The sequence below is a fragment of the Phragmites australis genome, chromosome 15 (assembly GCF_958298935.1).
Source record: "Phragmites australis chromosome 15, lpPhrAust1.1, whole genome shotgun sequence".
Classification (NCBI taxonomy): Eukaryota; Viridiplantae; Streptophyta; class Magnoliopsida; order Poales; family Poaceae; genus Phragmites; species Phragmites australis.
In genome coordinates this window covers 17,873,620-17,945,708 of record NC_084935.1, presented here as the reverse complement: position 1 = coordinate 17,945,708, position 72,089 = coordinate 17,873,620, and the positions used below count along the sequence as shown (strand labels likewise).

Sequence of the window (72,089 nt, the reverse complement as noted above, 5' to 3'; positions counted from 1 at the left end):
CTGCACCCTCAGGGGTGAGCCGGTCGCTAACTGCGGCCCTACGCCATACTGTCATGGGTGTCAGGATAGCCTCCAATACACCGAGGTGTTAGAGCGGCATCCACCAGCCTAGGCATTTAATGTCGGTCACTTCCTTGCAGGCAAAATATGCCCGATGCTCCCCTTCGGGTAGATCTTTCCTAAGGGCTGATGACTCACCCTATAGCCTCTGGGAAGTCAGCCCGAGTAGCTGGAGATGAGGGCCTCCGGAGGCATGGCTCTGGGTGGTGAAGGCTTCGGGAGGTAGGACTCTAGAAGGCCGGGACTTCGGGAGGCCGAGGCTTCGGGGGACCGAGGCTTCGGGAGACCAAGGTTTCGGGGGGCCAGGCTTTGGGAGGCTGAGCTTTGGGAGGCTGAGCCTTCGGGAGGCCGAGGCTTCGGGAGGCCAACCTGGTTAAGCCAAGGGGCTGTCGGGGGTCCTTAACAACGACCCCCAACATTATAAGCATGGCCTGGATATGTAATTAGTTTTCTCCCAATGTAGTGTAGGCAAAATGTTGGTATAGGGATGCAATGGTATACTTCCCGAAACTACTGGGCACAAGAGGGGGCCTCTAGTGTGGAGGGTGTACTCCCACATAGGTGAAAACTTAGCGGGCATGCATATGTTGGGAGAAGCTTTGTAAAGGCCTTGTAGTGTATTCCAAGCCCCACATTCGGACTTGTGTAGGTGTTGGCAGACATGGGAAAAATGGGAACCCAAGTCATATGAGTAAAGTGTACAATCTATACAGAGTGTAAAACTGATTAACCAGCAGTGCTCGCAGTTATGAGTGTGAAAAAGAACCTCACATGATTAGAAAGTTATTGGTAGCGGTTTTAGGGTAGCCATGGTGGTGGGAACCATGGTTGCATGGTTGGAACCATGGTTGGGTGGTTGGAACCGTAGTTAGAGAAATGCACTACTACAAAAGCTATTTTTCAAGACACCTAAGGTTCATTTCTACAGGCAGTTCATATGACAAATCATTTGAGTAGTAGGCTAGGGCCCTGTGCGGTTTTGGTCTGCCTATGGAAATTAATTTCCACAAGCGGTTCCTTATGTGAACCACCTATAGAAATGGAGTTATTTCCATAGGTGCTTCACATAAGTTAGTTCCTGATGTGAACCGCGTGTGATAATGGAGTCCATTTTCATAGTCGGTTCACATAAGGATCCGCTGTAAAAATCCGTCATTTTTAGAGGCAGTTTCTTATGTTAATCGCCTGTAGAAATATGTCATTTCCACAGGTGATTTCCATAAGGAACTGCCTGTGGAAAGTAATTTTCAGAGGTAGTTCCTTATGTGAACATTCTGTGATAATCTGTCCATAAACAGTACCTCCCTGCGGGGAGCTCTATTTAGATAGAGCTCACCGTGTCCGAACAGAACAGTTCAGAGGTGGCCGCGAGTTTTGAAAACAGAGGGGGATGAGTCATCTAAGTTAATGGTATCTCATCCCTAGCTAGCATCTTTTTCAATTTTAGATTTAGATTTAAGGCTTAATTTGGGTTTAGATGTGATATAGAGACGTTCTTGGTTCTAGCCATTTAGATCCTCGAATTAGCTAAAATTTGCGGCCAATGTTGATTTAATTGTGCAGATTCACATGATTCTAGTATTATTTTAAAAATGTAGCTATAATTTGATGTTTTTAGTCTCTAGGAGGTTTTATTATGATTGAGGATTTTTTGATATGTCTAGAACTAGATCGAGATCTAGATGTAGAAGGAGAGAGAGTAATGAATCCATATTGTTTTGAGCTATAAATTTACGCCAATGTAGATTACATTGCGTAGACATATTATAATCACAACAAGCCCAATTTTTTCCATTTTTTAAAAAAATCATTTTTATTATGATTTCTTATTAATTAATTTATGCATCAAATTTTGCGGTTGAAGTTAAGGATGGACAGAGCATGGATGTACTGCGCCAAAACATGGACAAATATACATCAAAGGACTCTCTACTTTTATTGAAGCCACCGAGAAGGACTCCTTAACTAAAAAGACAAAGGAAACACACTGTCCATGCTCTGACTGCAAGAACTAGAAATTGTGGCAATAATCAAGCATAAGCAAATCACACTTGATCTTGAGTGGTTTTGTGGAGGATTACACATGTTGGTCCAAACACGGCAAAAAACGTACATGCAAATCAAACAATGACATTGCTGCTGATCAAGTGGACGGTGATGATGAGGGAGTCGAAGGCAACACTGATGTTATGATGGATGATGATGATGATTTCGATCTAGAGGAAATGTTGTGCCACGCATAACCACATGTTTTAAGGGACATGAGAGGTTTAGATAATTTCGAGGCATTACAGAAGGCATCGAAGGAACTTTTGTATGAGAAATTGAAGGGCTATGAAAATGAATTTACGATGTTGCATTCAGTGCTTGAACTTCTAAGGTTGAAAGCCAGCAATGGATGATCTCACAAGAGTTTCTTGGATTTATTGGGTCTCTTGGCAAACATGGTTCTGAACCCTAACTCCTTGCCCACCACTACTTAGCAGGCAAAGAAGTTTATCTACTCGTTGTTATTAGATGTGCAAAAAATATATGCATGTCTGAACCACTGCATCCTCTATCATAAAGAGTACAAAGCCTTGAATAAATACCCAGTGTGCAATGCGAGTTAGTACAAGAGGAATGATGATTGTTAGGATGAAGATGCTCCCCCAACATGAAGAAGAAGAAGAGTACTGCTGGTCGTGATGAAGAAGACAATTCTTTCAACACGAAGAAGAAGAGAAGAAGTCAAGCCAGGGAGACGTGGTACCTACCAATGATCTCACGCTTGCAGCATTGTACTCGAACCCTAGGGACTCTGAACTGATTTGTTGGTATTTCGATAAACATAAGAAGGATGGAATTATGCGTTGACACCCAACTGATGCTAGCCAATGGAGAAAGTGTGATGTCATGTGTCCAGATTTCACTAAAGAACCAAGGAATGTAAGGTTCACGTTGAATACTGATGGAATGAATCATTTCGGTGACATGAGCACCTCACATAGCACTTGGCCAGTGGTCCTAGCCATCTACAACCTTCCTCCATGGAGATGCATGAAGCGGAAGTACCTTATACTGTCCATTCTTATCCAAGGACTGAAATAATCTAGCAAATGATATAGATGTGTTTCTGGAACCATTGATGGAAGATATGTCCAAACTATGGAATGATGGGGTCCGGGTGTGAGATGAGTTCCGACGACAGTACTTCACGCCAAAAGCCATAATTTTTGTTACCATAAGTGATTATCCCATCCTTTTTGCCTATCATGATAGGTTAAAGGGAAGCAAGGATGTGTAGTATGCTTGGATAAAACTGTTTGTGTACCTTCCGTACTCATAGAATGTAGTGTAGATGCGACACCGACGGTTCTTACTCAAAACTCACAAATACCGCAAGATGAAGAAACATTAAATACTAGCCCAAAACCTAGCAGTGGGGCACTAGTGTTTGTTTTTTGGGAAGCCAAAGAAGGGTAAAATGAGGAAGAAAAGTGGAACACCGACTGGCATGCTGTGGAAGAAGATGCCAATTTTCTTTAAGTATTAGCCCTAATAGAAGGACTTGGACGTTCACCACAGCATTGATGTCATGCACGTTGAGATGAACGTGTGTGATAACATCCTTGGCCTCTTACTGAACATACCGAGCAAGACAAAGGATGATATCAAGTCACGTAAGGACTTGGTGTATTTTAAAATTAGGCCAGAGCTACACCCTGAAGATAGACCAAATGGGAAACATTACCTTGCCTCAGCTAGCTACTCTTTGACACCTGAGGAGATAAAGGCACTGTGCAAGTGCTTACGTGGGGTGAGAGTCCCAATTGGTTACTCATCTAACATCAAGAAACTAGTCTCGATGAAAAATTTGAAGCTAATCAGCATGAAGTCTCACGATTGTCATGTGATAATGATGCGGATGCTCCCTATTTCAATCAGGTGTATCAAGCAAGAATACATAAAGGTGGTCATCACAAATTTTTGTCACTTCTTTAATGCAATTGCACAGAAGCTGATCGGTACTGAAAAGCTGGGTGCTCTACATAATTACTTGGTAGAGACTCTGTGCAAATTTGAGATGTGCTTCCTTCCATCCTTTTTTGATGTTATGGTACACTTCTTGGTTCACATCGAGAATGAGATAATTGCACTGGGCCTTGTATTCTTATATTTTGATGCATGTGTTTGAGCAGTACATGGGCATTCTCATGGGCTATGTATGGAATCGTGCTCACCCAGAGGGTTCCATGATCGAGGGTTACAATACCGATGAAGTCATTGAGTGTTGCATCAATTACATGAAAGATGCTAAACAGATTAGTGTACCTATATCTCGACATGAGGGGAGGTTGTTTGGGAGAGGGACCAAAGAAAAGAAAAGATTCATCGATCATGATTACAAAGCAGTGGAAGATGCATATTTCACCATCTTGCAGCAGATCAAGATAGTAGAGTTGTACGTCAAGCAACACCTGAATGAGCTTCACACAGAAAATCAAGGTCGCTCAGAAGATTGGATCTTGAAAGAGCACAAGCGTTGCTTCAACACATGGTTCAAGAACCAAAACCTACCAGATGGTGAATACGTAGATAAAATAAATGTGAATGTTGGCTTGTGGCCCATTAAGTTTAGTTACGTCATGACAAGCGTATGGTATAATATGGTACATGTTGTATACCAAAGCAAAGGACAAGAAGAGCACGGCCCAAAACAATGGCATTCAGATAGAATCATATGATACAACAGGGGAAAAGAACACCTACTATGGGTTCATAGATGAAATATGAGAACATGACAATAGAGTGAATCTGCAGATCCGTGTCTTTCGGTGCAAATGGGTCAAGCAACCAAATGGCTCTACGATGGACAACTATAGGTTGAACTGTCAACCTCAGTATTGTAGGCCACAAAGATGACCCATGGGTATTCGTTGATCATGTCGCACATATTTTCTATATAATCGACCATGTGAAGGAAAAGAAGCACATAGTTGTTGCTGGAAAATAAAGAATTATTGGAGTTGAGAATGTGCAGGATGACAAAGAATATAATTAGTTCGATGGCGTGCCACCTTTCGGAGATCCAGAAAAGATCAAACTTATAGAAGCAACCCTCAATAGATCTATGATGTCCTACATGCACCATGATGGTGTAGGAAAAATAGTTCAAGGCAAATAGTGCCATGTTATCTAACTTAGTTTTCAATGTGATTCTCATGTTATGTAATTCAATTGCCAATGTGACATTCATGTTATGTAACTTAATTTCCAATGTGATTATTGATTCCCAAAAGTGACAAGAAATGATAATGTTTAATAAACCTATAGAAACATATTTAATTTATATCGAGGGCATGTATGGAGTAATAATACGCTTTAATTTATATTTAGGGCATGTATTAAATATATTCATATAGAATATGTACTAAATACATGTATTTAGGGCATGCTTTAATTTATATTCCAAAAATAAATAAAAACATATTTAAAATGATTTTCATAGGCGGGTTCGTTAAGTCAACCGCCTGTGAAAAAAATTTATACAGGCGGTTTATTAAGTTAACCGCATATGGAAATGCATTTCCACAAGCAATTCTTTAAGTTAACCGCTTGTGGAAATGATTTTCACATGCAGTTCGTTAAGTTAACCATCTGTGGAAATGAATTATATATATATGGAGCCTGCACGACCCTGAAATCCTAATCCCAATGGAGAGTAGACAGCTACACCATCAGGTTGCCTAAGTCCCACGCCGGTCGCCGTCTCCCTCTGACGCCATCCGCCACCACCAACACTGATGTTGTCCGCCACAGTCGAAGTCGATGTCGTCCTGGAGTCGGAGTGCTGTCACCCCCATAGAGGAGGACCTACCCCACATCGTCGTCACCATGGAGGAGGAACTACCCCACACCACCATCGCCCCCATGAAGGAGGACCCGCCCCGCGCTGCTACGGCCCCCAAGAAGGAGCCGGCCTCACCGCTGTCATCCCCCATGGAGGAGGAGCCACCCCGTGCCATCACCACCCCTGAGGAGGAGCCACCCTGCACTGTTTTCACCCCCACGGAGGAGAAGCCACTGCCGTCCCCGACGCCGATGTCGAGGACCACCTCGCCATGGTGAGTAGACATCCCCTCATCTATGTCGCTCAGTTGAGCCATCGTAGCTGGTGCGCCGATCGAGTCGTGGTCCATTTTTTCTTCTCTGTGTGATGTCCGACCATCGTGCCGCCGTTCTATGTAATGCCGATCCATCGTGCCGCCATGCTATCCTTTATGACTACATATAAATGTTCCCTTCATATGACACAACATTGCTGAATTTGCTAGATTGTAAAGGTTCAATTGCAGTTGTTGTGATGTGCTACATGCATTAGGGAATTTAATCTATAGTTAGTTACAGAGAGTTGTATTATTGTTGTTGTGATGTGCTATATGACTGCCAATGGCACCTTAGTTATATTATTGTTATTTGACCTTTATCAATAACAATGTTTTGCGAAAGCACATGTTTTTCTCAAGGAAGGAGTTCACCCATTGTTATCATCTTATTAAACATGTTTTTCATGTTGAATTTGATGCAAGCTAGCTGCCTCTCTCGTCCCTGCTATTGTTTGATGAAATTTCACAAACAATTACTAGCCAAACAAACATGCGAAGATTGTTCTAAGTTAGAGCATGGCACAAGAGCATATATGTAACTTGTTACAATTTGTCTTATAAGTAAGCCATGACACTTTTTGAGAGGGCGATCATAATTCGAACTCGTCCTCTTGTACTAAGGCTATCGATTATTCATGCATCTATGTTAGGCCCTGCATTGTTATAAGATATAGCCATGTGATAGTGTGCAGTTTTGTTCACACGTAGTAGTACCATTTGTCTTGCATACATCATTTTATATTTACAACCATGAGTCTGTAAAAACACCATTCTACTAATTCATCTGTTTCGAGAACCTTGTGGCTTGGTACTCCTAACACTTGCAATAATTTAGGGGTACCAATGAGGTTATTATAAGTTTGAAACACATCATATATTCACATATTTAGCAACTGAACTGATAAAACATCACTTTAGTTTGATAAGAATAATTCAATTAGCTCTTTACATATTGTTAGTGTCAGGGAAACATTTTTTATGAACATGAATGTAAAAGCTGCCTAAACTACGATGGACTGAAGAGCCTTTGTAATTGAAGTGAAGATATTTACGGGTTGAGTTTTACATGTTTGTGAACTATTCTGAGTCATTATATTTATATCAAGCTTACTAATTCGATCATGTCATGAATGGTTTATCATTTGTTATAACAAAACACATTGTATTGATGATGGATGAACCAAAGTATTTTACTGTAAAAAAATATGTCGACACTATTCCATTTTGAGTCATTATTCATAGATTTTCTGGTAAAATTGCAAAGTACACTAGCAACTATGGTCATTTGCCAAAAATCCTCCTGGATCTTGCTTCACAGTGGCATATTGGAGTGAGAAATTTCATTGATGAACCATTGTATACTTGTTAGTTTTTTTCAGGCAACAATAATCTAGTGGTCGACTAAGTACCATGGGGCATAAAAGAACAGTAACCCCTAACAAACCAAAAGCATAGAGAATGCTCACACTAGAGAGCACCCTGACACAAGATGGGGCGGATGCAAGCAGGAGGTTCGATAGGAGCCCAAGCCTCCCTAAGAAACCAAAAGCACAGAGGATGATTGCAATAGAGGGCGCCTTAGCATAGAGGTTGTTCAAAATAGAGGGCACCCTGGCACAAAGGATGCTCGTAATAGAGGGCGCCCTGGCACAAGATGGGGTGGATACAAGCAAGAGGTTGGATAGGAGCCCAAGCCCACGCCAGTCGTCCTCATCTGACAATAGCGAATGCTCTGGCTCGTATCATAGCCCGAGCCCTATTTCATGTGAGTGGGAGAGACCCATCAGGAAAGTAGTCCTGACTACGATCCCTTCGAAGATGTATTGAGATGAGTCAATGCATTTTATACTTCTTAAATGGAGGAATATTTTTTGTTTATGTCAACTCTCCTTTTTCTCTCTAGAGGGTGAGGGTGAAAAAATCTTCAAGTTCATCATCTGTCACAATCTTGCTTTCCATTTATGCTTGAAACTTCAAGTCCCTTTGGGGTTATGCTGAAACAAAGATGGGGTGAGCAAAGCAGAAACAAATTGTCATCCGACACTTATACAATAAGGCAAGTTAGTGTTGAAGAAGAGTCTGTTGCAACTGGTGATGTCTGTGCCAAATTCTGCAACAGTTGCAAATTTCTTATCAAGGAGTACGTCCTAATCACAATAACTGATTGGTGTTGTTGCCGGATGAGATGAAGGAGTTCCTGTGGGAAACATTGCAGATAACCATCCGATTCGCCTCAGGAACAGAGGAAGCCACCGAACAGAATGCATTGAAAACTATGCGAAGAGCTTCTGGGGTTGGAAGAGCGAGCTGAATAAGATCTTCGTGAAGAAGAACTTGGTACCCTGTAATAAATACAGAAATATTACACCAGACCAATGGACGGAGTTTGTTCAGTAGAAGACCACACCTGAAGCCATCAAATTAGGTGAATCGTTCAAGCACCTTGCATAGAAGAATAAGTACCCACCATCACCTGGGCTCGTCTGGGAAACCTAACCCTTTAGAAAATTGTGATGAGCGAAGCATGAACTGGGTTTATGCTCGATTAGAATGAACAAAGTCTGGGGACTTAGCCTTCAAAGCTCTAAGACCATGTAAGTGACCCAGACCAATCAAGAGATCGCTAAGGAAGGGTCTTTAGAGCCCAACAGGGAGAATGACTTGCTTAACATGGCCCTAGGGAATAAGGAACACATGGGTCGCACTCGAGGCATTAGATCAGAAGTGGGCTGGAAGCATGGGTTCCCAGACACTGTGGGCCAGTACAAGACCCTTAATAGATATAAGAAGACCCTAGTGGAAGAGATACAAGAACATGTTAAGGTCTAGTTCATAAAAATGTGGAATGAAAAGAAGGAAAGGGGAGCATTAATGATGATAGAGCAACCAACCAGCCTAGGCTTTCGGAGCAGCATCGGGTCCATGCAAGATGATAATCAAAGATATTATGTGGATGATATCGCAGAGGCTACGCCTTGCATGTTGTATGTTTTGGTCGATAAGGGAGACTTCACTATCGAGGCTACCACGGGCTAGGCCATTCCAGACCGTGTGTTTCATAATCAAGACATCCCAGCTAGTTATGCCAAGGTACATGTGGACTCAGTAAAGTCAGTTTTCATGAAATACAAGCTAGACATCAACACACCTAAGGGTATAGAGATTCTTGATGAGACTGTTGGCAACTTTATTCTGTGGCCCAAACAAGATGTCATCTTCAAATATCAGTAGTCATAATCACCAGCGTCACGGCCACCCCCGCACCTAGCATCTCTGCCAGAGGCACCTTCGCCCCCGTGCTAAACCTCTTTGCCTCAAGCACTTCCGCCTTGTGCCCAGTCTCTCCACCTTAGGCATCTTTGCATCGTGCTTCACCATCTGTGACTCCGGCACCTCTGCCTCTAGCATCTACAACTCCAGCATCTCCACCTCCAGCGTCTGTGCGTCCAGCACCTTCACTTGTGCATCGGAGAGTACCTATCATGGTTACCGCATATGCAAAGACTCTAACATCTCCAGTGAATAGACGCTTTTGTCCTCCAAAGCAAAGGCATCATTCACTTATGAATCTCCAGAAAAGGGCGATCTCGTGAAAGAGACTAACAAAATGTTAAGTACCCCTCAGTTGGATTTCTTGCCTACACTGGATGTTCCTGAGAAATATGAGAATAGCAAGCCATTTCTATCATTGTTTCAACTCCAAGATGGTGCATGGGAGATGAGGAGATTCCACAAATGATACATGAGGGCATGTCGCACCGGATTCTCGATAATCACTGCTACTATCCCTGCTAACGTTTTTCTATGCGGAGACTCCTTTATTATGGTAGATTTTAAGGACATGCATGCTTTGTTCCTCTGCAACAAACTTGATATCAATCTTATAAGCGTGTGGTGCCTATATCTATCAATATATCCTATAGAAGCTAATGACTAGTGATTTGTTTTGTAGAATGCAATTTAACAATGCGGAAAATTTGAAGTTACCAGTTGGAGTCATTGATACACAATGAATTTCCCAGCCCAACATGGTTGTAACACCCTAAATTTGAACTTTTGCAATAATTTAAAATTTTGCTAGAACTTAAATAGGTGATTGCAATGTTGCTCAATAGGGAAATTAATTTCTAAATTTAAATTTGCCTAGGTTATATGTTTGTTTTATTCATGCTGTTGTAGATGCAATAAGGTTTTTATGCGTGGAAAAAGTTTGCAAAATTTCACTAGAAGTCGCTCGTTTCACCCACCCCCCTTTTGAAAATGTGTTGAAAATCAAATAGAAAAGGAATTTCTAAATTGAAAAGTGCTCTCGGGCCGAAATCCTTTTTTTCTTCAACCCAATCCGCCTCCTCCCCCCTCTCCTCGCCCTTCTCCCGCTTGGGCCGCGCCCTTTCTCCCACAGCGGCCCACAAGACCAAGCCAGCCCCCTTCCGCCCGTCTCACCGCCCGGTGGGCCCTGCCCAGCCGAGCCAGCCCCCGCCCTCCCCGCTCCCCCTCCCCACCCCCTCTTTTTGGCAAGTGGAACCGACCCGAGCCGTCAAGCCGAACCGCTAGCCTAGCCGCTGCCGACCAGCTCATCTTCTTTCTCCCGATGTCGGACGCCTGCACCACCCCCAATCACCGCACCTGATCGAATCCAAGCCTCCCCGCACATTTATTCTCTAGTCAAAGCACACCACCATGATCCTCTCCCTTCCTTTCCCCCTTCTCGACTGTTTCCCCCTATTTGCCCCTCTTAAGTATGGACATCGAAGATTTATTGCCTTTTAGCGTCGCTGGCCAATCCCTTTGATTTCGGCCATCCCTCTCCCTCCCTCGGCTATTTAAGCTCCCCATCACCTTCCTTGCTCTGTTCCCCACCTGAAACACCGATTTTCCCTCTTTCTCGCGCATGGATTTGAGCTCCACACCATCGCCTCCATTGTTGCCGGTAAGAAGCTCATCGCTACTATGATTCTCCTCGACTGAACCCTACTTGACCTCATTTCTTCCTTTTTCGGTGTCGTCGAACCTCAAGAAGCTCACCCCGACTCTTCCCGGAGCTCAATTCATCGCCGACGCCATCCCTGTCATGTCTCCGTCCACCGCCACCTTCCTCTCTGTCGTTGGCCATCTCCGGAGCCCCTCCGCCACCGCTGATCCCTTGGTGAGGTTCCCTGTCCCCCCTCTCTTGTTTGCGCCTTTCGCCATCAAGAACCGTGGCTGGGGGCACCTTTTTGCGTCGCGCCGGCGAGCTTTGCCACCGTTCACCATCGTCGGCTGCCGCCTCCCTGTCCCGCACCACTAGCCAGCACCCTAGTTTAATGTCGGCCATCTGATTCCCCTCCTACGGCCCAGATCAGATGGTGCCTACCCCTTTGAGTTCAGTCCACTATGGACCCGTGGACCGGCCTTCAGGCCGTGGTCCACGGTCTCATAAGCCTTTTCCATGGTCTTTTCCAATAGAAGGTTAAATCGGCAAATGGTTTATTGCGTCATAAATCCATTTTCTAGTATAAAATCCATTCGGTATTTCTCTGAAATTCAAGGAAAATTTACATAATAGCCCCTATAACTTCAAAAGCTTATAACTTTCTGGTCGTAGCTCCGATTTAGTTGATTTTTACGCCCAAATGTTTGTAGCGGTGTGTAGAATCTTTTTATAGGGTTTTTATCTAGATTTAGCACTGTTTGTTGTACTGTTCTTAGGATTTCACTTGTGTGTGCTTTTTTTGTTTTGTCAATTAGGAGCTGAGCTGTTCAGCAATCTCAAGGACCAAGCTTTTGAAGATTTTGAACAGCACTCCATCGAAAGCAAGTGTTCTTGAGCATTTTGTCCCTGTTTTAGGATTTGTAGGTGTAGTTTTTATCCTTCAACATGCATGCTTGTCTAAATATGAATCCCAAGTTAGGGTTTATTAGTTCTGATTGAATATTCCTTGTCGCCGTTGTTTAGCCATGAGATAAAATGGGTAGTGTATGCTAGTGTAGTCATGGTTGGGAAAAATGTTAATCTTGACTAATGAATTATGGAACAAGAATTGGGAAAGGGTAATTTTGTAGCAACATGGTATACGGATCCCAACATAATGGTTGTCGAGGTTGGTGCGGGAATGCACGTGTGTCGGTAGTGCATAGTTGGTTGTGGTTGTTCCTATGTGGGGTCCTAAGGACCAGTTCTTGAACATGTAACAAAGTTAGTTTCACACAACCATGAGGCCTAAATGGGTACGGCTCGGCCAATTAATTAGCCACTGTCGATGACATGGGAACCAGGGGTCCTCGAGTCCCAAGGCCAGGACAGCGGAATGCCACGTGGCGCCTTCCCTCGGGGACCATCTCGTCGAGGGCGAGAAGAACCAGTTCAGGGAGGGGTGCTTGGGGCCATGAACAGTGGTCCCTGAGTACCCGTAGTTCCCCGAGGACCCGAGAAGAGCCAGTTCCTGCAGGGGTGCTCGGGGCCATGAACAGTGGTCCCCGAGTACTTGTAGTTGCCTGAGGACCTGAGAAGAGCAAGTTCTGGGAGGGGTGCTTGAGGCCATGAACAGTGGTCCCCAAGTACCCAGAGTTCCCCGAGGACCCGAGAGGAGACATATCTGGAAGAGGGTGCTCGGGGCCATGAACAGTGGTCCCTGAGTACCCAGAATTCCTCGAGGACCGAAGAAGCCCCTTGCCGGTGGACCCCACAAGGGCTCAACGGTGAGGTGTCAATTAGTGGGAGGCCCGATGCTGCATTTAAGAGGGAGCCTGGCCTGTCACTTCCAACCACTCCCCCCCACGCCTGTCGTACTGAGTACATCAACCCCTGCCACCGCCTGACAGGAAGGCGTGGGGACATTTAATGCGATGGGTCCCATCACACGTCACCCTGCAGGGCTCTGAGATATCGTCGCTGGGCTCAAGGCATATCTCCTGCCCCGTTGCTGTCTCAGATCCGCTCTGATCGAGAGGGCATGCGGGGCAGTTCGGCGTCTTCCAGGTGGGCCCCCCTGCATCTGCTAAAGTCGGGCGTAATGGGCGACGGGACCGGCCGAAGATGCATTTTCAACCCCCTGTAACATCAAGTTGTAGCCCCATGACGGTTGCTTTCCATTTATGGCTCATGGGAACTCATGACCCCGTTCTGGGCACGCCGAGGCTCCCCCGACAGGATAAAAGGAGGGGGGTGCACTCCGGAGAAGGAAAAGTCTTAGAGACGCTAGTTTTTAGAGACGGATTGAAAAGAACAAGGTCTAGCACACAGCTGAAGGTAGGAGAAATCCAAGACGAGTAGAAGCTCGGAGAGATCAGCGCTTAAAGACCGAAGCTCTAGACTTAGAAAAAAAAATCTGTGGGATGTAGGCTCCCCCATATGGCCATCCGCCCTCTCCTCCAAATGGTGGGTGGTCACCAATTAGTTGGCCTTTCAAGCTGGAATCGGAGGAGGAGGAGAAAATGCTAGTGTCGTCTGAGAGGGAGGATTATCAAAGTTCCTTCACAAAAGAGGAGTTGACGAAGATTAGGAGCATTGGATGGATGGTTCTGTGCTGCCACCTGCCTCGGACAATAACAACAACGGCACGGCGAAGGAGGCATCCTCATCTGGTGATGACGACAATGTTCACCCGCTGTCAAGGAAGGGTAGGATAGAGTAGGGTTAGAATAGGTTTTTAAGATAATGGAAGTACAACTAGGCTTAGTGTATTTACTCTACTAGGTTAGATCATGCTATTTCAGATTTAGCAATTCAGATTTAGCAGCTTGCCTAGCTTTTGGATTCTGGACGGTTGGAAGTTTTTTGTGTAATTTTGCCCATCTTTTGTAGTACTGCATGACGATCTTAATATTAATTAATATTATGTTTAATATTGGAGCTTCTTAGTAGATTTTTTGTCATTTCAATTCTTGTCCATCCACTCTCCAAGAATTTCATTTCTCATCTTCCTATTACGATACTCCATCTGCAAAGGGCATGGGATTATTTTTTATACTTGTAGTAGAGGCAGAGTCCATGGGTAGCGTCTCGAGCTCTGTCTGCATCATGGCCTGAATGGAACCAAATGAGAACCTCAACATGTTCTCGGCTCAGTATACACTGTAGACTTATTGCAGCACTTCTTGGTCACGGGGTAGCACATATGTTCACCCCAACATGAAGGACACCTCCTGCAGTAGCCTCCTGATGGTTTGTCACTTCGTTAAGCAGCTGTCATGCACCATCCGTTGCTGTCCCCGGTGCTTGTGCATACTCAATTTCAAGCTCACAACGTCCATCATAGATGCAGCAGCCATGCAATGTCAAAGCACGTGCAGCCTCAATGCATGAACCATACATGAACAAGATCATGACTTCATCTCTTCCATGAAATATTTCCATGGCTTAACCACATCGTAAGGATAAAAAACTTGATGCAGCACTAGTTCGGTCATTGGTTAGTGAGCCTGGTGAATCATGACGTTTAGTATGCGATTCGGAGCCATTTCACCTGAAATCCATGCACAGACATTTCATCAAACATGTCATGAGCACCATTCACATAGCCACCATCCCTTGCTACACTAGTGCTTCTCGCTTGCCACCCTGGTGCTTCTTCCTTGCCATCTTACCACCACAAATCCCACGAATCGCCAGCTCTGAAGCCGTATTGTGACGTACCCTCTTGCTCAGTCACAAAATCAGCACACAACACCAAGAGATATATTGCAAAACACACACAAAATAATATTCATGGGGATACAAATTAAGTGAAATAGAGGCATGTGGTCTCGAGAGAAGCAAGGGATTGGGACCAGAGAAATAGAATTTGGGAGAGCACAACAGTGGGGAATAGAAGAGCCAACGCCGAAGGCATTCTATTTAGTTATGTGCTCATATATGTACTACGCCTGTTTCTTGGCTTCTCTTGGAGGGTTCCCTTTTCCAATTTGTTGGGCCAGGGGCTAGCCCATTTGTGCAGTGAGGAAACCCTTATGTAAAGGCCCAATGTGTGACAACCTCCTACCTAGAGCGACAGATCTAGCCACACCATTAGCCATGTGACTACATGTACCACCACCACCGAAGACGACGGAGGCTAGAGGGACAATGACTCACCAACAACTTTGATGGCCACCTCACGTGCGCCACCACTAGACAGGGCTAGATTTGGCAATGCTAGGGCACTTGGTCACCATTGCACTACACAATTGCGTCCTCTCACATAGCCATCATGTACTGGGAGTGTGAGAGAGAGAGGGAGGAGAGAGAATGGGTGGGTAGAAATGAGAGGACAGAGAAGGCCGCCTGGGTGTGCAAGAACATGAGAGATTCTCCCATTGAATTTATATTTAAAATATATTTTATTTTTATTAATTAAAAAAATTGAGTAAATTTTACAAAATTACAACTATTTACACCTAATTATCACAAAACTATAACTTCTGAAATGAGTTTCGAAACGGTGCACTCTACACGGCGCGGGACGAGGACACAATACCGACAACTGTCGGACCCTCACTACCTTTCGAGAAAAATACCTCAGGAGGCAGGCAGCCTTCGCCTCAACTGAGGGGGCCACCAAGGAGCGGTCCGAAGATCGCAGGCTACCGGCCAGTCGACGGGTTGATCATCTGGCCTTGCAGAACCTCGTCCACTCTGGGTTCACCATCGACGATTCTGAGGGGGTGAAATTTCTCCACTCCGATGCCCTGGTCATCTCAGCCAACATTGCCGAAGTCGAGGTCTCGAGAATACTGGTCGACGGAGGTAGCTTGGCGGACCTCCTATTCATACATGCCTTACACCAGCTCCGAATCCCATGAAGTCGGCTCTTGCCAGGCCACAGACCCCTCCAGGGGTTCAATGGGGCCGCCCTCGATGCCCTAGGCCAGATAGAACTCCCAATTATCTTCGGCGAAGGCCCCGCAACACGGACATAAGTAATCACCTTCGATGTTGTGGACGTGCCTTACGCCTACAATGCCATTCTGGGACGAGGAACCCCAAACAAATTCAGAGATGTACCCATCACAATTACCTCTGCTTGCAGATGCACAGACCCCAGGGACTGATAACCATCTATGGCGACCAAGACCTGGCGAGGCGCATCGAGTACAAGCACCCTGCTCCACTCCCCGGTCGCCACATCTGTACAATAACCCAGGAGGGCTCCAAGGATCCTCCGTCGGCACATCCTGGGCACCGCGGCCCTCCGAGGTCACAACCAGAGGGAGACATAAAGCGTGTCTCCATACATCCAGACCAACCCGACCGGCCTACCAAATAGAGGAAGACCTCACCTCCGAGTAGGAAGCCCAGCTTCTGGCCATCCTGTAGGGTAACCTCAACACATTCGCATGGTCCCCGCAGGACCTCCCGGGAGTTGACACTCTCTCCAGGTCGACCCGAAGGCCCGACCCATATGCTAGGGGCTTTGCAAACTCTCCCAGAGCGGGCAGAGGATGCAAAAGAGGAGATCCAGAAGCTACTAAAGGCCAGTGTTATCCGAGAGGTAATCCACTCCGATTGGCTCTCCAACACTGTCCTACTCAAAGAACACAGCGGAAAGTGGCATATGTGCATCGATTTCACATCGCTAAACAAAGTGTGCCCTCGGGACCCATACCCCCTTCCTCGCATCGACCAGCTAGTAGATTCCACCACCGGTTGCGAGTTGCTAAGCTTCCTAGATTCCTACTCTAGGTACCACCAGGTGTGGATGGCGATAAAGGATGAGAGCAAGACCAGCTTCATTACCCCTTCGGGGTATACTGCTACGTCCGAATGCCTTTCGGTCTTCGAAATACTGGGGCCACCTTCTCTCACCTAGTGCACAAGGTACTGCAATAGCAACTGGGTCGTAATGTCAATGCCTACATGGACGATATCGTGGTAAAAAGCTGGCTCAAAACCAACCACGTCGTCGACCTGTAAGAAACATTTGATAGCCTCCGGGCTGCAGGCATACGGCTGAACCCGGAGAAGTGCGTATTTGGAGCTAAGGCGGGAAAGATGCTGGGATATCAACTCTCCCAGGAGGCATGGAGGACAACCCTGGCAAGATTCGTGCCATCGCAGAGATGTCACCTCCCACAATCCAAAAGAAGCACAACACTTGGCCGACCACCTCTCAGCCCTCAGCCGCTTCCTTACCAAATCTGCCGAGCATAGCCTCACCTTCTTCAAAACGCTGAGGGGCTCTGAACTATTCAGCTGGACTTTGGAGTTCTAGGTGGCATTCAAGGCTCTCAAGACCCACCTTTCCTGCCTCGAAACACTCGCAATGCCCCGCTCTGGCAAAGGGCTCCTCCTATACTTGTCCATCTCTGCCTCTGCTGTTAGCGCCGCTTTGGTACAAGAGGGGAAGAGTGACAATCACTCTGCTTAGAGGGCCGTATACTATGTCTCGGAGGTCTTAGACGGGGCCAAGACATGCTACACCAAGCTCGAAAAAATAGCATATGCCGTGCTGATGGCATCATGAAAACTCTGGCACTACTTCCTTGCCTACGATATCACTATCCCAACCTCTTGGCAACATGTTTTGCAACCGGGAGGCGATGGGACGCATCGGCAAATGGGCAATAGAGTTAGCCCTCTTCGTGGTAAGGTTTGTGGCCCGCACCGCTATCAAATCCCAAATCGTGGTAGACTTCATCGCCGAATGGACTCCGGCGCCTGCTGAACCCACCACTACCCCTCCCCAAGACATCTGGATCATATGACTCCATGGGTGTCGAAGCCGGTGAGGTCCCCATCTCCCGCACAGGCCAGCAGGTCCATTTCGTTGCTCGTCTGGATTTCAAGACAACTAACAACATAGCCGAATACGAAGCCATCCTCTTGGGCCTCGAGAAGGCTCGAGCTTTGGGGCAGCCAGAGTCATCATCCGGACTGACTATTAGATCGTTGCTAGCCACATCGACAAAAGCTTCCAAGTTCGACATCCAGACATGGCAAGATACCTCAAAGCCATTTGCAAAGCCGAAGCACACTTTCGTGGCATATCAATATGCAACATACCACGAACAGACAGCAGCTAGGCAAATGCCCTGGCAAAAGCTACTGCCTTGGCAAAGACCCACCGTTGGGAACCTTCCTCGAGACTTTACACCAGCTGGCTACTAAAACTCTTGACGAGACAGCCACCACCATCCTCCCCATCGAAACCACTGACTGGAGAGCTCCCCTCTTATCCTTCCTCGGTGGAATAGAAGAGCCGGAAGACCCGATTGTACTCCACCACATTCAGCATCGTGCTAGGGCTACTATTTCATAGAAGGTGCCCTTTACAAAATAGGTGTCTAAGCTCCCTTCCTTTGCTGCATCACCAGATAAGAAGGGGCCAACCTTTGCGGCAACCATTTGGCACCTCACGCCCTAGCCGTCAAGGCCCTCCAATCATGACCGTTGCAGAAGACCTCATCCTCACCTGCCAAGGATGCCAATGGATGGGATGATGAAGCCACCACCTATTGGCTCCCCTACAACCAATCGCTCTCGTCTGGCCCCTAGCTCGTTGGGGCATGCACCTCATCAGACCATTCCCTCGTGCCAAAGGCAACCTTAGTACACAGTGGTAGCATTGAAGTACTTCTCCAAATGGATCGAGGTCGAACCCCTCTCGATGATCACATCGAAGAATGTCCAGAAATTCTTTTGGAAAAACATAATCTACTAGTTTGGCGTCCCACGATAGCTCACAGTCGACAACGGCACACAATTTCAACTCCGGGCCTTTCAGATAATTCTGTGATGACCTCGGCATCAAATTATGCTTCGTTATAGTTCGGCATCCTCAGTCCTATGGGGCCATCGAACGAGACAACAGCAACATTCTCTCCGGCTTAAACTGCCGACTCATCAGCCTAGCTCGAGGCCTATGGGTCAAGGAACTCACCATGGTTCTATGGTCCCTCCATAGCACTGTCAAGCGAGCCACAGAGTTCACCCCTTTCCTCCTCCTATATGGCGACAAAGCCATGACCCCCATCAAGGTCAAGGGATGCTCAATCAAGGTGTAACTTCCACAAACTACCAGAGAAAGAGAACTCTCCCTTGATCTCATCGAAGGAACATGGTGTGCCATCCAGAACCTCGATCACTACATTGTGAAAACCAAGGCCATGTATGATCCTAAGGTTGCTCCACGAAACTTTGAACTTGGTGACCTAGTACTTCAACGTGCCCTGGCTCTAGGGAAACTGCACAACAATGAGAAGGCCCGTACCTGGTCCTCAGGTCTAACTGGCCCAACTCCTACCGCATGACTGACACAGAAGGAACCCCCCTCCAACAAAATTGCAACGCGGAGACCCTCTATAAATACTATGTGTAGGGTCCCCGAGGCTCTGCCCTCTCCAAAGGTCCAAGACAAACAAAACCATAGATTGCCCACCCACAAATAACCACCTTACCTAGAGGTATCACCTCCTAGAAAACACCTACCCCACAAAAACAAACCCACACAGAGCCTACGAATACCCTCCGGCATCTTGAAGGCATTGCCTCTGTGCTGAAGAGGTAAAACCATCCGACATCTTGAAGGCACTGCCTCCATGCCAAGAGAACAAAATCCCTCCGGCATCTTGAAGGCATTGCCTCCGTGCCGGAGAAGCATATCCCTCCGCCATCTTTAAGGCATGGCTGAGCTACATGGCGGAGAGGCAAAGACCGCTCCAGAATCTTGAAGGCTTAAGCCTCCGTGCTAGACAGGCATATATCCCTCTCCCATCTTTAAGGTCTAGCTAACCTACATTGCGGAGAGGCAAAGACTGCTCTGGCATCTTGAAGGAATTGCCTCCGTGCCAGACAGGCATAAGACCCTCCGTCATCTTCAAGACCTGGCTGGCCTACATGGCGGAGGGATAACCTCCCCAGTATCTTGAAGGCCTAGCCTTTGTGCCAAAAAGGATTCATAAAAATTATTGATCCTCCAGCACCTTGAAGACTCAAAGTCTCCGTGCCAAAATCATCTCACCCCTACGGTATCTTCCCTACTCACACCTAACGCTATGCAGCAACCCTCGGATCTTGCACCCCGCGGCCACTAACAAACCACAAAATGCGAAGGGGCTAGGATAGGGGGCACAGGCGAAGCGTTGATACATAACAAAGCATTGATGCGATAAATTATAAAAACACCAAAAAAAGCAAAGCTAACACAACGCAAGTTTATTCATACACGGAATACAAAGAGTTTGCATTCAGCTAACCGTTGTACATCGAATCTATGCCTAGCAAACTTGCTAACCTATTACGCCTCCCTGGAACACTATGGGAGGATGAGGGCGCTCGACCGCCATGCCTCCTAGAAATACCGTCGGACCTGGAGGATTGAACCCGATAACTCCGCACAGGCGGTCGACGCGAATCCCCTCCATAGAGGGAACCACTGCCTAAGGCAGAACCCTCTCAACCTCGGGAAGATGAAGGATCCATTGGGAAGGGATACGAGTCAAAGGATGAGAAATCTAGCTCGTCCTCCTCCTGCTCTTCTGGCGGGGACTCCGCTGCCTGCACCTCCTCCCCCTTCACCTTGGCCAGGATAGGCTGAAGGATTTTTGAAGGCACCCTTCCATCAGAATCCCGGGGGAGGACAAAGCGTTGAAAGAAGCGTGAACCGGCAACCTACCAGGCTATTCGAGTTGCACACTAGTCGTCCTTTGCAACAAAACATACATCCGGGGTAGACACAAGGGGGTCCTCCGGCTCGACCTTGATCAAGACATCAAAGGCCACCTTTGGATCCACACGCCCCTCGGAACCACAAGGCATAACAAAGCGACTCCACCGTCAGACAGACGGAGTGGCCCCGGATGCTCCAAACAGATTCGATCCCTCCTTGGAGGCACCATCCCAGATACGAGCGAGGCCCCCTTCGGCTTCGGGCCACCGCACCTATACACGCAGATCGGACTCCAGTTAGCCTCAAAGGCATGAACACTCTAGAACAACACAGGCGAACCACAAGAATGCAGACATGACTCCATTTAGATAAGAAAAAAGCCCAAATACATAAAGCATAAGGGGGTAGTCAACAAACTAAGAATTTGACCTCCTTCGGGAAGAAAGAAAGCAAAAAAACAAATAGCCTGCGATAGAGCTACACCTCTGGAGCATCCACACATGAAGACTGCTCCTGCGGAGCAACGGCGTGAAACGAGAAGCCTCCAAAGGGCCAAGACGCACCTACAGGCTCCGGATGAAGGGTCGGACCTCCCAACAAAGAACTCGGACGAAGACCTGCTAGGGTACCTGGAGTCACCTGACTTGCCAAGTAGCGCAGCGTCACGCTCCGGCCGTGCCTCACCCACAAGTTATGATAGAAGTTCTCCAGAGCCACGCGAATCTCCACCGGAGGTGCCTCAGGCTGAAAACCCTCGATCATGGAGTTTGGCACCTACTACTTCGGTACTTCGAGAGGACCAACCCCCGCTTGGTGCAGTAGGGTTAGCTGGAGCGCCACGGCCACATGTGAGCTGGACCTCGCATATATCTTCGCAGCTCTAACCATGACCTTCGTGGAAGACCAAAGGCATAAAAGTGGTATCACCGATGCCTCCGAGTCAGAAGGTAGTGGCGGACACCTGTCCCAAGGCCACTTAGGGCATCGGAGGTGATCCGAGCAACCTCCGATACAATTGCAGCTAGCTGCTGGTACTCCAAGCGTAATTCTCCCTAGAATGCCTGAGCCTCCTTCAGCTCTCACCGCACCTCACCCCCCTCGGCCTGAAGGGTCTCAACATCACCTTTGACAGACACCCGGGCCGCATTGGCCTCATCAGTGAACTCCCTTGCATCCCAAAGGTCTTTGGCAGCCTTCCGCACCTCAGCCTCTGGGCGCTCCCGCTTCAAAACCTCCGCACGCTCACGGAGTGCCATCTCCTCTTGAAGACGACCCTTCGAAGACTCCACCTACTTCTGGGCCTCCTCCAAGACCTGCCAAAGGCCGTCAACCTTGTCACGGGCCATGGCAAAGGCCTGGCGCCCCCCATCTCCCAGTGCCCTCATCAAAATTACTTGCTACGAGGCACAACAGAAGAAGGAAATGGACAAAATAAGCTACTCAGAACCAGACACTGGACCCAGTAAATCATGACTAAACCACTGACATGTAGGGCCACTGTTACCAAACGCACCTCCACTTGCTCCAAAGGATGCTAGGACAACGATCGCTCAACATCTCCACTTAGGAGAAGACAGGAGGCCACGACGAAGGCCCTTGACACCTCCGGGCACAGCGTGAAGTCATCCAAAGTCAATACCCCAAGGCCAGGGCCCCTCTCGACCGTCATGGAAGGAGCCCCGATGGAGGACACAGTTCCCCCAGCATCGATCGCCAGGGCCAAGTCACCAGCCGGCTAGGGGCTCGGTGGAGATGAGGCCACGGCCCCTAAGGCTGCCTTCAGGGACACCTCCGGAGGAGTTCCCAACCCCTGCTGGGGATCCCCAGCTTCCAAGGAAGGAGTCAAAGACACATCCACCTCGGCGGTCGTTGCGAAATACCAAGAAACACAAGGTTAAGATCCCAATGCACGACCCAAACAAGATATAGCTAACGAAGCAATGATGCCTCACCAAGGCCCTCAAACCCTTTCAGAGAAAATCATGTTCCATGGAGACCACGCCTCCTCTTTGGCTCTGGCCATTGTCGGCAATGTTCGGAGAGGCTAGGCCCTTCCCCCGGTCACCACCGCCGAGCTGACCCTCACCTCCAGACAAGTTGCCCGCGCTCCCGACCCACCTCTAACGCTTCCTACAGACCAGCAGCACCTCAAATGACTTAGCCGTCGAGCCAATATGCAACCCGGAGCGTCTTCACATGGATCATAGGAGCGACACGCGCTCGTTTCCTAGCAGCCTTAGCCTCTGCCGAATGCCACCATGCCGGAGCCCCCACTTCAAGATAAAAGCAGACACAGTTGTACCGCTCCCAACTCTGTGTCAGAGCCACCCGCCGCTCCCACTCTGCGTGAGTAGGTGGGCCTAGGATCACTTTGGTGATCTCCGCTACGCGCTCCAGTAGAAGACAAATCTCTGAAAGAAAAAGGCAGTTCACATCTGTGAATCAAAAACTCGACAACAAAGAGGACTCACCAGAGCTAACGGGAGGGGAGTACACCTTTGGTCACTCTTCCACACCTTGCTCGAAGGCGCAGTCCTAGCCCATCTGAAGGAACCAAATGCGGAACATGGTGAACTCCTCCATGAGATCATGCTCATCCTTTCAGCCACCCTCCGGAGAAGGGCCAGCCGCGAAGCAAACTGGTCGTCCGTGATCCCCGTCTCCGGTTCCGGGACATATGGGATATCTCGGTTTATGGAGCGAAGGGTGGATGTGAGTCCAACATTGTAGTAAAACCATCGCTACAGCCAACCGGTATACCATCAACCATTAATAGCGTTTGCTGGTAAGGCATCGCGGTATACTGCAGCCGTATCTAGAAGTTAACATTATCGAAGCTGAGGCGCCTCTTCGTCCCCTCGCCCTTGATCATCTTCGGCTAACAGCTGGCGAAGTGGAGGGCCGTGTAGAAGTCCGCCCTCCCTTCACAACCCTTCGCCCACATGGCCCACTCGAAGGTGGCCAGGTGGGCGATGGCGTTGGCATGGAGCTGTGGAAGCTCCACATAGTAGTGGTGGAGCACCTCCTCGAGTAGCGGCAACAATGGAAAGCCTAGGACTGCTTTGAAGAAAGCCTCGAACACCACGACTTCGTGGTCTAGAGGCTTCGGGACCTCCTCATCCAGCGGAGGCCGAGCGACGGCTCTAGAGGGAATCTTCCCCTCCCTAACCATCCGGTCAAGCTCCTCATCATGGATGGCAGACACCCCCAGCACGGTAGTCTGCTGCGGATGACTCCTGTTGGAGAGATGGAGCTCCACCCTAGGCTGCGGCCCCATCAACAACGAAGGAACCATGCTACCTGAGGGCCCCCCGTCGCTACCGTACTAGCGGTTTCGCTCACCGCCTGAGTTCTTGCTAGAACCAGGGCACTCGAGCCAGCCATACGGATCACAGTAAGATGATGAAAGGTGCTAGGTAGTGGAGAAGAAAGAAGAGCACCAATCATACACACACACAAAGTAAGGATAACTGGAGGCAAAGGGCAGATGAGAACAAGGCACAAGCAAAAGGGCCGCTCAGGATAATCCCTGCGCTTATGAAGGTAAGAGAGAGATTATCTCCCCTAGAAAAATGAGCGGATGCTTTATCCCTTCACCTGCCAGGCCATGATCATGGGGGCGCGGAACCGCCTCCCATGACCCCCCAACCACAAGACACCACGCGTCCCACATCCGCCTGACAAGGCATAATCGCGCCTTTCTCACAGGGCTCATTCAATGCCCCTTGTCACCAGCATCATCAAACAAGACAGTTCAGAGCAAGTGGATCGAATCTTCCAGGCAAGCCAAGCGATATTAGGGACTATGAGCCATCAACAGCAAGCCAGGGACCGCCGGAGGCCCTATTTCGAGAAAATCACGGGCTCAACCACTCTGTTGGCCGCCCTCGCGAGGGGCTACTATTGGGGGTCATTGTTAAGGATCCCCGATAACCCATTGGCTCAGCTAGCCCATGCCCATGGACCCACGACTCCTGAAGGTCGCTTTTTGACTACTGGGCTTCGCAGTAACCGCCTCCCGGAGCCATGACTCCCAAAGCCTCAATCTCCCGGAGCCATGCCTCCTGAAGCCTCCATCTCCAGGAGCCATGCCTCCAGAAGCCTCCATCTCCCAAAGCCATGCCTCCCAAAGCCTCCATCTCTCGAGGCCATGCCACCCCTGCAGCCCCTGTCTCTGGGGCTTGGGCAGGTTTCCCAAAGGCTACGGGGTAAGCCATCGGGCCTCAAGAAAGATCTACCAGAAGAGGAGCGTCGATCATCCTTTGCCTGCAAGGAAGTGACTAGCATTAAGTACCTAGGCTAGTGGGCACTGTCCTGACACACAGTATGATGGAGGTTATCCTGACACCCCTCACAGCGCAGCGCTGGGCCGCAATTGGCGACCGGCTCACCCCCTCTGTGTACAAGCACCACTATAGTTACCATGATAGTTATTTATCTTCTATGTAGGGTAAAAAGTAGTTATCCAGGATAAGGCCATGTAACTCGGCCAGATCCTAGATATTTTGCACATAGCGGTAACTTGTATGGTAAGCTATGCACAACCGTATAAATAAGGGGCCATGGTCATGTGAGGAGAAGGGAAGAAAAAATATATAGGACACAGAGGTGCACAAACACAAAGTCATGCCGTGATACTCCCCTCAGACTGTTCCATTTTTCTACTATCAATACATTTGTGGTATTCCTTCCTCTCAAACTTCGTCTTCAAGCTTGAGCCTCCTCCTTAGAAGAAACTCTCGTCGTACTTGCTGAGGCAAGACAATCTCTTGCACCAACACTGGTGTTGAGTATTAATGTATCTCAACTCAATATGTCCCTTTTCATTATGGTCTCTTAGAAAGTGAAATCTCACACTATGTGTTTGGTTCTTGAATGCTGAACTGGGTTGTTGGCTAAGCTGGTAGTTCAAGTGTTGTCACTCAAAAGTGGTACACTCTTGAAAACCAATCCAAAATCTCTCAAGGTAACTAACATCCGCAAAATCTGTTAGCAACAGCTAGCAGTAGCTACATATTCAACTTCAGTAGTAGACTACGCAATGCTAGACTGTTTGCGAGAAGACCAACACACAAGAGATTACCCAAGAAATGACAGGTACCAGAGGTACTCTTCCTGTCAATTCTATAACCAGCAATAACCGCATCCTAAAAACCTTGAAGAGAGAGAGAAGAAGTGAAAAAATACCAAAGACCATACTCCAAGGTGTGCTTGAGGTATCTGAGTATGTGTTTCACCGCTTGGCGATGAGATGTGCTTGGTGAAGCTTGGAAGCATGCACACAAGCAAATGACAAAGTGAATGTCCTGTCTTGTTGCTGTAAGGTACAGGAGGGAGCGGATCATGCTCCTGTACTTTGACTGGTCCACCTTCTCTCCATCTTCATCCGGATCAGGCATTGTTGAGGTAGCCATCAATGTGGCCAAGGGCTTTGCATTGCTCATGTCAAACTTCTTCAGTAAATATTTGGTGTACTTCGTCTGGTGGATGAATGTACCTTACTTGCATTGCTTGATTTGTAGTTGTCAAAGGATGAACTCCACAACTGAGAATCCGGAGGGACCCCCTTTGAGATTCGGCCGAGGGGATGATTCTGAATCTACCTCATATGTGAATTAAATGAGAGTAAATGAGATGTAGGTGGGATGGATGATCGGATGCTAGTGGAAATAAATGCTCGAGGGATTTTAGACATGTTCGGGCCACACAGAGCGTAATACCCTACTCCTGTGTGTATGCTATAAATACTTTGGGAATGCCTCTCTAAGGATCTCTTATGTTACAAGGATTTTTGTCTAAGTCTAGAGCTTTGTTAGCTTGTCTATGCCTGTTGAGCTTCTTGAACTTGTCTTGATCTTCTCTAGCTCATAAGACTTGGTCCTGATGAACCTGTCCTCGTCGTCGGGATGCACCCCCTCCTTTTATACCGTCGGGGGTTTGGCGTGCCCAGAATGGAGGGCACAAGTCCCAAGGTGCCATAAATGGAAAACAACCATCATAGGCTGTAGCTTGACGTTATGGGGGGTTGAAATGCACCCCTCGTCTGGTCCTGTCATCATCATCCTGCTTTTCAGTGGGTGCAGCAGGGAGGGCCCACCGGGCAGCCACCGAGCAGCCCTGCGTGCCCGTCCAGCCAGAGCGAGCCTGACACAGCAGAGCGGCAGGAATACGCCTCGAGCCCTACGACGATATCCCGGGGCGTGCCGAATGACGAGCGATGGGACCCACTGCATTAAATGTCCCCACGCCTACCTGCCAGGTAGTGGCAGGGACTGACAGCAAGCGTGGGGGGAATGGTTGGAAGTGACAGGCCATGCTCCCTCTTAAATGCAGCATCGGGCCTCTCACCAATTGACATCTCACTGTTGAGCCCTTGTGGGGTCCACCAGCAAGGACCTTCTCAAGTCCTCGGGGGACTCTGGGTGCTCGGGGACAACTGTTCATAGCCCCAAGCGCCCTCTCCCAGATATGCCTTTTCTCGGTCCTCGGGGAACTCGGGTACTCAGGGACCACTGTTCATGGCCCAGAGCGCCCTCTCCCGGAACTGTGTCTGCTCGGGTCCTCGGGCAACTCAGGTACTCGGGGACCACTATTCATGTCCCTGAGCACCCTCTCCCGGAACTTGGTCTTCTTGGACCTCGTGGAGATAATCCCTAAGGGAGGGGCCACGTGGCACTCTGCTGTCCTGGCCTCGGGACTCGGGGACCCCCGGTTCCCATGTCACCGACAGTAGTCCAAGGAAGAAGTTGACCTCACCCATCATTGACATATCAAATTCCCTACTCATAGTTTTTGCAAACTTGGCCACAAGAGCATGAGAAGAACCACCAAAGATGATATCATCCATATAAATCTAAACAAGTAGGAAACTATTATTATGCCTGAGAGTGAACAAATTTTTATCTACAGACCCCATCTCATACCCATGCTCTAGCAAGAAATACTTAAGCCTATCATATCAAGCTCGAGGAGCTTACTTAAGCCCATACAAAGCCTTCCTAAGCTTATACACTCTATGAGGATATTTGGGGTGCTCAAAACCAAGGGGTTGCTTAACATAGACATCTTCTTCTATGAAACCATTTAAGAAAACACTTTTCACATCCATTTGGTACAACTTGAAACCTTGGGATGCCACAAATTCAAGAAGAATCCTAATGGCTTCTAGCCTAGCTACTGGTGCAAAGGTTTCTCCAAATTCTATCCCCTGTACATGAGTGAAACCTTGAGCCACAAGCCTAGCCTTGTTTCTCACTACAGACCCATCCTCCCCCTATTTGTATTTGAAAACCCATTTTGTGCCAAAGGTGTGAACATTAGGAGGTGATTATACTAGGACCCAAACTTAGTTCCTCTCAAAAGTTTCTAACTCTTCATGCATGACATTAATACAATTTGAATCAGATAAAGCATGTCCAACATTATGGAGCTCAAAAGAAGCAAAAAATGCATAATCAATGAAATGAGCATGAGAAATAGATTTGCACCTCGTTGCCCTCTCACCAAGGTTCCCGATTATCAACTGTGAGGGGTGTCATCGCTAAATGTGTTGAGAGGCTTCATGTTGTAGGTTGCAGGCTCAAAAGCAGCTGAAGTGAAAATGTAGGTTGTAGGACCCTTTGCCAGTGTAGAAGGGGCTGGAGCCAGCTCAGCAGTGAATATAATAGGAAGTAGTGGATCATCCTCGGCATCCCTAAAAGCTAGAAGGTCACCATCCAAGAAGATGCTTTCACCAATCTCATGGTCACTTGCACACTCAAAGGAAGCACTAGCACAAGAGGTTGATTCATCAAAGGTCACATCAGAGGACTCCACGATGGTGTTAGTGTCAAGATTAAAGACCCTGTAAGAATGATCATGAATAGAATACCCCAAGAAAATGCCATCAGAAGAATGCGACTTGAACTTTTGGATGAAGCATCGACAACCAAAGACTCTCAAGTGTGAGACCTTCGACTACTTCCCAAAGCGCAACTGATAAGAAGTCAAATTTAAAATTGAGCGCAAGAAAACCCAATTGGAGATGTAGCACGGTGTGCTAATGGTCTCAGTCAAAAACTTCTTAGGAGTCCTATGCTCATTGAGCATCATCCTAGCCATCTCCACCAAAGTGTGATTTTTCCTCTCAACCATGCCATTATGCTAAGGAACACGTGGGGCAAAAAATTGTCACACCCGGTTTTAATGGCCAAAACCAGATGCGGCTTATGTGTGCCCAGGATGTTCAACACACATAAGGACGTCACAGGTGAAGTAACAAAAGCAATACTTCTATTAAATAAACGTTAAACTCTTACAACAATTGACATATATTATCTTCTATGAAAATATCTGCAGCGGAACAGAAGCACTGGTGCCCAACAACACCGCAGGCAACCAACCGGGAGACACGCGCCTAGAATGTCATAACCTCATCTTGATAGTCTTCAACATCTTCACTCACTGAGTAGCAGCACACATGTCGCATGGTGTAGGAAAAATAGCAAGTGTGAGCACATAGAGTACTCAGCAAGTGGGGGAAAATAATGATATGCATGCTTATACCAAGAATAGGCTAACACATGGTATATTTGCGTAAATGCGAGTAATGAAACATATTTGGACTCAAAAGCATTAAGCAATTATTAAATGAATGTAACCCATACAGTCCAACACGCAGCATACAAGGCTCCCCACCTTGCACACCATAACCTTCTAGTACTCCCTGTACTATAACCAAAACCATCTAGTACTCCCTGTTCCAGAGCCATAACCACAACCATCTAGTACTCCCTGTATCAGAACTATAACCACAACCATCTAGTACTCCCTATACTAGAACCACAACCCACTAATCATGTGAGGATCCAAGTCTCTCATATCCGTGAGCACGGCTATTATAATAGTTTTACACTCTGCAGAGGTTGTCCAGCTTTCCCCACGAGTAAGTGAATTCCATGTTGCCGTGTTCGTGAAACACTTAACACACGCCAGTGGTATGCCGCCAAGAATCACTGCATGACATTTGTCACTAATCAGAGACTAATCTAGTATGTGTCTGTCCACTAGGTTTCACTGCCAAGCTTTACACAAGCTAAGCTCCTATCCAGAAGCCCCCTTTTGTGCTGACCCAACACACCCTGGATAGACTCTAATCAGTATGTCACGCCTTACCCATATCAGCCTCGTGGTTGGTACGTTACTTCTTGGGTTGTCGCTCCATGAACCGGTCCTTACTTAGGTTAATTGAGCAAACACTAAACCAACATCATAACCATGACAACCATCAAAACCACTTCGCTCAAGGCCTAAGGTTCCATGTTGCTAGACCATTAACAAATTAACGACCATTGTTGTATTTGTTCATTAGTCAAGATTATGACACTTCCCAGTATCCCAAAATGCATGGCTAAGCAATCTACCCAACAAGAATACCTAACCATAAACCATCTAGGTTCCAAGGGATGATAAGGGAAAATCTAGGAAAACCCTAACATAGGTGACTACCCATCATATTGACACTGCATGCAATTTTGTAAAATAAAATATTTAAAAACATAGGTTCAATATGATCAAGGACACTTGCCTTTTTTCCAATGCTACTCAGTGTTGTCAAAATCTTGGTTTTGAAGTCCCTTGAACTACTCTGGAACATTATCGACTAATCGCGAGAACTACCGACAAACAACACAAAGGAAAACACTAAGAACAACGTACCAAACATCATCAAAACACTTTAAAAACACTATGGTTGGATAGGGATGATTTTAGAAACATTTAGACTCAAGAATCGCCTAAATCGGAGTTAAGATGAAAAGAGAACGGGCTATCGGAAGATGGATTAGAATGAAAAGGAAATACTGATTTTCCGGAACTATCTTCCTATGGGAAAGGTTTTATCGCACAATCACTGTGTTAGGCTTGACAACATCATTGCGCAAGATTCAAGAAGTGTAGGGCAGACTAAACTTCACTGACTAGGCTAAAAGATAATGATGTGGCGCTGACTTGGCAAGCTATGCAAGTAACATCTTGGATTAAAGAAGGGATACACTGGATATAGTATCGACCACCTATGATGGATCAAAAAGGCTGAAGGTTGCGCTTCTAAGTTAAGGATATTACTGGTGACTCTATGTAGCGGTGGTGGTTCGGCTTTCGTCGAAGATGGCGATCGGGCATGTGGCCACAAACATCAATGTCGGCTTTAGTGGTGTTTCAGTGAAATGAGGTAAGCATGGCGTAGAACGCGAAAAGACTAACTCAACGGTATGGTTGGTTTTGGAAGGGGTCATTCGAGGTAGCGGCAAAACAGCGATGACTGCTTCTAGGTTTGGTGGTGACCGCGAACAGATGCAGGAACGAAGATGCTCGCGTTCCAGGAGGTTAGCTATAAAAGAAACCATTTGAATAGAGATGTTCATATATCCTGGGAACACAATGCTATGGCATAGTTTTGGGTAGATCATCCACTGAGAGGAAAAATGATCAATAGAGATGAGATGGGTGATAGTTGCGACATGCTGTGGTTGGCAATGGCGTCCTATTCGTGTCACTGCACAAACGGAGATGGGCTCCTAGGCTCACATAGAAGACTTTATTGGACACGCTGTGACGTGGTTGATGCATCCATACGGCTTTTGGATTGACGAGAAACGCGAATGCAAATCCGGTGCGCGCGCAGAACACGTCCTGAAACCGGACATCGGGTATGTCGACCTTGATTTCGATAGTTTGGCTGCTCTAATGGCCGACCTGGTTAGTGAGGGCGTGGGGAACATCATGGGACATGCACTAGTGAAAGGGCTTGGTGATTTGACCTCTAGTCAGTTGGGAACGTCGATGCCAATCAGCTACAGTGCGGCTATCTCGCGGTTGTCCGCGACGGCGACGACCGTGGCGGCGTAGATCGGGCTTTGGTCGTGGCTAGGGTTTGGCTAGGGATTTAGTATGATACTAAAACAGTAGTAAGGGAGGATAAGAAGGGGTCCTCACCTTGATTTGGTGGTCGAGGAAGAAGGATTCGCGGAGAAGACAACATAGCACATCACGGGCGGCGGCGGCTCCGGCGAACGGTGGTGCTCCGGCGACGCACGGACATGGCAGCAGCGACTTCTAGGGCTTGGGAGTGTGAAATAGGGGTAGGAGAGGGCATGCAACTCATATATATAGGGCTAGGGGTGGCTGGTTGAGGTGGAGTCCAAACCGAACACGAATCGGATTCGAGTTCGATCGGTTACGATTTCCTTTTTTGTAGCTCTGTATTCCGAGGATGATATCTCCATTGTACGAACTCCAAATTGGATGTTTCTTGATTCTAAATTGTATTACTTGAAAAGATATACAACTTTGGTAGTCATTGGAACTTCTGAAAACGTCATCTTGATTTACAAAAATGCGCCACAATATAAACTGTTTGAACTTGGACTTATCTGCGCAGCACTGATTTCGGGGCAATAACTCCTAGCTCCATTATCTAAAAGAGGACTTATATAGGTTCAAATCGAAGCTCTCGACGAGACCTACAACTTTAGTATTGTCAATATTTGCATTTGGGGCCATTTTGAACTCCGAAACGTCATGAGAAGATGAGGCTGTCCAGGACTCCGCGAAAATTTGCAGATTTTGTGAATCCTTGTTGGGCCATCTAGATAACTTGGCTAAGGGTTTATACTTGAGCAAGATTGAGCCCAAATACACTTTAGGTATATCTAGAGTTTAGAAAATAAACTTTTGCAGAGAAATTTGAATAAGGTTTGAATTTGAATTGAGTTCGGAGTGAATTTAAGAGAAACGAAAAGGACGAGGTTGAACAAGAATAGGAGTAAATAACGAATTTGAATTTAGATTTTGGGTAGAATTTGAGAAAGAGGAGAGATTGACTTTAAATAAGAATTTGGATAAGATTTGAATTGACCTGGAGAAGGATCAGGTATGATCAATGATTGAATAGATGATGAATTCAAAGATTATGAATTCCAACCATTAAGATCCTTAACTTATTCACTACTGAGTTTTGTAAAAACCTTTTCAAAATCTTTTTCACTCAAAACACCAAAGAGAAAGAAAAGGAAAAAGAACTCTAATGCATTTACCTGGCTCCTAACAAAACTCAGCGTGCAATGCACAGAAAATAATAACCTATATTGATTGATTGATTAAAAAAAAAAAGGTTTTAAACCTATACTACTGGTGAAGCTATTCAATAATCTTGGAAAATTTTAGAAATTTGAGAAATCTGAAAATCAGGGTGTTATAAAAATCGATGCTCAATGCCATGCTCAAGATAGGAAGTGTCAAAGAGATAGTTATTGATCTCGGTGCCATTATCACTGTAAATTGCTTTCAATGCACCAGGAAATTTCTTCAACAATCTCAAAGCCAAGCTTTGAAAGTGTGAGAACACTTCATCCTTGCTCACAAGAAAGTAGACACAGGAGTAGCGAGAGAGATCATCAATAATGACAAGTATATACCCCTTCCCACACGTCGAACGAACCCGAGAAGGACCAACAGTGTCCATATGGAGAAGTTCTCTCGGTCGTTCAGTCATCACAAGATTGACTAGTGTGTGGGAAGCAGCAACCATCTTGCAATACCGACAGGGAGCACAAACAAGATTCTTCTCAAACTTGAACTTGGACAATCCTCGGATGAAGCCTAGGGCACTCAAACGAGTAAGCAAATCAAGGCTCATGTGCCCTAGTCTCCTATGTCACATCCAAAGCTCAGAAGAAGGTTGAGCAATTAAACAACGAGAAAACCAAGAGACTCAGAAAAATTAGCTCTAAAAACTCTCCCAACTTTGGAAATCTTGCAAATCAAAGTGTGAGACTGTCGGTGTATCAGGAACCGAGGGTCCCCGAATCCCGAGGCCGGGCCAGCCATCCGTCACATGGCGCCATCCCGCGAGGTCTCTCCTGTAGGATGAGAAAAGGTCAAGTCCCGGGAAAAGGTTCTCGGGGCCATAGTCGGTGGCCCCCGAGTACCCCAGTTCCCCGATGATCCACGGAGTCCAAGTACCGGGAAGAAAGTGCTCAGGGAGGTGTACGGAGTCCAAGTACCGGGAAGAAAGTGCTCAGGGAGGTGTACGGTCACCCCCGAGCACCCTAGTCCCCCGACGATCAGGAGAGCTAAGTTCCGGGAGAGAGTGCTCGGGGCTACGTGCGGTAGCCCCCGAGCACTCGGTTCCCCGAAGATCTGTACAAGAGTGCTCGGGAGAGAGTGCTCGGGGCTGCATGCGGTAGCCCCCGAGCACTTGGTTCCTCGAGGGTCTGTACAAGAGTGATCGGGAGAGAGTGCTCGGGGAGATGAATAGTACCCCCGAGCACTCGACACCCCGAGGACAAGGAAAGGCATTCTCGGGAGAGAGTGCTCGGGGATGTGAACAGTACCCCCGAGCACTCGGTACCCCGACGACCCAGAAACACCCCCGAGGGGCCTACCGATGAGGTGTCAACCAGTCAAATGCCCGAGGCCGCATTTAATGAGCGTGCGTGGCCTGTCGCCTCCAACTGCTCCCGCCACGCTCAGCGTCAGTTCCTGCCATATTTTGGCAAAGAGGCGTGGGGTTATTAATTGCACGGGTCCCGTCCCGTTCCATCCGGCTTGTCTCGGGATAACGTCGTAAGGACCAAGGCGTTCCGTCTGCTGTGCTGCTGTGGTAGGGGAACAAGACAGGGCGGGCACACCGGGTTGCTCTACGACTGCCCGGTGGGCCCTCTCCACGGCGCCCATTGCTAGGGCATTTATGGTGATGGATGTGCGGGCGTGCAACGCATTTTCCACCCCCGGTCACTTCGCCCAGAGGAAATGATGACGCCCTTTCCATTTATGGCATCTCGGAACTCGTGCCCCCTCCTTCTGTTCGGGGCATGTCGTGGCCGGCGGGTACTTAAAGCAGCCAGCGGCACAAACGGAGAACAGGACACGAAGAATAGCAAAACAGAGACCAAGAAGAAAGAGCAGAGCTGAAGAAGACGGTTAGAGGTAACGGATAGATAAGAACACAGCGCAAGAGAACACTGTAAGGAAGGCCAAGCCCAGTCCCAGCCGAAGAACAAGGAGCCTCAAGCTCTTAGATAGACCAACATTCTTGTAACCCGCAACATCCTTGAGGGACTCCCTCGGGACAGTTATAGTACCCATACAGGAGTAGGGTATTACGCCCCTGAGCGGCCCGAACCTGTCTAAATTCCGGTGCATTTACTTCTTCTTGCACTAGGTCAGCACCCCCACCACCGGCCGTTGCATTCATTCCCATTTATTTCTCTGACTAACGTATTCAGGATCATCCCCTCGGACGAATCTCTAAAAAGGGGTCTCTCGGGATCCCTGCGATTTGAGTTAATCCTCCGACAGAGACAATTCAAAAACTTGAGAAGTATCACGTTTGAAACGCACTTCCAAGTCCTCATCTAGCAATTGAAATACAGAGAGAAGATTGTATCCCATATACTTTACCAAAGACACATCTTTGAGAGTAAAACTCTCATTCACCCTTACCATACAATTGGCTTTCACCCTTCCTTTCCGATCATCCCTAAAAGTGATGTACTCATGCTGCTTCATCGGGGTGAGGCTAGAGAACCAAGATGCATCTCTGGTCATATGGCGTGAACAACCAGAGTCAATGAACAACTTGTTCTACAGGCCTCCGCTTGCCACCTACATGCGAGAAGAGTACTAGGTGGATGACTCAGTACTAGAGTTAGTCATAAACTTCTTGGAAATCCAGTATTGGGTCATCCGCCCTGAGGTAGTAAAAGTAGGTGCATGTAAACCAATCCTAGCACTAGCATGCTGGGGGCGAGTACCACGTCGAGGAGAGCATGGTCCGCCAAAGCACTATGACTCAAAGCCTCTTACACGTGAACCAAAACCATATGAGTCATGGTAGGATCCACACCGGGCAACACCTCTAGGCAGAGACTAAAAAGTGACCCTCTCTCTGGTAGTAGGTTCAATGATAGTGTCTCTCGGGAACTCGACTGCCGGTCACTTGGGGCTCTCTCACAGGCTCTCTAATCTTGGGCTACATGGGTTGTGATGCAGGCTTCTTCTTTGTTGGTTGTGGAATGGGTTTCTTGATGGTTTGTTGTGTGGTATTGATTTTGGACTTCTCAGCTTCTAGAATAGTAGGTGTGGTAAACACAATCTTACTCTCCCTATTGTAAGCCACCCTCTTAAAACCCAACCCAAGAGCTAAACCCGCCTTATCAGCACACATCTTTGTCTTGGTCAAGATCAAGTTCATTTTGCCTTTCCCCTCTGAGCATTTCTCCACTAGAGAAAAGAGATACTCATTCTCGACCAAAAGCTTCTTAACTTGCCCTCTAACCCACCTGAGTTTGTCCCAAAAGATGGTGCAGATGGAACAATTTAGCTATATATCCTTCAAACACCCAACACTCTCTAATTTAGATTCCAATTACTTAATTTGCTTGGATTTGAATTTAACATCCTTTGCAAGCAAAGGGATATTCTTGCAAACACCTAAGAGAGTGGACGTAGACTCCTCCTTAAGAGCCTTCTTCTTAGTAGTCTCAAGGTAATTGGCAACTTGAGCATGCAAAGCTTAAAGCTCGGCAAGTTCTTTCATAACCACCAAACAACACTCACACTCCTTATCATCACACATAGACCTAAGCAATGAAAACTCAGAAGAAACAGACTCATACTTAGGCCTAAGCTCTTTCAACTCATGCACAACTTTCTTAAGTAATCTATCATGGCTAACAAGAGCATCATTCATGGCATCGACTTGGATTAAGCTGGTCATATAAAGGTAATACCTCGGAGGGATCAAGCTCGGAGTCACTGCCATTGTTGTCGCTCGCCATGAAGTAGAGACCTGTGAGGTCTTTGGCTTTCTTCTTGCTCTTCATTTGCGGTTCATCCTCCTCCAAGCTCTCCTCGCTTAAAGAGGTGTCAATGTTGCTAAAAACTTCCACGAACACCTTAGAAGGCGCGTTGGCCGCCTTCATTGCCACCTTATCACAGTTCTTCTTGAAGAAGGGCTTCTTATTTTTCTTCCTATACTTGTCATAGTCGTGGTCGTGGTCTTCCTTCTTCTTGAGTTTAGGGCAGTTCGCCTTAAAGTGAGTGGTGTCACCACACCCAAAGCAGGCACGCGAACTGCCCCTCCTCCGGTCTCAGCGATTGTTGTAGAAGCGGGTTGTAACAGCCCAAAAGGCTTAAGCATGTCATTAAGCATCATAAACATCATTGGCATCATGCTTAATTGTTTTGGTGATTTATGAGCATGCTTTTTCAATTAAACAAATTGTAAAAATCAATATTAATTGATGCATTGTTAAGCAACTCACAATATTGCTATACAACATAGGGTTGGAAACAATTTTAGAAATTAGTACATGACATGCAGGGAATATAAATGAATTTTCCAAAATTTTTGGGAATTACTTTGGAGGCATAAAAATTACCACAAATTAGTAAAGGTTGCATGTTTAGAGAATTTTAATTTGAAATTGGCTCAAGCATTATGGGTCAAACAAGTTAAAATGGGTTGCACATGAATTATAGAATCCAGCAAAATTGATCCTTAATTTTTATGATGACTTTTCAACCACTAGAGAAATTCGAGAAAACAAATGAGAAAATGAAGACAATAGTACAAACTAACACTAAACTTTGCTAGCTTTCTTCTTTCTTGGTTGCTGTTCATGGCCACGGCTGTTCTTCGAGCGATTTCCTTCCGACTGCCACCGAGCTTGCTTCCAGTGGATCCGGCCACCTTCTGGCCAGTGCTGTTTTCCTTGACTTTAAGCCGACCGGTTGCCTGCTCTCTCTCTCTGATATTTTCTTGCACAGCATGTGCAGCATGCTATCTCTCTCTCTACTCAACTGAACACAACAGCAGCTCAGCAGCAACAGCCATAGCTCTCTCGTGCTCTCTCTCTCAGCAAAACGACGAGCAGCTCCTCCCTCCTGCTCTCGTGGCCACGCAGAGCTAAAGCTAGCACCTTCTTCCCCGAGCTGGCGCTGCAGCAAGGCTCCACCGCCGTCGAGCGAAGTCCGTCGTTGCCGAACCACTTCGAACCTGCAGGAGCTTGGAGCAGCCTCACTGGACCGAGCCACCTCGAGCTCACCTGCCACGAGCGCCGCCGTGAGAAGCTGTTGCCTAGACGAGTTGTCGCCCCGTTGAGCCGGTGACCACAGCTGCCGAACAGCCCCGATCTATCCCTCACCGTGAAGCTCATAGTCGTCATCCTCTCCACGCACAGCCACGCCACCGCACGAAGCATCCCCGAGCTAAATTCCGCGCGAAGCCCCACCAAGCCACTCCGCCGACCAAATCCACTGCTCGGCCAATGTTGCTGGGCCTCTTCGGAGCTTTGGCGCGCGTGATTTTGACTTAGGCCCACAGCCGGCGTGTATTCCGCGGAATGCTAACCGCCGTCACGTCGGGCGCTCGTCACCGGACCTTTCTGGCCGGGCCCGTCAGCAGAGCTATGCTCAAACCGGTTCCCCGTGACCGTTGAAAGCTTTCGCACGTGCTTGTTGGCCCTCGGCCCGACGCCGGCACAGCCGTCCACATGCGCCTTGCGCCGTCGTGCCTCTCCGCTCGCCGCCGACCGTCTTCCAGGCGAGCCCACCGGTCGAGTGCCGCCTAAAGGAGTTCCTAGTGGTGGACTGTTGCCGCTGCCACCCTCCACCGATCGTTTGGCGTCGTCGTTCACCGGCGGCAACGTCGCACCATCCCTTCTTAATTAGCTCCGTTGCAGAGCTCCGAGATTCCGCCGTCGACCCTCTGCTCTGAGCCGCCTCTGTCCAAGCCGAACCACTGGTGAGATTCCCCTGTCCCTCTTCCATCTGTGGCCCGCGCCTTTTTGTGCTGAGCCCGTCGCCGGCGCGTGCCTTGCCACCGGCCATGGATGCTCCATGCTGAGCATGGCCTCACGGCTTTTGGGACTGAATTCACAAGCCGGCCCCATTGCTCAGTGGCTGTAGCTAGTTAGCGGTGGGTGAAAGAGAGTGCAGGCCTTTTTAATTCGGAATAAGGTAGGAAAAGGAGAAATCCATTTGTTGTGCAAACAGTATTTCGGCTGAATATTAGAAAGTGCATAGGAAATCGTATATAGCTCCAAAATTCATGAAACCAATTTTGTTAGGTTTATATGATCATTGTCTACATGTTAAAAATACTGGGAGCTATGAAATGTGTATTTAAATTGCAGGGGTTAATAAAATAGGTTTGAGCTTTATTAATCCATAATTTAATTTTGGTAACTCTAAAATTGATGAGATCAATTTTGTAAATCTTGTTAATTGGTTCCCCGCTCAGCAAAAATAATCACCCACATGTTAGATGTTGTTACAATTCTATATAAGGTTAAGCTTAGTTAGTCCTAGAAGTGTTCAAACGTTTAACAGTAATCCCATTTAAGGAAAATCTTCGGTGCTTTGGAACTCGTGCCCTGACGATTTGCACTGTTATCGCATTCTATGGAGCATCCTTCATTTCATAACATTATATTCGTTACATTGCACACGTTATTCTTTTAGGGAACTTCGACCCGGCGAACGAGGCTGTCCCCGGAGGTTCCCGCAATGGTGATCGTGATTCGGGTAGCTGTGAGCAGCAGCTAGGGCAGCAAGGCAAGCATCTATCATATTGCACCGTGTCAATTCGAAATCAAATATGTTATCTACGCTTATGTATGCATTGCATGTGTCGGGTACCGAGTTGGGTAGAACCTATGCTGATGCATTCTCCCATTTCGGTCACGTGTCATGTGTTATTCCTTGGAGCCTAGTGGTGTCGTCGCGGTCTAATTTTAGTTCGCTATGCTTAGTGGTACTTAGGCTTTCCGGTAGAAGTCGACGACGGCGTCCACCGTTGTCACGAGCCTAGGGCTTATTACTTGTTCACACTTATGGTTGTGTTGATGATGAGTCGGTTTGGTGAGTGGTGAGTTGAGACGAGGTGTGGGCGGTGTTAGGGGTGTCATCTGCTCACGAGGAGTCCTCAGGTAGTTCGGGGAGGGAACCCGGATACCGTAGACCGCTTGTACCGGTTAAGCACCGACCGTCGGTGTAGTCGGCTTTAGCACTTACCTTACTCACCACATGCTGATATAATGGTAGGCGAGCTGATTACCTTCGCAGACGTGGTCATGTGGGCCTCGTCATAGACGGTGTGAGTCCGGTTTGAGTCCGGGCTTTTAGCGGTATTAGTTTGCTCGGGGAGTAGTTCTAATACCGCCTCGCCGAGCTATGGTTGATCCACATGGTTGGGCCTGGTTGGGAAAGGTTGTCACGGGTACCCCCTTGTGTGCATCTTAGCGGGTGGCACAAGCCGTATGGTCCCTGTGTCGTGTGGGTCCAGGAGTATCCCCCTGCAGGGTGTATAATCAGTTTGAACTGCCGCGCTCTCGGTCATGAGCATCGCTATCGCTTATCTCCACCGAAAGACCATGTTTTGGTCGTAGAGTTTCGATGTGGGTTGTGGCATGGTTGGTATGGGTGGTTTGGTCGGTATGTGGTCGGTGGTTTGGTGGTAATGCTTTACCTTTATACACTTGTTGTTTTCATATCTGTTGTGGTCAGTTAGTTGGCAGAGTTTGAGTCGGTGGTTGGTTAAGTCAGTTGCTTACACCTAGAGTTTAGGTTGCTTACCGCTTAATGAACTTAAACATGTCTTAATCCTTGCTACAGCTTTAAATGCATGATCCTTGGAGTCGAGAATATATATACTCATACTGTGTAAGACTTGCTAGTACCTTCGTACTAAGGGGTGCTGCCCTTAAGTTGCTTTCAGGTTCACAGGTTGGCGAGGGAGAGGCAGTTTTCGGCTACTTTTTGCCTGCCGATCCGGGTGGCGGGCAGGAGTAGCACGTTCTACTCCGAACTCCAGCGCTTTTTGTATGGAGCCTAAGGGCATCCGGCTCCATACTCTTTTGTTGTATAGGTTTTTCTTCCGCTGCATAGTTGTTGCTGATCCTCTTTTGTTGTAAATTGTGGAAACAGTTGCATGTTTAATAATTGTAATCCAGTTTAATTACTTGCTCTCTATTAAACTGTGTTGTGATATTTGAGTTGGAAGGCATGTGTTCCGATCCTGGGCACAAAACACGTGCCGGGACTACCGGAATGGTATTCTGGTTAATCGTTGTGGTTGGGATTATGAATAATGATCCTCCTGGTGATTAATTAGAAAACTATTTGGACGGTTCCTCACATTCTGGTATCAAATCTTGGTTTAATTTAGTAGCCTAAACATAATTAGTGCGTTGTTTAGTAAGTCGACAACTCCACCTAAACAACCCACAATTTATGTTTACGCCTCTTCATGTTTAATATGTATTAAACTGCTATCGTTTATGCCCCTAAGTTAAAATGCGTACTATGAGTGGCGTTTATATTTCTTATACCACATTGTTTCGCTTTCGACCCTGCATTGATTCATGTTGGGCATTGCATCTTCGGCTTTGCATCGTCGGAAGGTAAGGTACGACGCTCGGTGGCGGTTAATCACCGAGGGCTCAGCCGGATGCGAGGCAGGGGCCCGGTGTGTCCCGTACGGCGATCCGTACGGGAAGTGAATATGCTAGCGATAGCGTATGAACATCCACCATGCGATGGGAGGCATGGTCATCTACTCGTGTGGCGTTTACACGAGATGTCCCGTAGGGTCTACGGGAAGTGAGTACGTTGTTATCGACGTATGGATTGTCGCTTGTACGGCATGTGGTACAAGGGCCGTTCGCGCTCTTACCCTTTCTAGCGCGAAGGGTACGTTCTGGATGTTATATACTGCCTGTGATTTTGATGCTTGCAGGTGCGGTTCTTATTTTGAGAAAGAAGCGGTAGCTAGGTTCGAGCATGCATCATTCCATGGCATTCATGCATGCATTCATTTTTCATTATCGCTCATTGCATGCAATTGCCCTAATAAATAATGTTATGGATCCAAACGAGTAATATCCGACATAGAGAAATAGCATTAGTTGGAATTTGACCTTTCACCTCTCTTTCTTCTTGTCGTCACCAAGGGATAAACGGCGTTCCTTTGGCTACGCTGTTAGTGAACTCTTATATATGTACACAATCACCATCAAGTCACCAAGGAGACCACCCTCACCTGTGTTATCTCATGAATATAAATAGGGTTGTAACTTTGTCATGTCAGTGAACTGAGATGAGAAAGGATGATGACCCCACCGTCACTCACATGACACCTACCTGGTTATCTTGTGATGCCCTTGTTATAAGATTAACTTGTCTAGGTGAATATGGCACTTAGAAACCAGGGACTTTTTCCGAGGTCTAGGAAATGTGACATGTAGAGTTACCGTATCACCTAGTGATGCCATTATAGACCCAGTCTTGGGAACCCTTTTTCCCTGCTCTCTTCCCTGCACTTTACCCGAATCTCGGGACGAGATTCTTTTAGGGGGGGGGGGGAGTTTTGTAACAGCCCAAAAGGCATAAGCATGTCATTAAGCATCATAAACATCATTGGCATCATGCTTAATTGTTTTGGTGATTTATGAGCATGCTTTTTCAATTAAACAAATTGTAAAAATCAATATTAATTGATGCATTGTTAAGCAACTCACAATATTGCTATACAACATAGGGTTGGAAACAATTTTAGAAATTAGTACATGACATGCAGGGAATATAAATGAATTTTCCAAAATTTTTGGGAATTACTTTGGAGGCATAAAAATTACCACAAATTAGTAAAGGTTGCATGTTTAGAGAATTTTAGTTTGAAATTGGCTCAAGCATTATGGGTCAAACAAGTAAAAATGGGTTGCACATGAATTATAGAATCCAGCAAAATTGATCCTCAATTTTTATGATGACTTTTCGACCACTAGAGAAATTCGAGAAAACAAATGAGAAAATGAAGACACTAGTACAAACTAACACTAAACTTTGCTAGCTTTCTTCTTTCTTGGTTGCTGTTCATGGCCACGGCTGTTCTTCGAGCGATTTCCTTCCGGCTGCCACCGAGCTTGCTTCCAGTGGATTCGGCCACCTTCTGGCCAGTGCTGTTTTCCTTGACTTTAAGCCGGCCGGTTGCCTGCTCTCTCTCTCTGATATTTTCTTGCACCGCATGTGCAGCATGCTATCTCTCTCTCTACTCAACTGAACACAACAGCAGCTCAGCAGCAACAGCCATAGCTCTCTTGTGCTCTCTCTCTCAGCAAAACGACGAGCAGCTCCTCCCTCCTGCTCTCGCGGCCACGCAGAGCTAAAGCTAGCACCTTCTTCCCCGAGCTGGCGCTGCAGCAAGGCTCCACCACCGCCGAGCGAAGTCCGTCGTTGCCCAACCACTCCGAACCTGCAGGAGCTTGGAGCAGCCTCACCGGACTGAGCCACCTCGAGCTCACCTGCCACGAGCGCCGCCGTGAGAAGCTGTTGCCTAGACGAGTCGTCGCCCCGTTGAGCCGGTGACCACAGCTGCCGAACAGCCCCGATCTATCCCTCACCGTGAAGCTCGTGGTCGTCATCCTCTCCACGCACAGCCACGCCACCGCACGAAGCATCCCCGAGCTGAATTCCGCGTGAAGCCCCACCAAGCCACTCCGCCGACCAAATCCACTGCACGGCCAACGTCGCTGGGCCTCTTCGGAGCTTTGGCGTGCGTGATTTTGACTTAGGCCCACAGCCGGCGTGTCTTCCACGGAGCTCTAACCGCCGTCACGTCGGGTGCTCATCGCCGGACCTTTCTGGCCGGGCCCGCCAGCCGAGCTATGCTCAAACCGGTTCCCCGCGATCGCTGAAAGCTTTCGCGCGTGCTTGTTGGCCCTCGGCCCGACGCCGGCATGGCCGTCCGCATGCGCCTTGCGCCGTCGTGCCACTCCGCTCGCCGCCGACCATCTTCCAGCCGAGCCCGCCGGTCGAGTGCCACCCAGAGGAGTTCCTAGTGGTGGACTGTTGCCGCTGCCACCCTCCACCGATCGTTTGGCGTCGTCGTTCACCGGCGGCAACGTCGCACCATCCCTTCTTCCTTAGCTCCGGTGCAGAGCTCCGAGATTCCGCCATCGACCCTCTGCTCTGAGCCACCTCCGTCCAAGCCGAACCACTAGTGAGCTTCCCCTGTCCCTCTTCCGTCTGTGGCCCGCGCCTTTTTGTGCTGAGCCCGTCGCCGGCGTGTGCCTTGCCACCGGCCATGGATGCTCCGTGCTGAGCATGGCCTCACAGCTTTTGGGACTGAATTCACAAGCTGGCCCCATTGCTCAGTGGCTGTAGCTAGTTAGCGGTGGGTGAAAGAGAGTGCAGGCCTTTTTAATTCGGAATAAGGTAGGAAAAGGAGAAATCCATTTGTTGTGCAAACAGTATTTCGGCTGAATATTAGAAAGTGCATAGGAAATCGTATATAGCTCCAAAATTCATGAAACCAATTTTGTTAGGTTTATATGATCATTGTCTACATGTTAAAAATACTGGGAGCTATGAAATGTGTATTTAAATTGCAGGGGTTAATAAAATAGGTTTGAGCTTTATTAATCCATAATTTAATTTTGGTAACTCTAAAATTGATGAGATCAATTTTGTAAATCTTGTTAATTGGTTCCCCGCTCAGCAAAAATAATCACCCACATGTTAGATGTTGTTACAATTCTATATAAGGTTAAGCTTAGTTAGTCCTAGAAGTGTTCAAACGTTTAACAGTAATCCCATTTAAGGAAAATCTTCGGTGCTTTGGAACTCGTGCCCTGACGATTTGCACTGTTATCGCATTCTATGGAGCATCCTTCATTTCATAACATTATATTCGTTACATTGCACGCGTTATTCTTTTAGGGAACTTCGACCCGGCGAACGAGGCTGTCCCCGGAGGTTCCCGCAATGGTGATCGTGATTCGGGTAGCTGTGAGCAGCAGCTAGGGCAGCAAGGCAAGCATCTATCATATTGCACCGTGTCAATTCGAAATCTAATATGTTATCTACGCTTATATATGCATTGCATGTGTCGGGTACCGAGTTGGGTAGAACCTATGCTGATGCATTCTCCCATTTCGGTCACGTGTCGTGTGTTATTCCTTGGAGCCTAGTGGTGTCGTCGCGGTCTAATTTTAGTTCGCTATGCTTAGTGGTACTTAGGCTTTCCGGTAGAAGTCGACGACGGCGTCCACCGTTGTCACGAGCCTAGGGCTTATTACTTGTTCACACTTATGGTTGTGTTGATGATGAGTCGGTTTGGTGAGTGGTGAGTTGAGACGAGGTGTGGGCGGTGTTAGGGGTGTCATCTGCTCACGAGGAGTCCTCAGGCAGTTCGGGGAGGGAACCCGGATACCGTAGACCGCTTGTACCGGTTAAGCACCGACCGTCGGTGTAGTCGGCTTTAGCACTTACCTTACTCACCACATGCTGATATAATGGTAGGCGAGCTGATTACCTTCGTAGACGTGGTCATGTGGGCCTCGTCATAGACGGTGTGAGTCCGGTTTGAGTCCGGGCTTTTAGCGGTATTAGTTTGCTCGGGGAGTAGTTCTAATACCGCCTCGCCGAGCTATGGTTGATCCACATGGTTGGGCCTGGTTGGGAAAGGTTGTCACGGGTACCCCCTTATGTGCATCTTAGCGGGTGGCACAAGCCGTATGGTCCCTGTGTCGTGTGGGTCCAGGAGTATTCCCCTGCAGGGTGTATAATCAGTTCGAACTGTCGCACTCTCGGTCATGAGCATCGCTATCGCTTATCTCCACCGAGCAACCATGTTTTGGTCGTAGAGTTTCGATGTGGGTTGTGGCATGGTTGGTTTGGGTGGTTTGGTCGGTATGTGGTCGGTGGTTTGATGGTAATGGTTTACCTTTATACACTTGTTGTTTTCATATCTGTTGTGGTCAGTTAGTTGGCAGAGTTTGAGTCGGTGGTTGGTTAAGTCAGTTGCTTACACCTAGAGTTTAGGTTGCTTACCACTTAATGAACTTAAACATGTCTTAATCCTTGCTACAGCTTTAAATGCATGATCCTTGGAGTCGAGAATATATATACTCATACTGTGTAAGACTTGCTAGTACCTTCGTACTAAGGGGTGCTGCCCTTAAGTTGCTTTCAGGTTCACAGGTTGGCGAGGGAGAGGCAGTTTTCGGCTACTTTTTGCCTGCCGATCCGGGTGGCGGGCAGGAGTAGCACGTTCTACTCCGAACTCCGGCGCTTTTTGTATGGAGCCTAAGGGCATCCGGTTCCATACTCTTTTGTTGTATAGGTTTTTCTTCCGCTGCATAGTTGTTGCTGATCCTCTTTTGTTGTAAATTGTGGAAACAGTTGCATGTTTAATAATTGTAATCCAGTTTAATTACTTGCTCTCTATTAAACTGTGTTGTGATATTTGAGTTGGAAGGCATGTGTTCCGATCCTGGGCACAAAACACGTGCCGGGACTACCGGAATGGTATTCTGGTTAATCGTTGTGGTTGGGAATATGAATAATGATCCTCCTAATGATTAATTAGAATACTATTTGGACGGTTCCTCACACGGGTGAATTTCTTCACGATTAGTGTAAGATCCTCATCATCAAGCCCATCCACCTGCTCCTCTGTGATAGAGACCAAAGAAGACAAAACAAAACCACTAGATAAAGTGTTAGCACAAGAAACACCAACTCCAGATCAGTTGCCACTACTAAGTCTGGAAACCAATGTCATGTTTTGAGGTAGGGGGGTTTTCAAAACTAATCCGACCTGCCTTGGCTATCTCGATGGACTTGAGCTTGCTGAAGAGTTCTTCACAACTCATGTTCAAATCAAACAGTATGAGGCCAACAATAAGGCCTCATGCTTCAAATCGAAATGGTTTTGAATAGAACCTCATAGTTGGAATCAACTACCTCCCAAATTTTACTTCCTTGGCTTAAGAGATAAGCCTTCATGCGCACCTTCCAATACGAAAAATCATGGCTATTAAACAGCGAAATCTTTTCACTTCTTTCCATGTCGCCTACGGTTCACAAAGCCTGTTAAGGTCAACAAGTGATCAAACTAGCTCTGATACCAATTGTAGGATAAAAAGTGGCGACTAGAGAGGGGGTGAAAAGGCACCTCGACAATTTATTGCGAAATAGGCCTTCTCCTATCTTTAATCACCCAACACACCTCAAAGCTTGAGTGGAAGTAAAATACTCAGAGAGACAAAATAAGATGGAAAGTTTCAAGGAAATATGACTCTACAGATGGAATATGAATCATAGGTTCTATTCAAAACTATTTCACGTGTTTTTGTGCCCAAATGCTTGCAACTTTGATGATGAACGAAACAGAGACGAGATCACTGGGGAAATAAACTCTCCAAAATGATGGTCTAGAGGCAAGAGAATTCAAGATCCATTACATATGCATGAGTATGTTAATTCTATGCCTCTAGCATCAAGAAAAACAACTTTCCAAGGTGTTGAAATTCCAGCTCAAAAAGAAAAACAAAAATCAACAACAAAACAGCAAGAATTTCCAAACTTGTAATAGAACCAATAGAAAGAAACTAGAAGGAGGGGAATTTAAGCATATGCAAAAACTTATACTTTATTACTCAAAGAGGTCAGCCCTATTTTAGACGGATTACAAAGATTTATCTCTCAAAACTCTCACCTATTACATATGCTAAGCACTCCTCTCCCTTTCCTCTAAAACCGTAGCACAAGGTTCTCATGTGGATGGCGTCCCAACCAGTCAAATCCCTCTATTTATAGCCTAGGAAACTTGACCCCCAAGTTTCTTTAATTGTTCCTAAAATACCCTTCTCTTGTAGTACATTCCTACCTACCATTGGCGGTATTTTGGTCCATTTTCTCCTCCATCCATCAGACGACCGTGGCGCCTTCATGACTTAGGTTCGCCTCGACGCAAGCTTCGCGATGATGTCACGTGCACTCCATCCGCCCATGGTTTTGTGACCAAATCAGGAATATACTCGCACACTTCTTAAAGCGTGACTCACAGCTGCTTGCTTTGACCTCAAGCAAGTCTTTCGATGTTGATGTGTGTCCTCTGTCTTGCGATCTTGATCACTGGCAAGTCTCTCCCGCTCCTGATCCCTTGGGTCACATTGTCACTTGCACCGGCATCCCCTTCGCTTAACTTTGTCAACATGCTCCCTTCATCAATCTTCATCTCCTACATTGCTTGACCTCCACATGTTCCGTTAGGATCATCTTTGACTCTACCCGGCCTCTTTGATCATCCGGAACCAAGCACCCTGCTTAGCCCCGATCACCCGTCGTCAACCGCCAAGTTCCATCCATCACTTGCCCACCACGAGACCAGCAAACATGCATCTCCAGAACTATATAACATCATCACATGTTAGTCCTAATTGAAATCAAGTTGAAAAAGATCAGACTTAACAAAAATGTGAACACTGGATAGTCTGGCATTCACACCAGTGCAACATCGGACCATTTGGCGAGTACAACTCCACAGGAACCTAGTTTGCATTCCTCCCTAGAAAAATTATTCTAGTGATCATAAAATCCCAACACCGAACATTCCGGTGAGCACCTCAATATTTGCCTCAGAACTGAAAGGCTCCGGTGATACTCTCCGGTGTTCACACGCCCATCACGGAACATCCGGTGAGTACATCATCACTGGAACTTAGTTTTTCAACCTCTCTGGAAATTTTTGTCCGGTGAAGCCTCCAGTGATCACCCATGCACACACCGGACCATCCGGTGAGGCTACCGTACTAGACTTCTACATTTGCACCTTTCTCTAAAAAATTAGTATGGTACTCACTCTCATCTATAGCAGACCTTCCGGTGAATAAATTTTTTCTCTGCATCTGCGCTAAAAAGCTCTGGTGCTCATATCTACCACACACCGGACTATCCGGTGAGGTCAAAAACCCTCACATCGGACTATCCGGTGAGGTCAAAAACCCTCACACCAGACTATCCGGTGAGTGCAAGCTTCCTGCACTGAGACACCGATACAAACTCTAATTCTTTTCAACTTTAGTTAGACCAAATCAATATTGCAGTATATAACCATGCATATGCTAACTAGGAAAAACCACACAAACGTCAATCACTCATCACACAAGATAAACCAAAGCACATCTCAACTTGGTCTCTCATCTATTTTATTTATGTCTCTTGCAAGTGGCGAAGTAAAATATTCTAAGGTAAAAATGGTAATTAGAATGTGATTAAGTTCGATAATGGTCCATGCACATTTGTACGTGAGTGCCATCTTTTTTGTTCTTTGCTTTCATGTGAGACTTCATTCTCATGCCTAAAACATTGGACATCCACAAAATCCAGCCTCTTTATCATGGGCCCGCTGCAACGTGCGGGTTCCAGCTAGTTTGTGCATGTGCTGTGATTACTCCTTGTTAGCACATGACACTACTCGCAATCACTAATAGTACAACAGACTTTGCGGTGGAAGGGGTTGCATTTCTTTTAAATCTACCCTAGTGGCCGCTACAAGCCTTGGTGTTATTTCCATGGAATGATAGGCCCTAATCTTTATAGTACGTGGCTGCCTGATTGCAAGTACGTATGCCCAGCACCATTTTGTTCGAGCTCCAGTGACCTCCTGGGGGCAAAAACTGTCCCTCGCCGCACCCCAGGCCCATGGGGAATAAATGGCGTCTGTGTCTGTTTATACTTAACTAGAGGCCCAATCTGTATCGGAATCCCATGGGGCCATCACTGTAGGGAAATTGCTATCCATAGCACGGTGTAGATATTTTTTTAACCGGAGCCCAAACTAATTGCTGCACATCGGGATTGAACAGGTGAAATAGAAAAGACAAGATTTATTTCTGAATCAGTACCTTGATGTATGCTGTTGATTATGCGATCGAACAGCCGAGAAGACATGTGCTGTTGTTAACCGGATTGGGCTTTATTTTTTATATGTTCCAATCGGCCAATTGCTTACGCATATTATGTCTGCATGAATTCGAAAGAAGGTTTCCTCTGATAGAAAAATGACAAAAAAGCTATACTTTCCTGAAAGGAACAAACTATTGCTTCGTATGGTTGCCAATGATGTCAGCGTCCCACCAACAATCCTACATTTTTTTTAGGGCTCTCCATGGTAACTGAAACCAAGGGATTGTGGACTGTGATAAGGATCACAAGTCACACTTAAATGGTTGGTTGTGCCGTAGCACGGCTGTAAAGATGGTAACACTAGTTCCTCTAGCCGTGCACCGGCCATTCAGAATCAACACTACCTCTTGTCCCACCGTCAGACCAACAGAGGAGTTAGGCATGCACCTTGTGACCTTTCAGATATTGATTGAAACCGTGGTCCCACATGCTCGTGTATATAAGCACCACACATATGCTAGGTGTTTTCCTAGGATACCAAATGGACAAGGGGAAGAAGAAGGCAGATTTGATGCCTGACGAGGCAGAGAGGAGGCAGCGCAAGGCCAGACGGGACTTTGAGATTATCGCAGAACAGGTTTCCTATTATCATCTTCTCTTCCTCTTTTGGATTCTCATGCATGGATTTACCTACATGTTCATCTCATTCTAAAGGAAAAAAGTTGATATATATGATCATGTAAAATATTATTCAATCTGTTGGGTTGATTTTAACACAGCCCGAGGTGGCCTTTCTTTCCTTCAAATCCCTTTTTTCCACTACTACGCCTATATCATTGACTTGTTGGCACACCAGTTATGTGTGGCCTGATTAAGGAAGAACCAAGGCACCATTACAAGCTCATATTCTCATGGTTTTGATTAGTCTCCCAACCTAGATTTATCGTTCCGCGCCCCTCCTGCGGATGATGGTGGATACAAAAGGGAGAGAAGTAGTAGCAGATTGCTCTGGATGTGAGCATTTCAGGCCTAGCCCAACCCACCCTAGGCTCAACCCAAAATAACACGCTTCCTAGGGTTTAATGGGCGGGCTTGGACAATAGTCATTCAGTCTCGAGTAAACCGAGCATGTCCCAAAATAATATTTCATTTATTTTTCAACACAAAATTCATTGGGTAGCTCATTTTGGCCCAAAATTTTAGGCTTTTAGGTGGGCCTATGCAGCAGTTACACGTAAAAAAAAAATCAAGCTTTCCTTGGACCGGCCAGCTCGTGCTTAGGTCTAGATAATTCCCCATCATGCTCGGCTTTGGCACCACGGATGGCAAATAGCTTCACTGCAACAATTTCCACTACAAATTTTTGGTGTTCTGCACCTACCTTTTTTTGACTAGGTATCATGTTTTCAATGATGCGCCACCTAACCAAGCAGTTTGGAAGGAGGGGGGCGGGGGTTGAGGGTAATGGGTTAGCCCATCTGATGTCCCTCCTGTAGCCAGAAGGGTCTTTTTGCCATGCCAAGCACCACATGCTAACCAGGGTTAAAAAACCGTCGGTAACCGCTCAAAAATCGCGGTTACCGACCTTCCCGGTCCGGTCCGGTTTCAAAAACCGCTCGGTAACCGAAATTTGAATTCAAAAAATTCAAAAAATAAAAAAATTCAAAAAAAATTCAAAACAAATATTTAAAAAAACTAGACATAATTCTAAGAACTTCTGTGAATTTTTTTTTCAAAAATAATGTCGTTTGCATCATATTCTATAGGGAGAAAGTTTGAAAAAAATGAAAAAAATTGAAGCGCGCGGCTCAATTATTAACTTGCATTAAGGAAAAGTGTAACATGCAAACACATATTTTTATTGTATAAAACGTATTTTAAGAGAATCTTTAAAATTGATTTCACTTTATTTAGAGTTTTATTAAATTCTCTATGATTTTTATAAAGTTCACAAGCATAAAGTGAATATGTTAAGAAACATCACTTTAATTAATTTTTTCATGTCTACTATTATTTTTTATACGTAAATAATAATATAAATAAGCTAATGAAAGTGGTTTCACTAATTTTTAAGGTGTGATGGGTCAGTTATGAATTAATCTAGTCGCAACACATTTACACAATCATGCATGTTACAATAACTAATTCATGAGTTCATATATTTTTAAAAGATATAGGATCATGTAAGAAGACTAACAAAATTAGTTTCATGATTTTTGGATTAGCAAAGAGTAAACTATGCATTTACCTTGGTTTAACAAATAAAATTTCTCACAGAAAATTTTGAACTTTTTTATGAGTATAAATACTTTTATCATGTAGATCATGTTACAAGGAAGCCAACAAAATTTGTTTCACTTGATTTGAAGCTTGGATGAATTAGTTATTGATTTTACAAGATTGAACCCTTTTTTAGGTTTTTTGTTGAACTGCGCTGAAATTCGATAAAACCGCTCGATAAATCGAGAAAACCGAGCGGTTACCGACCCAAACCGCTCGGTAACCGACCGAATCAAAAATGCGAGAAAATCGCTCGGTAACCGACCCAAACCGCTCGGTTAACGAGAGGGCAAAAACATGATTTTTTCGCAAAAATTTAAAATTTGCCGAATGAATTTTCTCCGAATTTTTTTAAATTTTTGACCGGTAACCGCGGTTATCGCGCATTTTCGGTTACCGCCGGAGCTCGGTAACCGAGCTCCGGTCGGTAAATGGAACCGTGATGCTAACCAAGCGGTTTGGAAGGAGGGGAGGGGGGTGAATCATCCACGAAGGCCAATGGCGTTTCCCCCTTGCCGAGGGCAAATCATTCCAGTTCGCCATTTTCAATACCGAATGTACACGTCACTCAACATATATGCTAAAAGGCTATGAGAGTGCATGCCACCATGTCGTGTGTTTATATATATGTGTATTCCTTTTATGCCTGTAGTTCTGGCAACTAGGGAACAAGTTTGATGAATGGATGGTGCAGCACCAAACACCTGAAGGCCAGGAAGAGACACAAGTAAATTAAACACGTTTTCCTACTGTTGTTGTGTATAGTTGCCAGGCCCATTTTTATTACTTGAACACACGCATGCTACAGATATCCACTGCCAACTTGATGTTCAAAGCCTCTTCATAAAAACATGATGTTCAGAGCAAACTTTTGTACTAGTTGGAGCTTAAACTTTACTGACGCAACTCTTCTATTTTGTTGCAACGCGTGCAGGGTTCTGACATTGAGGACTGGCGGACAACATCACCTGCGTTAGCTAGATCTGAAGGGCTGGCGGACAACATCCAAAGGCTCCTGCAACAGCTTGAAGGAAACAGCGATGCAAGTTGTAGCGAGAGCGGGAGCGGGAGCAGCAGTGGCCAGGCCGTGGATCAAAAGCCCAAGGTTCCCCCCACTGAGGATGAGAAGCCCAAGATCGTTCCACCCGTCGATCCAAAGCCTGAGCCTTCTTCCCCCTGAGGAAAAATGCATGCGGTGCAAGGCGAAACATACCATGTCGTAGGACACAGCAACCACGGTGCAAGATGTTTCGTTTTGCTTTGGGTGTCTGAGTCCAGAAAAGTAGATGTGGATCATTTGGAATAAGCATTGGCAGCGTCTGTCAACCGCGGTCAAACTCTTTCAGCTTCATGTGGAGCTGAAATCGATGTTTCTTTTCTCCCGAAATAAATGGCGAAGCGTTGCCGGCTGCCAGCAAGTTCATCCGAAAAATTCCATTGGGGGAGTATGTGCCATTTGTGTCATATCATGTTTTGCTTCTTGAGTTCATTTAACAAGGAAGTCGATCAAGGTACAGCATCAAATTAACCAAGCGATGGGATTAATCTTACAAGGTTTGTGAGGAGATTGTTTAATGTTTCATCCGCTTGCCGCTTCCGCCTGCTCGTACTTTTTTCCATCCATATGTCCATGAACTCTAACATATAACTGAGAAAGTGACTATATCTTGGAGAACACAAGAGAGATTTGTGTTGTCGATGATGAGTGACGGATGTAATTGTTGATTTAGAATCTTCGGTTTGCATAGCATACTTCAATTTGTGCTCGATTATGTTTATGGCTAACCAAGAGTGAAAATAGAGGATGGCGGAGAGACATATTTCTTAGCTCATGATGTGTAGGTGTATCGATGCAACAGGACGGTCGACGGCAAGGCGGTGAAGGGCAAGTTGATGGGATTGTAGACCTGATCTTCCGATAGGTAGCGATAAGTCGGTAGGTGGAGAACTCGACATTGATGATCCAAAGGCTTCGACCCGAACAGATTGTCTCCCTTGCAATCACTACACTACAACTCCGTTGGTTATCAATCGTGTCGCGCGGTTGACCTCGCCAAGAAGGCTCAATCCCTGCAAGCGTACCAAGAACACAAGCAAGAACGTAGAAGATGCAATCTGAAATATTGCGAATAGAATTCAAGCACTCGAAGTTGGGGTTCCACAAACACTTGCGGCGGCCTAGTCGGTCCGGAACAAGAGCGAAAATCTCACAATCTGTGTGTAGATCAATATCTAAGCAAAACTCAACCCTAATTGGGGTAATGGCTACTGTATATAAGAGACTAGGGTCGGCCAAGAACCCCTGGACACGTCCCTAATGGACTCCAACACGTTACACGACCCAACGGCCCAAAAGATGGTGGCGCAGCACCCTGACAGATTCTGGATGTCCAATTGTTTCAACGATTCCTGTTGACTCAGAAAGTATTTGGACATGGGACTAGTCACGTTGGAAAGCCTATCTCCTTAGCTTTCCAACCATGTGTAGAACGTTGAAAACGGAGTCCGTATGCGTCCCGGGCGACGATTTTAGTGCAGTCTGGTCTTGGACTCCGAAACGGACTCGAACTTGATTGGACCTCCACCTTGGCTTGGACGCCCTTGCTGGTCTTCTCCTGTGTTCCTAAGTAACAATACATCACAATTATTCAGTAGCATCCCATCCTTATCAAAATATAAAGGAACACTAAGGAACGAGCTCACCTCATGATTTAGTTGACGTGCACGAGCTTGTGTCAACGGACCTATTGTTAGAGGAATACTCGGTGTGTGTATCCGAAAGAGTGATGTCCTCATCATCCCCCCCCCCCCCTCTTGAACTGGAGTCATCCTCGACGCAATGTCATCTTCTTCTCTCAAGTAAGGCTTCAAATCTGAAATGTTAAATGTGGGACTAACCCCATAATCTGCAGACAACTCAAACTTATATGCATTATCATTGATCTTTTCCACAATTTTAAAAGGACCATTAGCTCGAGGCAGCAATTTAGACTTTCTCAAATCAGGAAATCTATCTTTGCGCAAATGTAACCACACAAGATCACCAATTTCAACAGTGATATGTTTCCGACCTTGGCTACCATAAGTTCTATACTTCTCATTCATCTTTTCAATATTTTCCTTAGTCAACTCATGCATTTTCAGAATCAAATCAGCACGTGTCTTAGCATCAAAATTCAATTTCTCGGTTGTTGGTAAAGACAGTAAATCAATAGGGGCACGGGAATTAAAACCATACACTACCTGAAACGGACTTACCTTGGTGGTGGAGTGAACTGATCTGTTGTAAGCGAACTCAATATGAGGTAGACACTCTTCCCACATCCTCAAATTTTTCTTCAAAATAGCCCGCAACATGGTGGATAATGTGCGGTTCACAACCTCCATTTGTCCGTCGGTTTGAGGGTGACATGTCGTCGAAAACAGCAGCTTTGTCCCAAGTTTATTCCAAAGTGACCTCCAAAAGTGGCTCAAAAATTTAGCATCACGATCCAAAACAATGGTGTTAGGCACTCCATGCAAGCGAATGATTTTTCTGAAAAACAAATCAGCTATGTGTGTAGCATCATTGCTGTTGTGACAAGGTATAAAATGTGCCATTTTTGAAAAACGATCCACAACGACAAATATACTATCCCTCCCCCTCTTGGTTCTAGGTAATACTAAAACAAAATCCATAGAAATATCCTCCCAAGGCACACTAGGAACAGGAAGAGGCATATAAAGTCCATATGGGTTCAAGCGAGACTTAGCTTTATTGCAAGTAGTGCAGCGTGCCACGTAGCGCTCGACGTCGCGCCTTATCTTAGGCCAAAAGAAGTGAGCAACCAGTACATCCTCGGTCTTTTTCACTCCAAAATGTCCCATCAAACCACCTCCATGCACTTCCTGCAAGAACAATAAGCGAATAGAGCTAGCTGGGATGCATAGCCTGTTAGCACGGTATAGCAATCCATTATTCAGCACATATTTATTCCAAGTTCTTCCTTCTTTACAATGTTCAAAAGCATCGTTAAAGTCCAAATCAGTAGCATATAATCCTTTGATTGTTTCTAAACCAAAAAACTTATGATCGAGTTGGGACAGCATGGTATAACGTCTAGATAACGCATCTGCAATGACATTGTCTTTACCTTTCTTGTGTTTAATGATATAAGAAAATGACTCTATAAATTCAACCTATTTAGCATGACATTTGTTCAGTTTGGCTTGGCTTCTAATATGTTTCAAAGCTTCATGATCAGAATGAATAATAAACTCCTTGGGCCAAAGATAATGTTACCATGTTTCTAAAACTCGCACTAAAGCATACAACTCCTTATCATAAGTCGAATAATTCAGAGATGGCCCATTCAATTTCTCACTAAAATAAGCAACGGGTTTACCTCCTTGTAGTAGCACTCCTCCAATTCCAATGCCGCTAGCATCACATTCTAACTCAAAAGTCTTACCAAAGTCCGGAAGTTGGAGTAGAGGTGCATGCGTAAGCTTCTCTTTCAGCGTATTAAAAGCTTGTTCTTGTGCTGGCCCCCATTGGAACGGAACGCCCTTCTTTGTCAACTCATTGAGTGGGGCAGCAATGGTGCTGAAATCTCTCACAAAACGCCGATAGAACCCTGCAAGGCCATGAAAGCTTCTCACCTGTGTGATAGTCCCAGGGGTCGGCCAGCTCTTGATGGCTTCAATTTTAGCTTCATCCACTTCAATTCCTTGTGGAGTAACAACATAGCCAAGAAAAGCAACTCTATTCGTGCAAAAGGTGCACTTGTCAAGGTTAGCAAACAAAAGTGCCTCTCTCAAAGCAGTAAAAACAGCACGTAGATGATCAATGTGTTCTTCATGTGACTTTTTATAGATCAAAATATCATCAAAGTACACCACCACAAATCTTCCTATGAAAGCACGTAAAACCTCATTCATCAATCTCATGAAAGTGCTAGGTGCATTAGTTCAACCAAAAGGCATCACTAACCACTCATATAGACCGAACTTAGTTTTGAAAGCAGTTTTCCATTCATCTCCCAATTTCATTCTTATTTGGTGGTAACCACTACGCAAGTCAATCTTCATGAAAATAATAGAACCACTCAACTCATCAAGCATGTCGTCTAGCCAAGGAATAGGGTGACGATACCTTATTATGATATTATTAATGGCTCTACAATCAACACACATGCGCCATGTACCATCTTTCTTAGGAACCAAAAGAACAGGAACAGCACAAGGACTAAGGCTCTCTCGTACGTACCCATGGTCCAAAAGGTCTTGGACTTGTCCCTGAATTTCCTTAGTCTCCTCCGGATTGGTCCTATATGCAGCACGGTTTGGCAAAGTCACTCCCGGGATCAAATCTATTTGGTGCTCTATCCCTCTCAATGGTGGTAGCCCCGGGGGTATCTCAGCTGGAAAGACATCCTTATACTCCTGCAAAAGGTTAGTGACAGCAGCAGGCAAAGAGCTAGGTATATCATCAATTGAAAATAAAACCTCTTTGCATACCAAAGCATAGCACAAAGTATCATTATCTTGAATTTCAGCAAGGTCAGATTTAGTAGCAAGCATAACACCACCCTTTAATTTAATGCCTTCAGACCTAGGTGTGTTCTTCTCTTTCTTAGGTGGGAAAACAGATTGAGCTACTTGCTAATTTTCAGATTCCAAAACACGTTCTTTCTTTTCTTTTTCAACTAGCGCTTTATCACATTGCACAATTTCAGCAGGTGTCAAAGGAAGCAAAGAGATTTTCTTTCCCTTGTGCATGAGAGAGTATTTATTACTTCTACCATGGTGTGTAGCATCGGTATCAAATTCCCAAGGACGGCCTAACAAAAGTGAACATGCTTGCATAGGCACTACATCAAAATCAGTATAATCATGGTAGGAACCAATAGAAAAATGTACTCTCGCAGATTGTGTTACCTTAACCTTACCACTGTTATTGAACCACTGAATGTAGTATGGATGAGGATGTGCACGTGTTGGCAAGGAAAGATTCTTCACAAGATCGGAGCTCAAGAGGTTGTTGTAACTCCCGCCATCAATTATGGTACGAACACGTGCATCTTTGACAATGAGGAATGTCTGGAATAGATTATGGCGTTGTAGCTGCTCTGCTTGCCCCATTTGAGAACTTAAAACTCGCTTCACAATGAAGGTGCGTGCTGCATAACTCTCCGTGGCAGCAGTACCACTAATCTCCTCCCCCTCACTATCCATGTCATGATCAGCTGCAAGATTAGCTTCAAATGCATATTCTTCCTCAACATCACTATGACTAACATATCCACCATCTGCTGTTGCGGAGTATGCTCGCTGGCTTGGGCAATCCTTCATGACGTGGCCAATACCTTGGCAGCGACGGCACACAATGCCCGTTGTATGACCCGTGGTAGCTGCACTTGAAGAAGAGCTTGGCATTGGATCCTACGAAACAGTAGATTTGCTCACCTCACGTGATGGTGGTGGTGCTCCTGCTGAATGTGCCCGAGTGTTGGAGGAGGGGGCAGCAGATCGTGTAGATGTAGAAGGGAATATTGTTGCTTGTTCCGGTGGTACTCGTGAAGTAGATGTACTCCCAAAATTGTTTCGCAATTTTTGCACCTATTGTCGACCCTGTAGTTCTTTTTCTGCCAAGATAGCAAAATGGAACAACCTATTGGTAGTATTGTAATCTTTATAATCAACAAGGTTCTGAATTTCACGTCTCAACCCGGAGTAAAAACGAATCAGGGTATCCTCATCATCCTCTTGTATACTACAACGAAGCATAGCAATTTGAAGCTCTTGATAGTAATCATGCACAGATTTAGAACCTTGATTTAAGCGCTGCAATTTCTTTTTCAATTCACGTGTATAATCAGGAGGAATAAATCTATTGCTCATGGCACGCTTTAGTCTAGGCCATGATTCAGGTTCTAAGCTACTAGAAACTAAACCATTCCACCAAATAATAGCATAATTCGTGAACTCACAAGTGGCTAGTCTAACTCTATGCATTTCAAGAACCATATGAGAACTATACTTTTGATCAACCGTCATTTCCCAATTCAAATAAGCATCAGCATCATATGCACCATCAAAAGGAGGCATTGACAACTTAATCTTAGAATAAGGATCATCACGACCGTTGCGATTAACATTATTACCTCCGTTACCTTGACGACGTTGTTGTTGGTCACGACGTAATTGTTCAGCACGAGGACGTTGCTCAGCACGCGCATCTTGCCCAACAAAAACCTCCCCATCTTCTTGGTCACCATCTCTGTCACCATTATTATTATCATCATCATGTGAATGTTCATCATCCTGTGGTGGCTGTCGCAACTCAAGGTCGTTGACTCGCGTGACAAGGTTAGCAATGCTTGTTCTAATGTCTGTCAATAGTCTAGTATGATCCTGCAAGGCTTTGTTGAGTTCTTCCTTGGACACACAATCCTTAAAATCTGACGGAGAGCCATCACCTGACATGGTTAGTAGAAAATAAAGGACAACACAATATTATCCCTATCAACTACTAGGTGGTGGAAGGTGGAATCACACACACTCAAACGTCTTACCATGCTCTTACAAATATTCTTACCAATGCAGCAAGGAGGAACAACCGGTGACAAGTCTGGAAGCGTGGGATGATTGCAAGAGTGAACCTGTTCGGATCAAAGGAGGTGGAGCTTGGAAAGGCACAATATGGTAGCAAGGATTAGCAATAACTGTAATCAGATGAGCAAAGCTAAATAAGTGTCCAAAGTATGAATCACAGTTGTTGGTCTATCACGTGTCCCTAGTCCTAGCACAACAACTGTAACAAAGCTAAACAGGATGATCAGAGAAAGACACAGCAAACAGCACAATTATCTGGGTGTTCTCTATGTGCTCCTCTTTTTTTGTCTTTTAGCACTAGTAGGAATCACGAATTTTTTTTATTTTTCTGATATTTTTTTTCTGAACTAAGAGCACACAACAAACAACCACAGAAATTTTCAGCGCAAACGGATGCAAGATGTGGCCTATAGAAAATCAAGCACGTTCTCTGAAAAGCGTGCGAAAACTTCACGGCTCGAATACTCAAACTTCCAAGCCGAATTTGGGAAAAAAATTTTGGCGGAACCAGACAAAGTGGGGAGCAACGGATGTAACTTTTTCTGTAGAAGTCCTTGAAAAAAATTTTTACCTGATTCCGAGTCCGTATGAGAAAGTTATGGCCGTTTTACTGAACCCCTGTTGAGTTAGGGTTTTTTTTCAAAGCACCTCTTGCATAAATTGTTCTCGTTAAGGTATTGCAAGCAATAGGATCGCGAGATGAACAAGGAGGGCAGCGGTGGCAGGGCAATTGATACAAGGCGGCTTGCGACCTATCTAGGGTTGGTGTGGCGGAAAGTAACACAAGGCGGCTCGCGGTGGCAAATCGAGTAATGTGGTGGCTCGACTTGTTGGTGGGGATGGTGGCAATGGGATAGCGGCGTGATCAAAACAGCACGGAGCGTTAACTAAAGACCAAGAACATGACTCTAAACCAGCAACAAGACTCGACCACGGACACAAACTCAACAACGCGCAACTGAAAACAAAAATTGCAAAGGCACAAAGGGTTCTAGGGCAGCGGAAATTGACGGAATTGTTTTTTTTTTGGCTTTTTCTGGACTCTAGGTAATGAAAAGCAGACTAATCGAAAGAGGAAAACAAAATTACCTAACGGGCAACCTGAATATCTGATACCAGTTGATGGGATTGTAGGCCTGATCTTCCGATAGGTAGCGATAAGTCGGTAGGTGGAGAACTCGACGTTGATGATCCAAAGGCTTTGACCCGAACAGATCGTCTCACTTGCAATCACTACACCACAGCTCTATTTGTTATCAATCGTGTCGCGCGGTTGACCTCGCCAAGAAGGCTCAATCCCTGCAAGCGTACCGAGAACACAAGCAAGAACGTAGAAGATGCAATCTGAAATATTGCGAATAGAATTCAAGCACTCGAAGTTGGGGTTCCACAAACACTTGCGGCGGCCTAGTCGGTCCGGAACAAGAGCGAAAATCTCACAATCTGTGTGTAGATCAATATCTAAGCAAAACCCAACCCTAATTGGGGTAGTGGCTACTGTATATAAGAGACTAGGGTCGGCCAAGAACCCCTGGACACGTCCCTAATGGACTCCAACACGTTACACGACCCAACGGCCCAAAAGATGGTGGCGTAGCACCCTAACAGATTCTGGATGTCCACTTGTTTCGACAATTTCTATTGACTCAGAAAGAATTTAGACATGGGATTAGTCCCGTTGGAAAGCCTATCTCCTTAGCTTTCCAACCATGTGTAGAACGTCGAAAACGGAGTCCTTATGCGTCCTGGGCGACGATTTTAGTGTAGTCTGGTCCTGGACTCCGAAACGTACTCGAACTTGATTGGACCTTCACCTTGGCTTGGGCGCCCTTGCTGCTCTTCTCCCGTGTTCCTAAGTAACAATACATCACAATTATTTAGTAGCATCCCATCCTTATCAAAATATAAAGGAACACTAAGGAACGAGCTCACCTCATGATTTAGTTGACGTGCACGAGCTCGTGTCAACGGACCTATTGTTGGAGGAATACTCGGTGTTTGTGTATCCGAAAGAGTGATGTCCTCATCACAAGTGGAGGCTTGGTGCCGACGGACTGTGCTAGGACGGGTGGAGCCATGGGCGATCCGCATCGCTCACATGGAGGGTGCAAGAAAACATGGTGGGAAAAGAAGGTGATGAAGATGGCGTCAACCAAGTCAAGGTGGAAAGGTGATGACAAGTTGAGAGGCGGCTTGGTAGCGGGAGCGCGAAGGCTTGAAGGCGTCAAAGCTCATGGCGGAGGTCGGACACACATCGACATCGAGGAGTTATGCTTGGAGAAGCATGCACGGCGGTTTTGCTGATTTTTCCTCAAAACCGAGGGTAGAATTGGAGTATGAGTGGCACCATCACAGAGCTTGCTTGGAGATGAAGTAGAGTGGTGAAGGCGCCGAGTCCGTCCGATGCACAACAAAATAGTCGGACTATTTTGCCCTTCAGGGATAATATCTATGTATTAGTCATTAGGGACATTTTGGGAATTGTCCACTTTGCTTATATATATCGGAGAGGGTTGGTGCAAATATGACCCCGAGAGAAGGACATCCAGAGCACGTCAACACCTCTCCAAGACCTATCTTCATTCTTGATATTTTCTTAGGCTTGGTTAGGATTTCAAGAGAGAGAAGTTAGGGTTCATAGCTCTAGACTTGATCTCATCAAGAGTGGGAGGATGAAGAGTGGCTTCCAAGCCATGTATCTATGAATCTTGCTAAGTTCATATTTCTATTCATCAATTGCTCAGTAAACTTGTGATACTTTTGATCTCCCTCCTGTTTATCTCTTGTTCTTGAAGTTTTAGTTGATTTTTCACTCCTTGCTTGTGACAGGGATTTCAAGTGATTTTGTTGCGTCAAAAGGTTGCTAGGACTTGTGTGAGAACATCTAGGGTGATCCCATATAATCTCCCTCACACTAGCAACTTGAAGTCCTTTTTCTAAACATTTTCCTCTTCACTTGTCTCTGGTCAAATCCACAAAATAGAGGTTGAAATCTTGATCTCTTTGAGGAGATCTTTTGGATAAAGACTCACAGTGTTCATGAGAAGTTGTGGCTAAAATTTTGTTGGATTTGGACCCTGTTTGGTTAGATTTCTAGTTTTGATCTTGTGTTTTGAGCAGCAATTTTTCAGTACTGCAACCAATTTGTAACTTCCGGTTCCTATCCTTAACATCCATAAACAGTATTTATTTTGCAACCAGATCCTTCTGGGACCTCCTTGTAGGTTGCTGTACTAGTTGGAATACTGTTCATCTGGTCGGAGTTAATACCCATTAGTACTGGTTGGAATTACTATTCATTAGCACTGGTTGAGTTACTGGTCATGCTACTGTTCATTAGTACTGGTCGGAATTACTGTTCATCTGATCAAAACATTGTCCACCGGCACTGGTTGGGTTACTGTTCATCAGTACTGGTCGTGCTAATGTTCATCAGTACTGGTCGGAATTACTGTTCACCTCGTCAGGACACGAGTCATCAATAATAGTCGGCGTACTTTTGTTGTTTGCTATGAGTGCACTTTAGTGTTGTGTTCGCTGTGCTTTGTGTTGCTCTCAATTGTGTTTCGTTCTTGTAGAGGGTTAGGTTCGAATTGGACATTGGCCTTGTTCCTTGATTAAGAATTTTTTAAGGGCTCCTATGCTCTCCTCTCTAGTCATCGTTTTGGTCCTTCAATTGGTATCAGAGTCTAGTCAAGGATCACCACACCTTTATTGGCTTTGTGATCCAAGAAGGGAACAACGGAACGAGGAAGGAATGTTTCGTATTTTGATGGTTCTGACTATGCCTACTGGAAAACTCGCATGAGATCCTACCTTGAAAGTCAAGGGTCTGCAGTGTGGAGCGTAGGTCAAAGTGCTCAACTTGTTGTTCTCGAAGCTCGTATTAGTCAAGCTCAAGTTGATGATTTTGAAGCTAATAGCAAGGCGAGAAACATTATCTTTTCTAGCTTGAGTCGCTCTGAGTTTGATCGTGTCTCTGATCTTACTATTGCTTATGCGACTTGGACATGTTTGCAAAACTTCCATGAGGGAACTACTCAGGTCAAGGCAAGGTTGTTCGATACATACCGAAGAGAGTATGAGAACTTTCGACAATTGCTTGGTGTGAGTGTAGAGTCCATGTTGAGCAGGTTTTAGGGGATAGTGAACAAGATGAGAGCGAATGGTAGACTTCCCTATGATGATCATGAGAGAGCTATAAAACTGCTTTACAGTCTAGATTGTAAGGTTTGGGAGGTCAAAGTCATTGCTATTATTGAGTCCCCTATCTATGAAACTCTCACTGTGGATGAGTTGTATAGCAAGATTAGATTTACTAAGATTGACAATGAGACTAAAGCCAAATATAAGAATCCGTCAAACCCTCAGAGTATAGCCTTTGTTTCGGGAGGTGGCCAGTCGAGTGACAGTTCTAATCTTATTAACACCTCACATTTTGGTTTTGCTTTATCATCTTTGGTTTCTATCACAGAAGAACAGGTGGATGCTCTTGGAGACGAGGAGCTAGCACTGATCAAGAAGAAGTTCAACCGCTTCTATGAAAACAAAAGAAACCGAAGGAGAGGCAACTCCAAGGGTTATTTTGAGTGCGGAGATCCGAAATACTTCAGCGCTGACTGCCCCAAGAAGAAGAAGAAGGTCGAGGCTGACAAGCCTATGTACAAAAAGAAGAAGTACTTTGATCGTGAGGCTTTGAAGAAGGACTTCCGCAAGAAGTTCAAGGTGAAGGGACGTGCCTTCCTCACCTCCCTCAGCGACTTTGATGCTGACTCAAGCGATGATGATTCCTCAAGCTCAAGTGAGGATGAGGACAAGAAGAAGAAGAAGATCATCGACAACCTCAATGGCTTGTGCTTCATGGCCGGCAACAATAGCGACACCGAGTTGGACTTGGAGGTACAACTTTCTGCTGATGAGCTCTTTATGAAAATAGATGAACTAGAAGATGCTTTGGTAGCTCAAGATCGCAATCTCAAGTTAGTTGTGCATGAGCTTAGAGAATATAAAAAGAAATTTGAAAATGCTACCATAGAACTTGAATTGCTAAAATCTACTCCCACAGTTGTAGATTAGATAGAGTGTGATGCATGTGGTGTTTACATGATTCAAATGTCTGATTTGCAAACTAGATATGCTTCTATGGTAGATGAGCTTGAGAAAGCTAAGCTTGTTTTAGAAGAGCTTAAATCTAGATCTATTTTGCTAGGAGCTTGCAAAAATTGCCCAATCTTGAAATTTGAGCTTTCTGAGAACTATGCTAAGCTTAAGGATTTTGAGAACAAACTAGCTAATGCTTCTAGCCCTAAGGCTATTATTTTAGCTTGTGATACATGTGCTTCCTTGTTAAATGAATTGCATACTTGTCAAGCTGAAATGTTTAGATTAGAAGATGAGAACAAGCTGCATAGGTCTATGTTGAGTTGGGTGTCTACCAGTGAACCACAATTAGGTATGATTGCGGAATAGTTCAAGAGAGAGGATAGGGCTGGTGTCGGGCATGACTACACTAGAGTGCCTTATGAATATGGGAAAAATTGGAGAGTGTAGTACCTCTGGAGTGAGTGCTTGTGAGAAATCTACTACCACCAACTCCCAAAACAAGTGTGAAGTTATCCCAGTTAATCCACCCAAAATTTCTCCTAAGAAAAAGATATGGATACCCAAGCCCAACGAGTATCGAAACTGACTTGACACCATTCCACCAATTCCTGAGAAAGGCAAGCCTAAATAGCCAAGATAGCCTCCTAGAATAAATCCCAAACCTAACAAAGGAGTTAGATATCACTGTGAGTACTGCCACCATGAGGGTCACCTAGTTGAGTTTGACTTTAGGCGCAAGAGAAATGAGAGATGTGGGTTTGAGTGGAACAACCGGCACATGTACTACCCTGTCCATGGTGTACATGACCCTTTTCGTCAGGTTAGCCATAAACAATCTGCTCTCTCTCATCGTGGTGGAACTGGTCATGGTTCCAGATGGTTCTTTTGCCAGGCATGGACCTAGTCGTGCTCTCTATGGCCATGGCTCACGTGCTCATGCTTTGAGTCTCAAGGCTTTGGCGAACCACGTTTTCCCCACCGCTTGTGAGAAAGAATAAGTATCCTCATGCTAACACTGTTTTTGGACGAGTGGCTCGACACTGGAATGGTTCATATTTCACTAACCCTAGTGTTAAGTCATTTGCTCATAATTTCTCCTCTTATTAGCAGGAGGACAGAGGTTTGGACAACATGTGGATCATGGATTCGAGCTGTTTGCACCACATGATCAGAAATCCCAAATGGTTCTCCATCCTTACCCCAGAGAGTACATCACTTTTGGGGATGACAACAGCGAAAAGGTAATATCAGTTGGTGTCATCAAGGTAAATGATTCCTCTGTACTCAAGGAGGTTGTTTTGGTCGACAACATGAAGTACAATTTACTATCAGTTTCGCAACTTCTGGAGGATGGCTTTGAAGTGAGCTTCAAGAGAAATGCTTCCCTCGTTATTGATTCTTTTGGTGATCTTGTGTGTGGTAGTTCTCCAACTGGCCGAGTGTTCAAAATTGATTTTTCAAAGTCTTTTGGTTCTTCTCGTTGCTTAATGGCTAGCTCGACCTCTAATCTTTGGAAGTGGCATAGGAGACTTGGTCACATGAGTTTTGATTTACTCTCTCATTTGAGTGCTCTTGACCTTATCCAAGGATTTCCCATGCTTATGTTTGAAAACGATTTGGTTTGTGCCCCTTGTCATCATGGGAAGATGATTATTGCTACTCACCCACCTGTCAAATAGGTGATGACAAATCACCTAGGAGAGCTTTTGCATATAGACACTATTGGTCCATCCCGTGTGCGTTCGGCGGGTGGCAAGTGGTATGTTCTTGTGATCGTTGATGATTTTTTCAGGTACTCTTGGGTGTTTTTCATGGAAGCAAAAGATGAGGCATTTTCTCATTATTGAGAGTTGGTTTTAAGGTTGAAGAATGAATTTCCACACAATGCCATGAGAACTATTCGCAATGACAATGGCAAGGAATTCAAAAATGCTCAATTCCAGCCTTTTTGTGCTGAACATGGTCTAGAGCATCAGTTTTCTTCACCTTATGTGCCTCAGTAGAACGGTGTGGTTGAAAGAAAAAATTGGACCCTTGTTGAGATGGCTAGGACGATACTCGATGAGCATAAGACTCCTAGAAAGTATTGGGCCTAGGCAATCAACACCGCTTGTCGTGTTTCAAATCGAATTTTCTTGCATTCAATTTTGAATAGAACTTCCTATGAGTTGAGATTTGCAAGGGCACCCAAGGTAAAACACTTTCATGTGTTTGGATGCAGGTGCTTCATTCTCAAGCAAGGTAATTTGGACAAATTTGAGTCCCGCTCATCTGATGGTACATTTCTTAGTTATGACTTACATAGTCATGCTTATCGTGTGCTTAATTTAGAAATGAACAAAATCATGGAAACATGTGAGGTTACTTTTGATGAAACTATACCATGCACAACCCTTTATTTTGAGACTATAGGTGAACAAGAATTGAGCGAGAGCATCTTCGTTAATGAGGACTTTCCAGCTCTAGTTGATGGTGATGATGCTGGTTTCCATCCATCACCAGCTGCTCAAGAGCTACCTTCTGCTTCCATTACATGAACAGAAGGTCCTGATGCTACTACTACTTCCACATCTACTACACCACTACATGATCAAGTAGAAGCTCCAGCTATCGTTTAGGGGGAGGTTACTTCAGAAAGAGAAGCCCCTCAGCACATTCAGCACCAATATCCCTCACAACAGATGATTGGTTGTTTGCATGAATGGACTACAGGTCAAACTCAAATCAGATATCCCACTTTGCTCATTCTGCTTTTATTGCTAATTTTGAGCCCAAAGATATTGGACATGTGCTATCTGATTCAAATTAGGTTAATGCTATGCATGAGGAGCTAGAAAATTTTGAGCGAAACTGAGTTTGGGTCCTAGTTGAGCCTCCCACAGGGTGTCATCCCATAGGTACAAAATTGATTTTCAAACAAACAAGGAGAGCTTCGTCTAGTTGTGAGAAACAAGGCTAGGCTGGTGGCCCAGAGGTATAGCTAGAAATAGGGTATAGACTATGATGAAGCATTTGCTCCAATTGCCCGATTTAAATCCATTAGAATCCTTTTAGATTTTTTGCAACCCCCAAGGGTTTCAAGCTTTTTCAGATTGATGTCAAGAGTGGTTTTCTAAATGGGCACATAGAGGAGGAAGTGTATGTTAGGCAAGCCCCAGGTTTCAAGAACCCAAAACACCTAGATAGAGTGTACAAGGTCCACAAAGCCTTGTATGGGTTAAAATGAGCCCCTAGAGGTTGGTATGCTAGGTTGAAAACTTTTTTGCTCAAAAATGGGTTCAGTGGACAAAACGTTGTTTCTCCTCAAGCATGGCAATAACTTTCTTTTTGTTCAGATATATGTGGATGATATCATTTTTGTTGGTTCATCTCATGCTTTAGTTGCCAAGTTTGCAGAGACTATGAGTAGAGAATTTGAAATATCCATGATGGGTGAGATGAATTTCTTCCTTGGACTTCAAATCAAGCAAATCAAGGAAGTCACCTTCGTCCACTAGAACAAGTACACAAAGATGTGTTATGGTAGTTTGACATGATGGATGCCAAACCCATGTCAAGTCCCATGCCCATGTACGCAGCTCTGGATGTGGATGAAAATGGGAAGCAGTGGATCAGAAGGAGTACCGGAGCATGATTGGCTCCCTTTTGTACTTGACTCCTACGAGGCCGGACATACAATTCGCCGTGTGTCTGTGCACTTGGTTTCAAGCATCTCCGAGAACCTCACATCGCCAAGCCATCAAGCGAATTAGGACGTATCTTCGTTTTACTCCCGAGCAAGTCCACTTCTGGAACGTGTCAGTTCCTTGGATCTTCTCTTGTGTGTTGGTCTTCCCACAAGCAGTCCAGTGTAGCCCAATCCACCACTAAAGCCAAATATGTAGCAACCGCTAGTTGTTGCTCCCAGCTATTGTGGATGATTGCTACTTTAAAGGATTTTGGGTTAAGCTTTCAGAGTGTGCCACTTTTATGTGACAACACCAATGCTATAATCGTTGCCAAAAACCCCGTGCTTCACTCAAAGACAAAACATATACAGGTGAGATTCCATTTCTTGAGAGACCACTAAAAAAAGGATGATATTGATTTTTGTAATGTGGATATCCATAATCAACTTGCAGATCTATTCACCAAACCACTTGATCCATCCACCTTTGCTTGCTTTCGAGGGGAACTTGGTGTGTGCTTTCCTTTTTGAGTTGGAGAGCTTTTGATTCTCTTGTAATATTGTGTAAATTTGTGTTTTTCATTGCTCTTTTATGTACACCTTATGAGATACTCTCTTTATGCATTGCATATCATCATGTATCATATGATCATCATGTGCAATATGCATTTCAACGAGCTTCTCTTATATGTTCATAGCACTTGCTGGTACTAGTTATGAATTTGTGCTAAGTGTAGTTGATGTGTACCAATTTGTGCAAGCTTAGGCTCTTTTTGAGATATGCTATAAAATCTGTTGAGCAAGCTTGTCATTTCCAAGGATGAATTTGAAATATGAATATTGAACTTAATCACTTATCACCCTTGAGTGTTTGCTTTAGCTGGATCAGTGCTTGAATTAGGGCTACTTCTGTAAAAAGCTTGTGCTAGCCCTTCTTGTTCAGCTCAGTGAATTGGGAAACATTGCACCATGTTCTTTGTCTTTGTAAATGTTTATCCCATGATTAACCCTTGGGAGACTTATGCTCTTTTGTGTCGCAAAGGCACAACTTGCTTTGGCATTGTAAAAATTTGCATATTTTGAATCACATGTTAAGTCAACCAAAATAAATGATTCATGTCATTTGCCAAGGAAGTGAACCCAAAGTTGATCTAAGAAAAATCTCTGCGTCCACCATGTACTCGTCTGTGGTCACTAGTGCTCAGCACAACATGTTCGTGTGAATGGTCGCATGTACTTGTCTGTAGTCACTAGTGTTCCTCGACAGTGGTCTTGGATGTCCTGTATGTGGTCGTGTGTGACCTGTACGTGGTCGTGGATGTCTTGTGCGTGGTTGTAGGTGACTCACGAGTAGTCGCTAGGTGGACGAGCAGCTCCTCCGAGCAGTGCTCGACTGGGATGTATAGATGGGCCAAAGTATTTGATCAAAGAATGAAAAAAAGCAATCTGTACTAGTTAAAATGTGCTAAGTATGTTTTGTTTCACCTTGTCAAAACTAAGGCTTGGATCGATATGTGGGTGTTTGCAAAGCCCATTGGCTAGAACTTGGTTGACTGGTTTGAGCTTGACATAGCACTAGTTTTAACTTAATCCTTGTACTGATCATGTAACAGTGGATGCTTCTGTGGTGACATCTTATGAAATTTGAAAGACACGATCAAAATTTGCTTTTGCTCCTGGTGCTTGTAACATAGTATCACTTTGAGACTTTGTGCGCCTTTGAGCTATATTGTTTATTCCTTGTAATACTTTGACATGTCTAGTCCCTTCAAGTGCTTTGTAATCTATGTGTGAAGCTTTGTAGGCATACACCCCATGTCATGTCATGCTATCTTATGAGCTTGATGTTTGATATGCCAAAAGGGGGAGAATTTACAAAAATAGGGGGAGAGTGAAGAAAGGGGAGAGGTGAGAGATTGCTTAGTAAGGGAGAGATGGCCAAAATGGGAAAACAGTGAGAAGATGCCAAAAGGGGGGAGTTGTGCATTCATTTGTGCCAATGTGCTCACAAATTTAGGGGGAGCCTGTACTCATTTTGCAAGGTTGTAGGTATATTTGAACTATCTTGGAAACCGATGCTTTTTGTGAGTTTTGAACTTCTATGGCCGCGTTGAGCTTTTACCCAATTCTTTGGGGGCCATTTGAATTGTTGAGCTGCCCAATTCTTTGGGAACCGAGAAGTTCTTTGCTTCTCCCTGACTTTTCTTTTTTTTCTCATTTAAGTCACCTTGTGTTTGCTTTTCTTTGGCTTTTGGTCACTTAGATGAATTTGTATTCTTTTATAATTATCAAATCAATATCTTTGTGTTTTAGTGTTCTGAATGCACTCATCAAGGGGGAGATTGAGAACACAAGAGAGATTTGTGTTGTTGATGACGAGTGATTGATGTAACTATTGATTAGGAGCCTTGGGTTTGCATAGCATGTTTCAATTGTGTTTGATTATCTTTATGGCTAACCACAGGTGAAAATATAGGATGGCGGAGAGACATGTTTCTTGGCTCATGATGTGTAGGTGTATGGATGCGACATGGCGGTTGTTAGTGACATGGGAACCAGGGGTCCCCAAGGTCCGAGAAGACCCAGTTTCGGGAGCAGTGCTCGGGGCCATGAATAGTGGTCCCCAAGTACTCAAGTTCCCCGAGGACACGAGAAGGCAGTTCCGGGAGATGGCGCTCGGGGCCATGAACAGTGGCCCCCGAGTACCCGAGTTCCCCAAGGACCCGAGAAGACATAGTTCCGGGAGAGGGCGCTCGGGGCCATGAATAGTGGTCCCCGAGCACCCGAGTACCTCGAGGATCCAAGAAGTCATATCCGGGAGAGGGCGCTCGGGGCTATGAACGGTAGTCCCCGAGCGCCCAGAGTTCCCCGAGGATCAGAGAGGCCCTTTGTCGGTGGTCCCCACAAAGGCTCAGCGGTGAGGTGTCAATTGGTGAGAGGCCCGATGCTGCATTTAAGAGGGAGCGTGGCCTATCACTTCCAACCACTCCCCCCACGCCTGTTGTTAGTCCCTGCCACCGCTTGGCAGGGAAGCGTGGGAACATTTAATGCGACGGGTCCCATCGCGCGCCAGCCACTGCGGCTTGGGGATATCGTCGCTGGGCTCAAGGCATATCGCCTGCCGCCCTGCTGTGTCAGGCTTGCTCTGACCGGGCGGGCACGCAGGATTGCTCAGTGGCTGCCCGATGGCCCCCCCTGCTGCACCGGCTAAAAGAAGGCGTAATGGGCGACAAGACCGGCCGAGGGCGGACTTTCCACCCATGTAACATCAAGCTGCAGCCCTATGATGGTTGCATTCCATTTATGGCTCATGGGGACTTCTGCCCTCCTTTTTGGGCACGCCAAGCCTCCCGATGGTATAAAAGGCGAGGCGCACCCTGAGAAAAACAAGTCTGAAGTCAAACAGTTGAAGAAGCATTCGGGCACAAGACTTAGAAGATCATCAAACCTCAAGTACAAGTCGGACAAGCCGAGCAGAGGTTCACCTAGACCGAAGCTCTAGACTTAAACAAAAATCCTTGTAACGCAAGAGATCCACAGAGAGGCATTCCCAGAGCATTTATAGCACACACACTGGAGTAGAGTATTACGCTCCGTGTGGCCCAAACCTGTCTAAAATCCCTCGAGCATTTACTCCACTTGCATCCGATCATCCATCCCGCCTGCATCTCCCATATACTCTCATTTAATTCACGTACGAGGTAGATTCAGAATCATCCCCCCGGCCAAATCTCAAAGGGGGTCCCTCCGGATCCCTGCTTGAGGAGTTCATCCTCCGACAGCTTGTGCGCCAGGTAGGGGGGTTGCATCCCTGAATCCGCCTTGATTTCTACAGGAAAGATGGCAGACGGACATCATCTCCAATGCACCGGCTCCAACTCCAGCGAAGAAGTGGAGCCCATCGCTCAGGGGCCCCAGTTTCTGTTGTTCCTC

General features: G+C 45.9%; 2 protein-coding genes across 2 annotated transcripts; both read left to right on the top strand.

Annotated features, from left to right (window-relative positions):
• The first annotated feature begins 50,065 nt into the window (after window positions 1-50,065).
• Window positions 50,066-53,018, top strand: LOC133892414 (uncharacterized). The gene is made up of 2 exons (XM_062333173.1): window positions 50,066-50,147; window positions 52,725-53,018. Exons 1-2 carry the CDS (start codon window positions 50,082-50,084, stop codon window positions 52,968-52,970), a joined length of 312 nt encoding a protein of 103 aa, XP_062189157.1. The 5' UTR covers window positions 50,066-50,081; the 3' UTR covers window positions 52,971-53,018.
• Window positions 53,019-63,541: 10,523 nt separating this feature from the next.
• Window positions 63,542-67,026, top strand: LOC133892174 (uncharacterized). Its single transcript, XM_062332890.1, has 4 exons — window positions 63,542-64,365; window positions 64,519-64,838; window positions 65,600-65,908; window positions 66,902-67,026. The coding sequence occupies exons 1-4, from the start codon at window positions 63,542-63,544 to the stop codon at window positions 67,024-67,026; spliced, it is 1,578 nt and encodes a 525-aa protein (XP_062188874.1).
• The last annotated feature ends 5,063 nt before the right edge of the window (window positions 67,027-72,089 follow it).

Coding starts and splice junctions, on each gene's coding strand:
- LOC133892174 (XM_062332890.1), top strand. CDS start 63,542: ATGAGAGCGAATGGTAGACTTCCCTATGATGATCATGAGAGAGCTATA. Junction 64,366..64,518: donor GCTCAAGATCGCAATCTCAA/GTTAGTTGTGCA, acceptor TTTGCAAACTAG/ATATGCTTCTATGGTAGATG. Junction 64,839..65,599: donor TACCAGTGAACCACAATTAG/GTATGATTGCGG, acceptor TCTTATTAGCAG/GAGGACAGAGGTTTGGACAA.
- LOC133892414 (XM_062333173.1), top strand. CDS start 50,082: ATGCCTGACGAGGCAGAGAGGAGGCAGCGCAAGGCCAGACGGGACTTT. Junction 50,148..52,724: donor TTGAGATTATCGCAGAACAG/GTTTCCTATTAT, acceptor CAACGCGTGCAG/GGTTCTGACATTGAGGACTG.